This window comes from Musa acuminata, chromosome BXJ3-3 (assembly GCF_036884655.1).
Source record: "Musa acuminata AAA Group cultivar baxijiao chromosome BXJ3-3, Cavendish_Baxijiao_AAA, whole genome shotgun sequence".
Lineage (NCBI taxonomy): Eukaryota > Viridiplantae > Streptophyta > Magnoliopsida > Zingiberales > Musaceae > Musa > Musa acuminata.
The window spans coordinates 16,663,379-16,735,467 of NC_088351.1; the positions used below are offsets into that span (position 1 = coordinate 16,663,379).

At 36.9% G+C, this 72,089-nt stretch overlaps 1 protein-coding gene across 12 annotated transcripts; it reads left to right on the forward strand.

The window, feature by feature from the left end:
* The first annotated feature begins 18,507 nt into the window (after nucleotides 1-18,507).
* On the forward strand, nucleotides 18,508-26,857 carry LOC103978189 (uncharacterized). 12 transcript variants are annotated; one of them, XR_010494988.1, is made up of 24 exons: nucleotides 18,509-18,696; nucleotides 19,231-19,743; nucleotides 19,927-20,035; nucleotides 20,118-20,199; nucleotides 20,294-20,374; nucleotides 20,501-20,635; nucleotides 20,739-20,860; nucleotides 21,250-21,414; nucleotides 21,501-21,606; nucleotides 21,732-21,837; nucleotides 21,936-22,049; nucleotides 22,272-22,444; nucleotides 22,526-22,643; nucleotides 23,173-23,397; nucleotides 23,991-24,181; nucleotides 24,290-24,457; nucleotides 24,624-24,729; nucleotides 24,898-25,044; nucleotides 25,158-25,316; nucleotides 25,405-25,608; nucleotides 25,708-25,902; nucleotides 25,979-26,050; nucleotides 26,143-26,343; nucleotides 26,658-26,857. XR_010494988.1 is itself a non-coding variant. In XM_065142767.1 (23 exons), the coding sequence occupies exons 1-23, from the start codon at nucleotides 18,649-18,651 to the stop codon at nucleotides 26,254-26,256; spliced, it is 3,444 nt and encodes a 1,147-aa protein (XP_064998839.1). In that variant the 5' UTR covers nucleotides 18,508-18,648; the 3' UTR covers nucleotides 26,257-26,489. The 12 variants fall into 12 exon arrangements, 10 of the variants coding, with proteins under 10 accessions (XP_064998839.1, XP_064998841.1, XP_064998838.1 ...); XR_010494987.1 differs by lacking the exon at nucleotides 26,658-26,857 and adding an exon at nucleotides 26,431-26,489; XM_065142767.1 differs by lacking the exon at nucleotides 26,658-26,857 and having other exon boundaries at nucleotides 18,508-18,696; nucleotides 24,907-25,044; nucleotides 26,143-26,489.
* The last annotated feature ends 45,232 nt before the right edge of the window (nucleotides 26,858-72,089 follow it).

The following is a 72,089-nucleotide window of genomic DNA, read 5'->3' on the forward strand; positions in this document are numbered from 1 at the left end:
CTTCAACATAAAGAAGAAGTTACAACTATCAAGTATTTAGATATAGAAGTTCAAATCATTGCAATATAATCATGATCTTGAGTTTTATCATCATGCAAGCTAGCAAATTTAGCATCACTTTACAACACACATAATCACCAAATCATCATTACTTTTAAAGTTGTGCAAGATTGTAAATTATGCAAGTTTGTATTTTTGTTTCCTAAGATAGGTAATATATCAATTTTTTGGTGTTGTTCAAGATAGCAAGCTCTTTCTTCTCTTTTGAGATGTGCACACTAACAATTCTTTCTCCCCTTTTATCATTGGCAAAAAGAAGGGAAGAATACAATGTTGTAATTCTTTTCCCTTTACAACAATTTCTAAATCATGACAAAAGTAAATAACAAAGATGAAAAATCAAGTCATGAATATCAAAACAATTTTTCATCATGAATATTTCATCATTGCATGCATTATTATCATAAGTTGAAGTATTACATGCATAAAACCAAATCATCATGTATATAAAATATAAAATCATCATTACAGATTCCAAATCATCTTTCTAGAGTATCATTTTAGAAAATAATAAATATTAATTTTGATATTATTAAAAAAAATCATAGTGTTGCATGCATTTTTATCTAAGAGAAAAAACATAGTGTTGCATGCATTTTTATCTAAGAAAAAAATCATAGTGTTGTATGCATCATCCCAAATCATTTCATGGCATACAAGCCATAAATACAAAGAAATCATATCATGAAAGATAAGACCACTTGAATACTAAAAGACATTATTCATATAGTAAATATCTTCTTTAAATAAAATACCCAAAATAAAAATCATAAGTGTACAAAAAAAAGATCTTTAAAAAAATCTCAAGTAATAAATCCAAGAACTCACAAGAAAAATCAAGATTCATTTAGAAAATCTCCTCTTAAGAAGATAATAAGTAGAATCGTAGGAGAACGATTATTAAAAAATCTTGATTCATAATCAATCTTTAAAGTTATAATCAATTTATGAATACCAAAAGAACATTCATGATTTATTTGGATAATTTTTCTATTCTGTAAATGACAAAAAGAAGCATAGGAGATAGAAGATTTTGATTCATAAATCACAAGAATATGTGAAAGATTTGGATAAAAAGACATTCAAATTTAACTCATCATAATCATTTTCATGGTCCAAGAGATTCATAAAAATAGGTTCATTAGTCTCTTCTTTTTGAAAAGTCAATAAAGTAGAGAAATTTTTTAAGGAGAAAGCTTTCCTCTTTTTAGTTTATTTCATACAAGCATACCATTGTCTTTTTTATACCAAATCAAAATATATATCATCTTTTAAAATGAAAGTGCAAGATTTATCATAAAAATCATCAAGATCAATAAATCACCAAAAATCATCATGTATAACATTAAAATCTCATGCATAAAATCGTCAATCATGGTATCAAAATATTTAATATTTTATTACATCATTATGCATCATTAAATATACAATCATCAACAATTACACTATTTCATATGAGCATGCCTTTTTCATTTATGCCAAATCAAAACATGCATCATTTTTAAAATCGAAAAAGTAACTTTCATTACCGTACAAACCGATAAGCCATAAATTATAAAAATCATTAAGCATAATTTTGAAATATAAACTTATTAAAAATGATCATTATGCATCATTACTTTGGGTATGATATCATTAATCATTGAGCATCATTAATCAAAATCGAGAAACAATACGAAAATCAACATGATAAACATTAATACTTCTTAAAAATATACATAGGATTATCATTAGATTTAAATCTAATCATTTTATTTCTTTATCATAAAACATATAATTTTCATTATCATTTTCAAAATTACTAGCATTATAAGCATGATCCTATTTTATTTTTACATTTTCATTATATCATTAAACATGCAATTAAAATATATATATATAATTTTTTTTAAAAAATTAAAAATAACTCATGAAGAACATCAAGTAATTTCAAAGTAAACTAAGAGAGTTTCGTTTGAGTTGTTTATCTCGTTGTAGAAAGTCGTTAAGGCGTAGTTTGCCACCTCGCCTTTGTTGATTTTCTATTCGTCTTCGGATGAGTTAGATTTGTCCCAAAGAGCTTCCTTCTTCTTGCATTCATAGCAAGTAGTTGCGTTCTTTTTAAGTTTATTTGTATTCTTCAATTTTTGTTTCATGAACTTTAAAATTTCATAGTGAGGAGTTCAAGTTCACCATCACTTGAGCTTATGCTCGAGTGGTCTTCTTTTGTTTGAAGTGCTAAATCCTTCTTGTTCTTTGGAAGGTGGTGCTTATGTTCGTCAAGTGCCACATTAGTCATTTCATAGGTCATCAAAGACCCGATAAGTTCTTAGAGAGGGAAATAGTTCAAGTTTTTTTATTCTTGAATAGCCATTACTTTTGAATCCCAAGTTTTAGAAAGTGATCTTAAGATCTTGTTAACGAGTTTAAAATTCGAAAAACTTTTACCATGTGCTTTTAAACCATTGACAACATCCGTAAAACAAGTACACATGTCTCCAATAATTTCGTTTGGTTTCATTTGAAACAATTTAAAATCATGCATTAAAATATTAATCTTAGAGTCTTTTACTCTACTAGTGCCCTCGTGTGTGGTTTCAAGAATGTGTCAAATATCGAAAGTCGTTTCGCACAAAGAAACCCGATTGAATTCGTTTATGTCTAAGGCACAAAATAGAGCATTCATAACTTTAGTATTTAGAGAAAACGTCTTCTTCTCTAAATCATTTCAATCGTTCATTGGAAGAGAAGATCTTTAAAATATGTTTTCGATCATATTCCATAAATTTAAATCAATAGAAAGAATGAAAATTCTAATTCGAGTTTTCCAATAAGTGTAGTCCGTCCCATTGAAAAAGGGAGGACGAATGAGAGAGTGAGCCTCTTGAAAGCCGAAAAGAGTCATTTCTCTTGGGGGTTAAACTAAATGAGAAATATGAGGCTCTGATACCAACTGTTAGAAATGAGTCAGCACTAAGAGGGGGGGGGGGGGGGGGGGGAGGGTGAAGAATTAGTGCAGGGGGGGGTGAATTAGTGCAATTATAAAAATATCAATTCTGAAAAGTTTTTGTATGATAAAAGCCGAACTCGGAAATGCTTAACTTGAAAGCATGTTCGTAAAAGTATTGAAGACAGTTTGCAGTTAATGTAATTTGCAAGAAGGAAATGCAAACCAGATTTTATAGTGGTTCAGTCATCGTAACCTACATCCACTCTGTTGATTCCTCTTTCATCGAGGACACTGGCATCCTCTATCGGTCTTCCTTCAATAGGCGAAGACCAACCACCTTTTACAACTTGATTCTCCTTTTATCAGATTTAGGAGATAACCCTTACACCCACACTTACTCCTCTCTCAACTTATTCTAACATTTATAACTTTTGAGAGGAGTTCATGTAAGATTGTGATAAGACCCTAATGTCTTATCATAGAAGAAATGGAAGAAATGGGGATGCTCTAATACCAAATGATAAGATCCTAAAGTCTTATCGTAAAGTTACAACCTAATTAGCCCACCACATTGAAGGTTGTGATATATTCAAAGTTGATGGATAGATTTTAACTTATGATTGCAAAGGCCAGGAATTTCTTACAACGATTACTACACTGAAAGATCGACCTATTGCTTACACTGTCAAAAAGTAGAGACCGTACTTAATTGATCAACAGGTTGTAATGCGTTGTAGATAGCCTATGACTGAAGTGCTAAAAGACAAGCTCCCCGAGATTAATGCTGCTCAGCCTTGAGGACAAGGTTGATTTGAAGAGGGAGGAACTGTTAGGACCCTTTTTCTAAGCTTTTGAATAATGTTTGTTGTGTCTGTTTAGTCCAATTGTTTATTGAGTCGGTTTGGTTCAGTTAGAGTCAAGTAGAGGTTTATTTAATATTTATTTATTATTAAAGTTCAAGTCCTGATGGACTCTGGGTGGAACTCTATAAATAGGGATGTAATTGCTTCTTTTCAATAATCTATGAAAAATACTATTCTGTCTTTTGACAAAACCCTAGGAGGCCGATCCCCTCGAAGTGATCAAGGAGGGCCGATCCCCTCGAAGTGATCAAGGAGGGCCGATCCTCTCGAAGTGATCAAGGAGGCCGATCCCCTCGAAGTGATCATTATCATCCCCATTTCTCCCCTTTCTTCCACGATAAGATTTTAGGGTCTTATCATTTGGTATCAGAGCGACGATAAGACCTTTAGGGTCTTATCAGCACATTGGATAAATACTTCAGATTGTCAATTATACTCCAATAATCTTAAGAAGGCTATTGTCGAAAGATATATCAATCTATTTTCTGATGAAACAAACTTCATACGAATCAAGGTTTCCAACAAGGAGTTACCATTGATTTAGTAACCCAAGGTCAAAAACAAAATAACTGTTTTGTAGAATTCATAGGGTCGGGTTCAATAGATAACAAGATAGGCATTTGAATTCCAAATTTTTCAATCTATATGACAAAAGAAAGGTCTACAAGTCTAGTTTCGAATGAAGTCAGTTTTGTATAAATCAAAATTTTCAACAGTGACTTATAGGTATTTTAGTATCGAAAGGTCAGAAATTTTGATCCCTGTTTTGCAGCATCTGTAGGCTCATTTGAAATAGACGTTTGGGTAAGTATTCGGTGTCCAAAATCTTCAAAATCAGTTTCAAAAGAAAGATATAAGAGTCTAATTCAATCAAACTAGGTCCCTGCCCAAATCCACATTTGGTGCTAAAAATTATAGCTGAAATAGTGTATAGGGGTCAGTTTACCGAAAAATTCTAGATCCATGGTTTTATGTCCAAAGAGAGAAATATCAGGTTCTAAGCAGAAATCTTTCAGATTATTTAGAATCAATATAAGAATAGAGACTAATATTTCTGTAGGATGGGATTAGAACACTTGACTTTGAGAATTATGACCCAAATTGAGAAGATTTGAGTAAGAAACCTCAAAGCCCCAAATTATTTCTTCTTCTTCCTCCCCCTTTTTTTTCTCTTCTTCTTTCTTTCTTTCTCTGTTCTTCCACGCAGCTGCCTTCTCTAATTTCTTAAGAACGAAGGCAGAGAGGCTTAAACGGTGGGATTTGTAATTTTGTACATTTTGTAGTTTAGTCCTTGTATTATTATATTTACGATTAGGTCCTTAGGGTTTACACATAGGTCCTCAGATTTTTTTTTTTGAACAAATCCCCCAAATCTTATGAATAAATTCTCAGATTCGGCTCTTTTATCAAATTTAAAATAGATACTTACATTACAATTAGAAACTTAAACGAAAATTCAGAAATGAGGGATGTTACACTCTCCCCCCTTAAAAGAAAATTTTAGTCCTCTAAATTTATCATACCTCTATCGATGAAAAGATGGGGATAAACCTTTTTCATTTTCTCCTCTAGCTCTTAGGTTGTTTCCTCTCTAGAATGATGTCTTCAAATTACTTGAACCAAAGGGATGACCCGATTCCTTAGGATCTTTTCTTTCTTATGAACAATCTGAATGGGCTCTTCCACGTAAGATAAATCTTTATCGATCTCCATTAGCTCATACTTAATGATATGAGAAGGATCAGATATATACTTTCTAATCATCGAAACATGGAATATATTATGGATATGGCACAACGATAGTGGCAAAGCAATCCTGTAAGCGACAGAACCAACCCTCTCAAGAACCTTGAAAGGTCCAATAAATATTGGGCTTAACTTTCCTTTCTTCCTAAACCTTATAATTCCTTTGGAAGGGGAGACCTTTAAGAATACAAAATCTCTGATTTCAAACTCAATATCTCGTCTTCTATTGTCAACATAACTCTTTTGACGACTCTAAGCAGTTTTTAACCTTTTCCTTATACCTTGAATTTTTTCGGTAATTTCTTGTACTTTGTCCAGTGCTAACAACTTTTTGTCACCAACTTCCACCCAACATATAGGTGTTATGCACTTTCGCCCATATAAAGCTTCATAAGGAGCCATCTGAATACTTGAATGATAACTATTATTATAAGTGAACTCAATAATTGAAATATCTTTATCTTATTCACTTTTCCAATCCATAACATAGGCTCTAAGCAAATCCTCAAGTGTTTGAATTGTTCTTTCTGATTGACCATCAGTCTGAGGATGATATGCAGTACTAAACTTGACTTTAGTGCCCATAGATTCCTATAATCTTCTCCAGAATCTAGAGAGAAATCTGGAGTCTCTATCAGAGATGATCTCCTTTGGAATGCCATGAAGTCTTACTATTTCATTGACATATAAATCTGTAAGTCTATCAAGCGAATAAGTCATATTAATCAGTAGGAAATGTGCAGATTTTGTTAACCTATCAATGATAACCCAAATAGCATCATGCTTTCTAGAGGTTCTGGGTAGTCCTGAAACAAAATCCATGGTAACACATTCCCATTTCCATTCAGGAATATCTAAAGGTTGCATCAACCCTCCAGGTCTTTGGTGTTCTACTTTGATTTGCTGACAAGTCAAACATTTTGAAACATACATTGCAATTTCCTTCTTCATACCTTCCCACCAATAATGAGTTTGGAGATCTCTATACATCTTAGTGCTCCCAAGATGCATGGTGCACTTTGAAGTTTGACTTTCCTTTAGGATTTGATTCTTGATATCTGGTTCATTTGGTACACATACTCTCTCCCCAAATCTCAATAGGCCATCCTTTGAAACTTGAAATTTTGGCTTCAATTCCTTTTCTACTTCATTCCTCAAGTAGATTAAACGTGGATCTCGTAATTGTCTTTCCTTAATTTGTTGAATAAGATCATATTGCACTTGAATGGAGGCCATCAATATCATCGAGTCTTGCTCTTTCCTCAAAGCTTTCAAATCAAAATTTTCTTCTAATAACTTTCATTGCTTCACGACCAGACTAGCCATAAAACTTGTAGATTTTCTACTAAGTGCATCAGCTACAACATTAGCTTTGCCCGGGTGATAATGGATGGCACAATCATAATCCTTCAGAAGTTCTATCCATCTTCACTACCTCATGTTTAACTCTTTCTGAGTGAAAATATATTTTAAACTCTTGTGATCAGTAAAGATTTCAAATTGTCGACCACACAAATAATGTCTCCAAATCTTTAGAGCAAAAACAATTGCTGCCAATTCCAAATCATGAGTTGGATAATTCAATTCATAACCTTTTAGTTGCCTAGAAGCATAAGCAATCACTCTCCCTTCCTGCATCAAAACACATCCAAGGCCATTTCTTGAAGCATCAGTATAAACTACAAATCCCTCACTACCACTTGGAATAGTGAGAATACGGGCACTAGTCAATCTTCTTTTTAACTCTTGAAAACTTTGCTCACAATTATCACCCCATACAAATTTCACATTCTTTTTAGTGAGGTTGGTGAGAGGTTGGGTGGTTTGAGAAAATCCCTCCACAAATCTCCTATAATAACCCGCCATGCCCAAGAAGCTTCTAACTTCTGTTACATTTGTTGGTACATCCCATTTAACTACAACTTCCATTTTCTTTGGATCAACAAATATACCCTTCCCTGAAATCACATGGCCTAAGAAAGCAACTTCATTCAACCAAAATTCACATTTGTTGAACTTTGCATACGACTTCTTTTCTCTTAGTATGGACAATACATTTCTCAAGTGTTCTTCATGCTCCCGATTACTCCTTGAATATACCAATATATCATCAATGAATATAATTACATAGTCATCCAAGAGCGGTTAAAATATCCTCTTCATTAGTTCCATAAAAGCTGCAGGGGCATTAGTCAAACCAAAAGACATCACCAAGAATTCATAGTGACCATATCGAGTTCTGAAAGCTGTTTTTGGAATATCCTCCTCCTTGATCTTCAACTGATAGTAACATGACCTCAAGTCAATCTTAGAGAATACTTGTACACCCTGTAGTTGATCAAACAAATCATCAATTCTGGGTATGGGATACTTGTTTTTGATGGTCACCTGATTCAACTGTCTATAATCAATACAAAGCCTCAATGTTCCATCCTTCTTCTTCACTAATAATACCGGAGCACCCCACGGTGAAATACTGGGTCGTATGAAGCCCTTATCTAATAAATCTTGTAGTTGCTTCTTTAATTCCTCTAGCTTGAGTGGTGCCATTCTGTAGGGAGGCTTAGATATTGGGGTTGTACTGGAGATCAGATCAATAGCAAATTCACCCTCTCTATCTAGAGGTAAACTAGGCAAGTTATCTAGGAATACATCAGGGAACTCTTTGACCACTAAAATTTCATCTAGGTGGGTTTATTGATTTGAATGCTCCTTTACACACACCTTATAACAAAAATAACCCTTTTGCATAAGACGATAAGCTTGAAGTGTTGATATCAAGCAAGGAGGCAAATCATGCCTAATGCCCTCAAAGGAAAATATAGGCTGATCTGGTATGCAGAAAGTAATTATTTTTTTGTAACAATCAATACTAGCGTGATGAGAAGATAACCAATCCATGTCAAGTATAATATCAAACTCCAAATCTCTAAGAGAACTAAATCAACAAAAAGTTCAAGTTCTCCAATAAGAATCAGACAAGAGGACCATATTCAAGTTCATTATCAAAGAATCTCCAATGATCGTATTTACATAATAGAACATAATGTAGTGGTCTAGGTTGAATACCCAAGTGATAAGCAAAATATTATGAATCAAATCATAGATGGGACCCATGGTCAAACAAATATTTGCATTCTTTCGTAAACATGAATAATACTTTTGATCACTAATTCAGAAGTTTTAGAATCATATCCAGTGATAGCATACACTCTGACATGGGCTGATGATTTATGAGGCAGTGACTCTTTCTTCTTGTTCAAGGGACAGTCTTTTATTTTATGATATAACTTTCCACAAGCAAAATAGACTCCAGTCACCCGAAAACACAAACTTGTTCATAATTTAACTTGCAATTCACACGTAATTGAGTCTTTTGTGGTGACCTCCTATTTCAAATCCCAATGTCTTGACCCTCTTGTTATTACTTTCTGATTCATTTCCAATCATATTTTTATTGGTAAACTTATCTTTATCATTCTTGCCACTGATCTCCAAAAAAATTTTTTATTGTTCCCATTAATAATAAGCCTTTACTTTCAATATAAGGTGGCAAAAGAAATATTTTGATCATCAAAATAATTTTGTACATCAAATATCTTCTCTGTTTGTATCATCCATTTTTCTACCACCTGTGAAATTATGTTCACCATGCTTTCATTGCGCTACTCTGATTTAGTATCCTCGATCAACCCTTTCGTCCCCCTTAATTAATCAGAAACAAATGAAATAGGAGAACCCAAATGTCCTCATCATCCTAGATTCCTAAAATACATCAAAAAAATTTCCACCAATCACTATAGTTCATTAGACCTCAATATATTTTGCACGTCAACATATCAAATATTTCAGTGATCCTCAAACCATGCTCTGATACCGACTCTATCACGCCCCTCAAAATAATATAATATTAAAAAAATTTCAACACAAATCCATCCAGGATCCAAACACACATTTGAGGTCACTAAGAAAATATTTAGATAAAAATTTCACCTCTATAATCTACAAATTTATAAACCCTGTATAGTTCATAAACATACAACACATCGCTCGATGATTCATAAAATCTGAACCCAACTCACCGAAACAATAACCACAACATAAACTCACAAGTGTGGGAGTCCATATAGTCACAAAACCAACGTTTACCATAAGTTCATATCATTACACGAATTAAACTTAACATTCCATAATCCTAAACATGAGAGATCCTTTAAACTTATACAAAATCCACAAGTTTAGATTCATCGTCAACATTTCATTAGATGCAGAGTGTGCTTATACAACAAAAACATATATACTAATAAAGATCGGCCCAAAATCTTTTAGCTTTCCACTACCTTAGCCCAATCTTAACATTTAAGCGAGCGATAAGCTATCCTGAAAAATTTATATAGCAATGGGGTGAGCTTATAAAGCTCAGCAAGTGACTAACATATCCGTGGTAAAAGAGAGAAATTTTCAAACAAATAAGGTTTCATAATGCAAGGCAGAATATAAGAATCCATAGACATAATCTCATTAGGTGTAGAATCACAAATATTATTTCAATCAAACATATTTGGTTCATAACAGATGGAGTATAGAGTAATTGGAGCATATCAATAGCGTATGAAATGTTCCGGAGCATATCAACAACATATGGAACATTTCGAAGCATAACAATAGCAAATGAAACATTTTGGAGCATATCAAAGGCGTATGAAATATTTCAGAGCATATCAATGATAAATGAAATATTTCGGAACATATCAATGGCATATGGACTATTTCGGAACATTTCAAAGAACGAATATGAAACAGAAACTCAAACGTCGAATTTGACGTTGCATTCATATCATTCTTATCCAAAGCATATATAGAAACACATAACCAAAGCCCTAGATACCATATCAAACATACAAAAGGTGAAGTGGGACCATAACATAATATGGTACATCCATTTCTAAATGACCACCAAACATAAGTCTCCCACGTTTGGAAGCTCCATCCACCCACGTCTGAGTGAAGTCATAAGGGCCGGCAAAGCATCACAGGCTCTATGCAAAACTCCCTTCACCATTTCTGGCAAAGGTTCACAATATCCCACAAACACCAGAGTACAAAAGGATAGTATGAACAATAAATAGCACATATCGGAAACACACGCGGAACAACAAAACGTACATGTGCCTTTACGAGTCAATACGAAGTAAGCAAATATCTTTCACCATTGTATTCAAACTTGAAAGGAAATGAAAGCAAGGGCACACACGGAATCCAAGCAATCACATACAACTCAATTCAAATAAAAGGTTAGAAAAATTTGATATCTAAAGGAATGAAACTAGAATAGGCACATATCGAAAGCAAATGTGGTACAATGGGATATACATGTGCCTATATGAGTCAATGTGATATAGCATAAACGTTACACAATATGTTCAAGAATGGAAATAATTTATAGACAAGAGCAAATGAGAATTCAAGAATTAATATAAGCCTCAATTGAGTGAAGGGAACTGAATGAAATATATTTCCAAACGAATAAAAACAGAAGATGCGAAATCGATCAAAGCTCGATTTCTGACACAATTCGAGAGGCACATTGGATAAATACTTTAGATTGTCAATTATACTCCAATACTCTCAAGAAGGCTATTGTCGAAAGATATATCAATCTATTTTCTCATTAAACAAACTTCGTACGAATCAAGATTTCCAACAAGGAGTTACCATTGATTTAGTAACCCAAGGTCAAAAACAAAATCACTGTTTTGCAGAATTCATAGGGTCAGATTCAATAGATAATAGGATAGGCATTTGAATTCCAAATTTTTCAATCTATATGTCAAAAGAAAGGTCTACAAGTCTAGTTTCGAACGAAGTCAGTTTTGTACAAATCAGAATTTCCAACAGGGACTTATAGGTCTTTTAGTATCAAAAGGTCAGAAATTTTGATCCCAATTTTGCAGCATCTATAGGCTCATTTGAAACAGACGTTTGAGTAAGTATTCAGTGTCCAAAATCTTCAAAATCAGTTTCAAAAGAAATATATAAGAGTCTAATTTCAAACAAACTAGGTCCTGCCCAAATCCACATTTGGTGCTAAAAATTATAGCTGAAATAGTGTATAGGGGTTAGTTTACCGAAAAATTTCAGATCCATGGTTTTATGTCCAAAGAGAGAAATATCAGGTTCTAAGGATAAATCTTTCAGATTATTTAGAATCAATATAAGAATAGAGACTAATATTTCTGTAGGATGGGGTTAGAACACTTGCCTTTGAGAATTATGACCCCAATTGAGAAGATTTGAGTAAGAAACCTCAAAGCCCCAAATTTTTTCTTCTTCTTCTTCCCCCTTTTTTTTCTCTTCTTCTTTCTTTCTTTCTCTGTTCTTCCACGCAGCTGCCTTCTTTAATTCCTTCAGAATGAAGGCATAGAGGCTTAAACAGTGGGATTTGTAATTTTATACATTTTGTAGTTTAGTCCTTGTATTATTATATTTACGATTAGTTCCTCAGGGTTTACACATAGGTCCTCAGATTTTTTTTTTAAAACAAATCCCCCAAATCTTATGAATAAATTCTCATATTCATACTTTGACTCTTTTATCAAATTTAAAATAGATACTTACATTACAACTAGAAACTTATACGAAAATTCAGAAATGAGGGATGTTACAGCAATAGCGGTGGTCGTTGGCCGAAGCGCAACGTTGGCGGTGGAGAAAAAGGCAGCGAGCCTCGTCGTTGGCCGGGAAGTTGCGATGTTGGAGATGGGAAACCGGGTGCTCTGTTTCTATCGCACCACAGCCGGAGCCGTTGGCGATGCTGGCAACAGTGGTGCGGTGGTGATCGTGCGACCGAGAAGCAGCAACAGCGATGGAGAAGGAGTCGGCGGTGTCACGGTTGGGAACAAGGGCAACCGGTGAGTTGCCCTGTTTCTGGCACTATTGATGCAGATCAAGGAGGATCGGCTGCTGGGAGGTGTGCGGCGGTCGTCGCACGGTGGCTGGCAATGGTGGTGGTTCGACAACTAAGGAGAGGGGTGGCGTTGAAGTGGCCGAGAAACAGCAGCGACGGTAGAGGCAACCGGAGCCTACGGCAACAGAGGGACCGGTGGCTGCTCTGTTTCTATCGCACCACAGAAGCAGCGACGCCGACAGATCGCACGGCCGAAGCTACAACCAAGGGAAGGCAGCGATGGCGGTGCGGCTAGGGCAGCGTCGCCGATCGTAGAAGTGGCGATGGGTGGTCCGCTGGCTGGGAAACAACGGCCGCGGCCCTTCTCGCTCGAGCGAGATGCGGGCAGCGAGGAGGCGAGGTGAGAAGGTTGCTGGCCGGGGCACAGCGGCAGTGGTGGGCGCTGGCCGGGGAGCAACTGTAACATCCCCCATTTTTTAAAATTTAGTAAAAGGTTTGTTTGTAAAAATAAGGATTATTTAATAATTATTTTATATTAAATAAAATTATATTAAAAGTTTATGGTTAGGGACCTAAGAGTAAATATTAGAAGTTTGATATAATTTATGAAAGATTCAGATTTAAGTAAAAATAATAATAATGGACATGTGTCACTAGCTAACCTAAGGTTGGTGCCACTTATCTTTGCTCTAAAGATGACACATAGCTCCTTTCATGCATGCATGACACCTTGCAACTTTTGCATTAGCCAAAAACCCAAATAATTAGATGAAATGTTAAAGAAAACAAACCTGAAGAGTTGCAGCCAACGTGAATTTGAGAAAAGAAGAAGAAGAAGAAGAAGAAGAGCTTGAGGTTTTTCATCAATTTTCCCACATTTGGGTTTCAAATAATTTTAAGGCAAGTGTTCTAACCCCATCCCATAGTAACCTTAATCTCTGTTTCCATTTTTATTCTGCAAAATTTGAAAGATTTCAACTGAGAATCAGACCTTCTTTCGTTTTGATATAAAGCTATGAATCTATAATTTTTCGGTAATCTGACCTCTATGTAATGTTTTAGTCATAACATTTTGTAATAAACTCTGATTTAGACAAGACCTATTCCATTTGAAAGTAGACAAAAAATCTTTATTTTGATACTAAGATCGAATGATTTGTAGTTTAAATGCCTACTAAGACTTCTGTTTAAATTAACCCTACATATTCTACAAAATAGGGACTGAAATTGATGACCTCTTGTTGCTTAACTACTTATAACTTTCTGTTGTGAACTCAGATTTATACAAAGTATGATTTATTCGAAGCTAGACTCAAAATGCATTCTGTATATACCTGATTTGAAATTTTTAGAGTACAATTGCTAACTGAAACATCTGCTTTCATCGACCCTATGGATTCAGTAAAATAGAGCTAATATTTTCAGACCTTTCGTTACGAAATTATTTGTAACTCCCTGTTGTAAATTCTAATTCTTGTTAAACTTGATTTGCCTAAAACTAAATTGACAAAGCTTTCGAATGACACCTATTTTGTATAAATTGGAGCATAATTGGTTATCAAATAGTTCATACAATGTTCCCATCAAATTCTGCCAGAATCGAGCTTTGGTCGATTTCGACTTTCCTTGTTTCTTCTCTTTGGAAATTGATTTCGACAAAAACTCTTACTTCAGTTAAGCTTTACATTATTACCTTAAATTCTTATATACTTTTGTCCTTTATTTATTTGTACATCTGCAGCTATCATCTAAAGATCATGTTTGCATCGTAATAATTCGGCACATGCATCCCATTGTTCCGCATTTGCTTTTGATATGTGCCTCTTCCAGTTTCATTTCATTGGACATTGAATTCACCTAACTTTCTTATTTCAAGTGAGCTATATGTGATTTCTTGAAATCCTTGTATGCTCTTGCTTTTGTTTTCTTTCAAATCTGAATACATTTATGAAAGATTATGTTTGTATCGTATTGACTCGAAAGGCATATGTACATTTCATTATTCCGCATGTGCTTCCGATATGTCCCAATTCATTATTCACAATACCCTTTTGTACTCTGGTGTTTGTGGGATTATTTGGCCCTTTGCTAGAAATGGTAAAGGGTATGTGCATAGAGCCCACGATGCTCTAGATTATGTTTGGTGGTCATTCAGAAATGGATGGACCATATTATGTTTGGAATCCCACCTCACCTTCTATCTATTTGATATGAAATTCAGAGTCGACCTAGCACTTGGGCAGGGTGAGAGGGCTCGAGTAGGAAAGGGCTACCCGTGGATGGAGTCGAGAACTCATCACGGCTTGGAGCCACCATTGAGTTAAACCTCACATGCACTATGCTAGAGTACGGCGTTTGAGCTTTTATTTCGTATTTGTTCTTTGATATGTTCTGAAAAGCTCCTTATGCCAATGATATGCTCCAATTACCCTTCCTCGATTGTATGAACAAAACGTGCTTCGAACGAAATGAAATCGTAATTCTGCATTCATGATATCCAAAATGCTCCTTACGTCTTTGTTATGCCTTGAAATTACCATATGTATCGATATGCTCCTTATGCCAATGATATGCTCCAATTACCTTTCCTCGATTGTATGAACAAAATGCGCTTCGAACGATATGACATTGTAATTCTACATTCAAACAAAACATGCTACGATTTCATCTTATATCTTTGCTTTGTATTTTGATACCTTATTTGTTTGAAACCTGTCCTCTTTGCTATGGATATGTTAGTCACTTGTTGAGCTTTATATGCTCAACCCGTTGATATATAAATTTTTCAGGATAGCTTATCGCTCACTAAAACGTGTAAATTGGGTTGAGGCAGTGGAAGGCTAGAAGATTTTGGGGCAAATATTTCGTGCTTGATAGGTTGATGTTGTATAAGTTCTTTTTGTATGTAATGAAATATCAATGACAAATCTAGATTGATGTATCTTGTAAATATTTGAAAAGTACCTCTTACGTCACGATTTTGGAAATGTTAAGTTTAAACTATGTACTGATATAAACATGTAGTACATGTTGGTTTTGTGATTGCATTAATTGTCGCGCTTATGGATTTATGATATAGTTATGGTTTAGTTAAGTTGTGATTTTGGATTTTAAGAATCATCTAGTGACATAATGTATGATTATAAACTGCACAGGTTTTGTGAATTGTGGATTGTAGAGGTGAATGACTTGAATGTTTTTCTTAGTGACCTCAAATATGTGATTGGATCCTGGATTATTTTTTGAATTATAATATTATCAATCTTGAGTTAGGTTCACACCTCCTGAATGAGAATTAAATTCGGGGGGGGCGTGACAGCAGCGGTGGTGGTGGTCGTCAATCAGGAAGCAATGCCGGCGGTGGAGGAGAAGGAAAGCAGGGGTGGTCGGTGCTAGGAAGCAAATGTTCCTTCTTGGTTGAGAAGGAATAACGTGCGTGGTTGCCGGCTTCACACTCACAAATTTTTTTTTTTTTTTTTTGAGATGACGAACTACAGCGAGATCGCCGAGGATCACTGCTCTGATACCAAATGATAAGACTCTAAAGTCTTTTCGTAGAAGAAATGAAAGAAATGGGGATGCTCTAATACCAAATGATAAGATCCTAAAGTCTTATCGTAAAAAAGAAGAAGAGAAAGGAGATGATCACTTCGAGGGGATCGACCCTCCTTGATTGCTTCGAGGGGATCGGCCTCCTAGGGTTTGTCAAAAGACAGAATAGTATTTTTTATAGATAACTGAAAAGAAGTAGTTACATCCCTATTTATAGAGTTCCACTCAGAGTCCATCAGGGCTTGAACTCTAATAATAAATAAATATTAAATAAACCTCTACTTGACTCTAACTGAACCAAACCAACTCAATAAACAACAGGACTAAACAGACTCAATAAACATTATTTAAAAGCTCAGAAAAAGGGTTCTAACAGATTGCAGGAGCGTTTCTTTCTATTTTTACTCTCAAGTCTTTTGTTTCTTAACTAGGGATGAGAGGGATATTTATAGGCCTCAAGTTGATTCAAACTTGGAGCCTAATAATATCTCATCCCGGGTTTCCAACGAGCTTTCGACGATCTTCTGACGAACTTACGACAATCTCTCGGCAATGTTCCAGCGGACTCCTGACAAGCTCCTAGACTTCATAACGATCTTCTTGGTGAGTTCCGACGAGCTTCTCTGACAAGCTCCGAGACTTCTCGGTTGGTTCTTGTAGAACTTACGACGAACGTCTGGACTTCCGACGAATTCTTGAACTCTCAACGAAATTGCGTTCTTAACTTCGAGACTTCATTTTGCTTTATGTCTTGCTATCGTAGTTAATCTTGCACATGTAAAAATACACTTCGATCTAGACAATTATTACTAAGCTTGAATCATATTGTCCGGCATGTCATTGGTCCATCGACACTTCGTCTGATTCTATAAATTGGACCAATGACATGCCGGACAATATAAAAGGGACCCGGCAAAGGACAAAGGCTAGTGCTTTCACTACTATAATGATGGGTATCAAAAGAGGAACTGCAAAGAGTACCTTGTATAGAGGATGAAATAAAAGCTTGGAGAAGCTTCAAGTACATTCATGATCAGTCTTCATTTGTCAAACTCTTATGATAACACATGTATTGGATATCGATAATGGTTATTATATTTATAATTCATTGTAGGTTCTAGCAAGATGTAAGGGATTGGCGAGAGGCTAGCTGGACCTCAACATGGGCAATGGAGCAAAAGTTATTGCATTAGCTGTTGGCGAAGTCACCCTATCTCCAAGTTCATGCTTGTGGGTGTCGAGTTTTAATTATTTAAAATATTAACCCAGATTTGATTTGAGTATTATAATTCTACTAAAGAAGATGAAATATTGCCAGTTTTGCTAGTAATAAGTTGGTCAAGATAAATCAGGGTAAGGGTCGGGACAAGGTATGCATTTATTTCTGATATTTAGTATGATAGGATCAGGTTTGACTGAGATCTTCCCTTCAAGAGAAAATATATGCTCGAGATTCCATGTGTCCGATGGATCGAGTTTGAGATGAGTTAGTATCGATCTCAAGATTTCATGCAATAGGTGATCAATTCGATTGATTTGATGAGTTTGATCGAGCATCACAAGGGTTCGATCTGATTTATTACTGAAATCACGTATCAAACCAGCTCGAAATGGATAAAATATGGAAAACACGGTTCCTTTTTTTTGTTTTTGAATAATAAAGGACATTCTACTGAAAAAATCTTCTAACATCTTTTACCTCATATTTGTTTTTGTCCTGGATAAAAATGACTTCATACTTCTACTTAAATGATTAGATGTTATTCAAAAAATTATTAATTTTGATAATTAATTATCATATTTTTTTAAAAAAATAAAAATCATATAAAATCATATCCTACTGATTTTAAGATGATTAATATACTTCTTTATTTTTTTTAAAAAATTATGATAAAATTAATTATTAATTTTTTTAAAATATCATATATGACCAAACCATCTTGGTAAAAGATTAAATATATTTTTATCCAAGTTGAAACATACATGGGGGCACCCATTAGAGTTTTTCTCGATAAAATATTTAATAATAAAATAATTTATGATGGCCAGGTCGTTTCCAGAAACATTGCCATCGACTGAACCTGGTGGGGTCCAAGTCGTCTACCCGTCAAATATTTCTGAACCCATCGCCGGTGGGACCTGGTGGGTTCCCCCTGTTATCTTTTTAACATTCTGTTATTATCTTAAAAAAGATTGATAACGTCTTACATAATCGAACTGATGACCCGGTCCGGTTTTAGAGACATTTCGTCGATTGAACCGCGGCCTGGTGATTTCTGCCCATAAAATATTTCTGAACCCATTCGGCGGAGAGCCCTGGTGGGTCCCAGAATCCTCTCCGCTCTTTCAAATTCTCTCTCTTCCGAACTAGCCGTTACTCGCACCACGACGTAGTCCACACCACCGCCTCCCACGTTCCCCATCCCTCACACTCCCACAGCTTCTCCGGAGCCGCGCTTTAAAACCCTTCGTCTTCCTTCTTCCCTTTCAAGAAAACGTCTGCTCCCAACTCCACCACATTCCTCGCTCTCTTCCAGTCTTTCCCCTCTCTTCGCTCCCAATCGCCCTCTGCAAATCATTTAACGCCGGAGATGTTCACCGAGGGGCTGGACGAGACGGCCATCAGCTGGGTCAATCAGGTCCGCTCAACGACGCTCCCTCTCTCTTTCCATCCTTCATGAATTACTCCTCTGTCTGCGCTTTTGAAGATGCTTTCTTTTCATTTGATCTCGCTTTGGATCTTTCCGGATGGTGAGATTCGTCGGCCCCGTGTCGGATCTCGGTCATTTGTGGTTCTGGTGGCGGACTTGTTTCCTTTCAAGGGTTTCTTGAAATCCGTCTCTTCTTGGTCCTTTGCGGTTGCATCCCGATGTGTGATTATTTGATGGAGTTCTTGTTTCTTTCCGTTCGATCTTTGATGCGTGCCGCCTCTCCTGGTTTCGATTGCTGCACCAAGTGTAAAGCTGGGTCCTTTCTTGATCTAGCTTTACCTGGTGGATCCGTCCTCTCTTCCTTCTTGTCTTTATTCACGTTCTTGGTGGCCGGTCTTCTTGTCTCTGGTTATTATTGCTCAGTATCTGAAATATAGCTGCTTCTTTCCATGTAACTATGGAACCCTAGCAAATACTTCCTTCTTATGGAGTTCTGATTTCCTACATATGCATGAACGGTAGCAGGGATCAGATGTTGCTCAGAAACCTCGATCTCCTCTGGTAGAGAAATATCCCGTGGAACCGGTCCCTGAACAACGACTGCTCTCCAAATGCAACAACTTTCTGTCGCCGAAAGCATTGCCCCCCGTAAAATTCCACTCGAGCTTGCTAACTCCGCACTCGCACTTGTTGTCTGATTCGGACGAAGATGAGAGTGTAGCTTCTGTTCCAGAGGACTACTACGCCAATTACTCCGACAGCGACTCCGATCTCTTTGGGAAGCCAGGTAAGAGGAGTTGCGAGGAGGAGATATTGTCAGGTGAAAGTTCTTGCTACGAGCCAGTCAGAGAAACAGATGGCAGACAGCGATCTACTTTAGTTCGAGGGCTTTCCAAGGAGAACCTAAGAGTAGATGTAGCAGCAAACAATTCTTGTAGAGGTGATGAGGTGAAGTCCAAGTTCAGCGCTAATAGAAGCTCTGTCTCAGGTGCCATCGCCCAGAATCATGAACAAGATGGCTTTCCCCATTCACGTGTATGACCTACTCCTTTAATTTGAATCTCAATTATAATTTGATCCACAGCCTGTAACACTTGTGCTATAATTTGATCCATTCACGTGTATGACCTACTCCTTTAATTTGAATCTCAATTATAATTTGATCCACAGGTCTGTAACACTTGTGCTAATCTGACAATAGCTCTGTTTTCATTTCAGGTTCATATTTTAAATGAGTTCATGGCTGAGAAATTTCAAGAACTCGGAACACCCAGTGCACCTCCCATTGTGGGGAATGGAAGAGAATCAGGCAGCCTAAATTTAAATGGTAAGGAGCAGGTCATACTCATTACATGAAGGAACTGTTTATGGCATGTGGTGACACCTAACAAATGAAATTTGCCCATTAGGTGAAACCAAGGTTAATTTAGGCACTGAGGTCTCTTCAGATTTTTCAATACTGGCACAGAAAGTTGGAGAAATTCCAGCAGGGTATGGAACATGTTTCTTAACAATTACTTCATTCATGTTGGCATATATATTTTTCAAATTAATTTTGCCTTATTAAACGGATTGTGTAATACAGAGCCATACCTGTAGAAGGAGATATGCAGATTCCTCTCTGGCAAACAAATATTGCCTCCCATATGCCAAGCTACAATACTAGGTTTGCCTAACAAGTTCATGTTTGAGGCCCTAGGAAAGACTTCTTAGTTTCCCAAGTACTTTGGTGTAGCCTACATATAAAATAAAAATCATAAGAGTACATTTTGTTGCCCATTTGTGCTAGCAGTGTTCAGAGTGCATGGCAAACATTTATTGCTTATGATGCATGTTTCCGATTGTGCCTCAATGCATGGGCAAGAAACTGCATGGAGGCTCCAGAGTTTCTTCGGGATGAGTGCATGGCTCTGCGCAATGCCTTTGGGTATGAATTAACTAGTTTATGGAAGCTCTACATTTGGTGGTAAAATATGGTTCTCACTTTGTGTAGCTTGGTGTGATAAGTGACATATCTCATCATCGTACAGATTGCAAACCTTCTTGCTGCATCCTAGGGGCCAAACTCAAGGAGAGGGAAGGCATGCTGATAGTAAAGAAGGAACAAATGTCATTAAGGGTCGGAAAATGATTGGACAAGTGGAAATTGAAGGTAAAGCCTTTTGAATATGATTTCACTAGGAACTTGTGATGACAACTTATGACTTGATTCACTTGCATTTCCATGTACAGTCACACCTCAAGGCATTTTCTTGACTAATTTTTGTTTTAGAAATTGGAGAATTGGATCAAACATCAGCTTTCTTGAAACAACAGAAAAGTTATTGAGGTTGATTTTTATATAGACACTAAATGGAATCCATCTTTCTTTCTACTTTAAGAAGATGAAGACATCCTTTAGTTCTATTTGATTTTTTTTTTTTTTTTTAAATCATACATAGAGTTCTTACAAAAGTAGGTATCAGTCTTGAGAGTAACATCCCTCAATTGTATAATATATATTCTTGCAATATAAAATGTGAATTTTCCTTTCTTTTGTAGTGAAACGGATCCGCATCATACCTCAAAGAAGAAAGCTGCAGCCTACCTCTTCGTATCGAACAATATATATGCAAATGGGAGCTGAATATGTCAAACACATGTCAGCAATTTTAAAAAGTCAAATAAATTCATTAAGAGCAACTGCTTCCCCAGTTTCTTCTGAAGGTTATGAAACTGAGCATTTATCCTATTTTTGTCCCAGAATTTGCAAATAGTCATTAAAGATGCTAACTTCTTTTTACTAACTTCAGACACTCTGTCATGTATATTACAATTGAAGAGCTCTAGTGAAGATGCACTCACAGAATCAGGTTCTAGTGTGTGTTTGAAACCTGGAACTGGTGATTCTCATATATTGTAAGTCCAAATTAATAACTACTATATATGTACAGTTTATGTTTACTTGCTATATGCATTAACATGAGATGCCACTAGTTTTATGTTCTGTACAAGTACACGCTCAACAACTGATCTCTTTTCAGCTATCCTGAGAGTCAAGGAGATGCACTTTTGATTGAAGTCCATAATATAAATAGAATTATCCAAGGTCGTGCCACAGTACCAATATCATCACTGGCTGAATGTCATGTATGCATCTGTTCTACCATCTTTCTAATAGGTTCTTCTGATTTAATAATTTTACTATCATCACCAAGCTTACTTTTATAAGATGCATGCAAATGAAGCAGGGAGAGATGACTAGATGGTGCCCTATATACTTAGAAGATCATGTCTGTGTAGGGAAGGTTCAAATCTCAATCAGTGTTTTTCACTCTTCGGACAAGATGACTTCCACCAAGGTGGTTATTTTTGTTCTTTTTGAGCATACAACTGCCAATTTTTTATTACATGAACAGGTCTGGGCATCATAAGAGATCCTGATCTATCAAGATTGTAACTCTTCTAAGTCTTTTGAAGTCAAATACCGAGGCCAAATATCAGGATGATTTTTGGCACATTCTAATATGACCTTGAATTTATTCCACTATCGATAATGGATGACCAGATTACTTGTTTCTTAGATGTTGCAGGGTGGTCCAGTTGTCGAAACAATGATATATGACCTAGTACTTGAGGCAACAATGCGAGCTCAGCATTTTCATTCAAAGAATTTACATATACATGGTCATTGGAAGTGGCTTTTGAATGAATTTGCTGATTATTATGGAGTAACTGATGCATATACAAAGCTGAGGTAGTTGAATGTCTGAGTTAATGAATATAATCACATACATCCTTAAAATACTAATATGTCTATCTTTTGTAAATTTCTTAGGTATCTTTCATTTATCATGAATGCTGCGACACCTACAAAAGAATGCTTAGAGCTTATATATGAGCTCCTTTTACCCATCATGAGAGCTCGAGGTGAAAAAAATTTAACTAGACAAGAGGTATTGTTCTACAATCTACAATATGCATTGTTACCTAAAACACTATCTCTGGTTATGCAATGCATGCTTGTGAAATATTTGAAAAAGAAAACTTTTTAAAGAATCAAAAAACAAAAAGTCATGGCTGGTTGTCCGCCTGTAAGTTTTTTGTAGGTGTCACTCTATATGTTAATTTAGACCTACATTTACCATTTGTTTGGGACGTTGACATACTATGACCAAGCTTCAAATATACCATCCAGAAAGAGGTTTGCAACATGATTTGATCTATCGTTATGTAAATTGAACAAATCATCATTATGACTGCTTACAGTGTGACCTAGTTTTTCAGTTTAAATTGACCAAATGACTCTTGCACAAAAAATTTGGAAAATATGTGTATTATTGTAAGCTGGTAGGTGATGATGTGCAACATTTGATGCATCTGTTGTTCATATGCCAAAGTAAGGATTAAATTATTATGCAAGTAATAACTCAAGGTAATGTGCAAGAAGTTTCTGACATGGTCTTTTTCCACTGTTTATTACAGAGAAGCATTCTACTGGATTGTGAAGATCAGATCAACAATTTGTTGGCAACTACTTTTGAGAACTACAAGTCACTAGATGAGCTTTCACCAACAGGCCTAACTGACATTTTTGGTCCAATTCCGGAATCTGCTGCACCAGCCTTAGTGCCTGCTGTACAGATATTCACTCTTCTGCATGATATCCTGTCTCAAGAAGCTCAAAATATTTTAAGAAATCATTTGCAGGCAAGTTATGAAAATGAATGCATTTAGCTAGTCAAAATATATCTGGCAATACCTTCAAAATTCTATACAATATGTTGCAATTTTATGTGTCCCTTTGCTTGTGATTTCATAGGTCTCCTCTCAAAGATGGAAATATCATAGATACTCCTCTAATGCTTGTATTGATTTAACCCTTGTTAAAAACTTCATGAAGATCCTTCCAAATTTTACATAATGTGAGCATATACAAAAATACTGGGCACATATGAAATAAGTTGAAAATCATAAGAGCTTGTATTTGCAACTCTAGAGAAGCATACATGATATTGTACATGTTTTGAAGGTACTGATGAGATGGACCCAAAGATGTTAATATGTTATTTTCCATTTATTAATAAACTTGTTGTTTACTCAATAAGGTTATTACATTACATTAATCAGAAATTCCATTTTTCTGTTACGAGTATAGAGGTATTTTTCTTGTTTCCTTTATCTGATATAATTACAATATCTTGTTGTTTGGATAGTGAATTTTTTAATTCCTCTGGACCTTCTAGGAGATTCACCATATTGCTTTTGTGAGGCTTAAATCATACCTAAATCTTGTGCTACAGATTGCTGCAGCAAAGCGGTGTAGGCGGCATATGGTAGAAACTGATGAATTTATGTCAAGCAACTGTGATGGACTCTACGCAGACCCTATGACCTTCTCAACAGCATATCTCAAAATGAAAATGCTATGCATTAATATAAGCAACGAGATTCAAGCAGATATCAAGATTCACAATCAGCATATATTTCCTAGGTATTCTCTTGTTTAGCCATCTCTGGGACTTTTAACAGAAGCAACCTTAGTGGATTTAGTTGCATGATGATACTAACAAAAGAACTGTTGATGCCCCCTTATTGTCAGTTCCATAGATCTGCCAAATATTGCTGCTTCTTTATACAGTACTGAGCTCTGCGAAAGACTCCGAGGGTTTCTTGCAGCTTGCCCTCCATCCAAGCCCTCACAGCATGTGGCAGAGCTGCTGATTGCAACTGCTGATTTTGAAAGAGATCTTGAGTCATGGAACATCAGGTAAGTTATATTAGAATTAATTAGAAATATATTGATGGATAAATACTTATGCTGCTTTTATGGTTTTTGGCTGTGTGTATTTTCAAACTTGGCTAACCAAGATATAGTAGTCAGCTGCATCAGCAATGTAGTTCTAATATTAATCTATCTACACTGTCTTCTTCAGGCCAGTTCATGGAGGGGTTGTCTCAAAGGACTTGTTCCATGACTATATCATGGTTTGGATCCAAGACACGCGGCTTCAGTTACTTGATCTTTGCAAGACAGAAAAGGTCTTTCTTTGCATTCATATTTTCTTTGGCCTTGCATTTTCTGAAATTTAATCAATAGGAATTAATATGAGTGATTTATAGTCTGGCAATAATCAAACATTGTCATTATATTCAGATATCTTGGATGCATGACTGGGAAAACAATCATTCATCTTTTATTGTATATAGTCTTTGCAGGTACCATGGTTAGATGTATCCACAAATTGTGCAACGTCACCATTTGTTGAGAACATATATGAACAGATTAGAAAAAGCATAAATGAGTATGAGGTGGTGATAAGTAGGTGGCCTCAGTACTTGTTGGCTTTAGAGAATGTAAGTGATAATGGTTATTTTTTTGCCCCAGCAGTAGCTGCTGCAATGCAATCATCTATTTGTATTTATTCTGGTTGGTATGCTTCACAATCATGCAATCATATCACTCTTAGGCTCTTGCTGACATCGAACGAGCAGTCTTCAAGGCACTAGAAAAACAATACCGTGAGATCCTTGTACCTTTGAGGGATGGGATTCCAAAAATACTCGAGAAGCAAGTGCAGAAGCTCACAAGGCGACAGCCTACTTCTCCTTATGTCGTACCCAGTCAGGTGAGTGTTCCATGTCTAGATTTCAAATTTAGGTGAAACATCAAGACTGCTGCTAATACAATAACTATTTTTTTTTGTGTTCTGGCAGCTGGGAATCTTTCTTAACACTGTTAAAAGAATCCTTGAAGTGCTACATCCTGGAGTTGAGGATTTTTTAAAATGTTGGGCTGCATGCTTGACAATTGAGGATGGAAATACAATTTTTGGAGAGCAAATGAATGGAATCACAGTAACTCTGAGGAAGAAGTACAAGAAGTACATGCAAGCAATTGTGGAAAAGCTTGTCAGCAATGTAAGTGTCACTTTAAACATTCCCTCATTTCACTTGCCTCTTTATAGTTTGGGTGTTTGCGAGCTGTACATAAATAAGTCTTGGTGTGACATTTTGCAGGCACAAGCAAACCGAACCACGAGGCTCAAAAGGATTCTCGAAGAGACAAAAGAAGCAGAAGGTGAACCCGAGATTCGTGACAGGATGCAGACCTTGTGTCTGCAGCTATCAGATTCGATACACAATCTACATCATGTGTTAGCTAGCAGGATCTTTGTTGCAATTTGTCGTGGTTTCTGGGATAGAATGGGACAGGTATGTGGAAGAAAACATATTCACTATAAACAAGAAATGGAACCGTCTTTCCAACTTATAACTTGTGTTTCATCAGATTGTGTTGAGCTTTCTTGAGAGCCGAAAGGAGAACAGAATATGGTATCGAGGATCCGATTATGCTTTAGGGGTAAGCAGTCATTTGTTTATACTTTCTACTAAATGAAAAAGAGTGTCTTGGTATATATATCTTTGCTCATGTGGATTATTGATGACATGCAGATTTTAGATGATCTGTTTGCATCTGAGATGCAGAAACTGCTCGGGAATTCTCTGCGAGACAAGGACTTGGATCCACCTCGAGCAGTGATCGAAGCCCGGTCCATCCTCTGCTGAAACTTCAACCGCGATCGGCTATGGAAATCCCAATCAATCAAATTGTTCGACAGCAGAAGTTTATGCTTTTGTTCATTATATTAATTGGTAAGTAAGAAGAGATGAGGCACTTTTTCGTAATTGTGTTATAGTCATTCTTTACTGTATTATATAGTCTTGTCATTCTTTATCAAGGAACAAAGAGATAAACAAGCATATCCATTCTTCTCTATGTACATTGCCTTTCTCTTAAATGGAGGGTGAGATGCTCAAAACAAGGCTTCTTCTCACCAGTGTAATAAACCAAGTAAAACAACAAAGCTGGATCAACGTCTTTTACAAATTGGAATTGGATACGAGTAAGTTCAGCTCAGTTTGCATGTGGGGGGGACCCAACTCAGTTTACATCCCATATTGCACAGGCTTGTTTCAGGGATTCCAGATTCTGAGAACACGGAGCTGAAACGGCAAACGAGCCACTGCCTTCCACTCGCTTTGCAGCTCCGGTGACAACCCACCAACGGGCACAATCAGGTTTTTGCTTAACCAACAAGTATCAGAGCCTTGTAATCACAAAATTGGTGCCACAAACACAGTCATGTTTTTGCTTAACCAACAAGTTCGAATAAAGGTTGCGTCTGTGGTCGGCTCGCCCCAGGATGCAATTTTCTCCTGCTTTGGTTCCTTAGACATTATATTGCCACACTCTTCTTCCTTATACTTTGGGTTAACGGAGCATTTCCTTTGGATCCGCGCCTAAGCGGTCTGAGCGTCATCCGAAGTCGAAAGAGTAGATTTTTAGACAGGTGAAGTAGCTAGAAGAACAAAACAATACTAATAAAGCATGTATTTTCTTTTTAATGATTTTGGTCATTACTGAAGCCATCTTGTTGAACATACATCAAACTCAAAATCACAAAACAGAAGTAAATAGGAGAAAAGTGAGTAAAAGATGTATGGTGGACTTTATTTACTAAAATTTGAGGTAAAAAATCTCTGCTCATCCATCGCCAGCCATGGGCAAGAGAAAAAAGAACCTGTCGTTTGCTGTTGGAGCTTCCACTAGTGCACTCCACAGAGGATGGCTTTGTCAGTGTCTCCCGAAGACTGAGCATCTCTGCCCCAGCTCTCTCTGTTGGAGCTCGGCTCGCTCGAATAGGAGTAGAGTTCGCATTACAATACTGATGACCAAGCATGTGTTGTTTTCTTTTTAATGATTTTGGTTATTACGGAAGCCATCTATACTTGCTTGTTGAACGTCAAACTTAAAATCGCAAAACAGATGTAAATAGGAGAAAAGTGAGTGGACTTTATTTAGCAAAATTCAAGGTAAAACTCTGCTCATCCCCATCATATATGGGCAATAGAAAAAGAACCAGGGTATTCCACAGAGGATGATATGTCACACAGAGTCTCCTGTGACCGAGCATCTGCCCCAGCTCTCTGTTGGAGCTCGAATAGGAGCAGAATTCGTCGTTTGGTCTGGTTCTTTTCGTCTACATGTTGACTGAAACAGTAAAGTCTAATATGCAACTTGCACGTACACAACTTTATGACGTACATGATGGTTAAATTGTTTGTACATTTGCATGTCAAAAGTATACATCCTTTATTTGCACGTACACAACTTTATTTGCATGTCAAAAGTATACATCCTTGGCAGAGGGAGGAACTGGGACCAGACAAGTCAGTATAGGAGCTCAAAAACAAACTTATGCAACTACAGTACCCATGTAAAAAATTATGTGAAATTGGAAGCATAAATTTGTGTCAAAACATAGATTAAAAGGGTGTGGAATGCATATTACGTGACAAAGCATTGGAAAGTCAACCCTATCATAAACTAGAACATTCAAGATTAGTGCATTTGGAATGACAAATAGTTTGACACTTGCACAAATGATGCAACACATAGCACAAGAGCATTTTAACAGTTTTAGCAAAATTCCCAAATAACATTAACCTTGATCATTTTGAGCTGCTATCTATAAATAAATAGTAAAAGGAGCAGCACAGCTTATGGTTTGGCAGCATAATTGTGTCAGCAAACAGGCAACATTAGTAGGTGTGTCATTTTTTTTCAAGAAATTTCGATCATCATAATACAAAGTTCCAATTTTCAGATGGGCTAGTAGTAAGTAACTATACAAATAATTCAATATCAACAAACAAAATAATTGAAACCGAAGAAACTTAAAAAGTCAGATGAAACAATTAACGAATACATCTAACTCACAAACCAAAAATAACCTGCCAAGTTATTTTCATCGAAAAGGAAATCCTACATTTGTCAAAAATAAGTAGTTAAATCAAATGAAGTGATGCAAGGTTTAGTATACCGTAAATTTAGGAAGCCGGATTTTGTAAACATTGACGAGCTCCATCATAAGATCAAACAAATTAGAAAAGGCAGCTATCTAACATCATACCAGTAATCAAAGAAAGAGTCTTCTGCTCTATAAAAAATGGCTATTGCACTCCGAACCATTGTATCAAGGATGATAGGAGGCAAAGGACTCGTAAATTTACGCATCAGAAAAAACTAGGGGTATCTTTGATAGTCTGATAGGACAAACTAGTCGTAAATGTAATAATACCTTTCGAGAGCGACTATGTAATAATTTCAGCACATTCTTGAAATTTAATTAGTTACGGAGAAACCTACCCATAATTTCAATTGATGAAACAGAATAGGACATCAGTCGAGCAAAGAAATGGTTGCTTGTTCAGAAACTTCAAGACAGAGTTTGGACACTTTTAAAAGACACAAAAGCGTACAAGTTTTCTAGTTTCCCACAGGAAAGCATTTCTTACTACAACTCATTGCATCTGTGTAGCCTACAAAAGTTGCAAGCTAATACCACCTATAATAAAACTAGACAACTTAGATTATACGCACAGGTCTGTTTTTGGAAACACACGCATCCGTTGATGGTTGATGCATAATTGATAGTTAATAATGATTCTACAATAATAAGCGGATGATACCTTGTCACACGCATCCTACGCGAGAAACTTGCTTATCGCTCCCAAGGAAGGAAACCACGGTTTTAAGATCATATCTTTCTGAAAGACTCATCAATTAACTAGACTTGTCAAAAATTTGAGAAAGTACTTGCCAGCAACAGTAAAAGAAATAAAAAGCTTTCAGACCTGTAAATCCATAATGACGTTGAGATATTACACTGTGTAAGAAGCACAAAAACAGAAAGCCAGAAGAAAGCACGAGTTACCTCATGCCATCCAAGGATGACATAATCACCTCCAGAGAGTCCTGAGCCAGAAAAGTCAATGAGCGGAGACTGTAATATTTGATGGAAGAAGGATTACGGCAGCTTCATTTGAATCTGCTCTACGGCCACTGCAATTTCCATGAAAGAGATTAACATAATTCAGGTTCCAATGCCGGCAAACCGGTTACCAAAATAGAAAAAGAAATAGAATAGCTTAAGCTAACTACTTGACGTGATTATTGTCGTTCCCAATAACTTGCTTTCGGCTACGTATGACTCATGCCTTGCAAGGTTCTCTAAAAGTGGCTTCACACTTCAGCTGACGGCAAAATTTAACTAGTCACTAAAATGATTCTAAGAAAATTACTGTCCTCATTAACATTGAATGAACATCACTTCTTGCTAATTCCAAAGTAGGAAAGCACAACAACTTGAAAAGACCTTTAGAATTACAAAAAAAAAAAAAAGGGGGAAACATGTCACTATAATGTTTACAACATGCAAAGTATTACAATAATTTTTGGCAAGCCAATAATATATAGGAAATTAAGTGTAGGAGTGTTAGAATTTTAAGGGTCACTTATATTAAGTCATTATTTTGATCAGTCAAAATTAAAATGATCTTATTAAAGTAAAGTTATTTGGCTTAGGGACATAATTATTATGAAAATTAATTGTGTGGATATCATCAGTCATATTTCTAACTTAATGACGAGATAAGTTAGGAATATGAAACTCTTGAGGTATAATTGTAGATTCATCAATCGTGAATATAATCATAATTGTAGATTCATCGGTTATGACTATAAATAAGGTTATGATCCTCGGTTGCAATATCGAATGAAGTTTCTCTTCATCCGTCAAGGAGAAATATAAAGTTCTTAAGGATACTCTGCAATTGGAAGATCAAATCATCGATTAATTCAGAAAATACTCTAATGGATTCATCAGGTACGCTTCCATGTTAATATATTTCTTAATTATTATAGGATTTCATATATATTATAGTGGATTTAATAAGTTTTATGGAAACATTCTAAAACCATTATTTTGGATCTATAAAGTATGTTTTGAACTAAAAATTCGGTTTTGATTCTATAAAATAATTGTTTGATTCATATTCGATATGTTAAAGACCGAACAGTTGGTATTAGAGTCATCATACAATGATTGACGAACATCTAAGCTTGTTTTTCATGTATTTTAATGATATTTTCATCAATATTTTGGAGTGATTTGATTCTATCATCGTTGGAAAAGAGGAAGGTTTTATGTAATCATGATATAGCATACTTCACATTCAGTTTAGTGCCTTTTTATGATGTTATATCACTTTAATTTTGAGATATCTTTTCTTTTTAATGTATTTTCCTTATCATAGTATGCAAATTCATTTTTGCACCGAAAGATATAAATTTCCCAAATTCCCTCTAGAATTTATCCAATTAATTATATTTATATAAATTTAATTAATTAGATATTATTATAATATTATGTTGGTTTAATTATGTTGTTACAATATACAAATTTATTTAATAATAATAATATTGTTGTAATATTATGATGGTTTAATTGTGTTGTTGCAATATGTAAATTTAATTAATAATAATATTGTTGTAATATTATATTGGTTTAAACATAATATTGATTCTATAAAGTTATTTGTTGACATAAATCAAATGATTTACATGCATTAAATATTTTAGTCAACAAATTAAGATCAATCCAATTTGACTAATATGGTTAATATTTAATTAGTGATTATTTAATATTAGATTGATTAATTTAATGCATGAAGTTACCAAAGTGACCTCTCATATATAACATTTTTCATGAAAATATTAAATGTAATGTGTATTTATATTCATGCAGTAATTACCTGACCCAAAGGAAGGTTAATGACTAACAGGATTTTATACATACCTGTAATAGTAAACACGTGATAATTATAAAGTTATACATGTAAATGATAAATCAATCCAAAGATAGGTTTATTATTTGACATGTCTTATTATCAGTGATCATTACAACAAGACTACCACCAGTAATTAATATTGAAGTCCAAAGATAAAATATTAATGTTACACTTGGTATCTTGAGATGGGTTATATCATTATTTGAATTTACTTAAGTTTATGGTAATAGATATGAGTATAATTTCTAGTTATTTATTATTCTCTTGTTTGGGTTCTATTGCAATAATATCTACTAACCTTAGTTCTACACCGGTTCTAAATGAAACCAACTTTAAGGGCAAAAGAAGAAAATATAAATCTAAAAAGAATGAGGTTGATAAGGGTCCAGTATAGAAGAAATAAAATAAGGATGATACTTGTTTCTTCTGCAAGAAATCTGGGCATTTAAAGAAGGACTATGTTAAATATCACACTTGGCATGCTCAAAAGGATACATTCCTTACTTTAGTTTGTTTTGAAGTCAATTTTGTTAGGATCAAGAGCATCACTAAGAGAGGGGGGTGAATTAGTGCAGCGAAAAATTCTTAAATTTCATAAAATATTTCGTACGTTCGATGGAAATTAATTCAGAAAGATAGCAACTTGAAACGTAAGAGAGCATAAGCGTAGTAAAAGCAAGATGAGGAGGAGAATCAGTTTGCTATGAAATGATTTGCAATTAAAGTAAATTGCTCAAAACGAAATACAAACCAGAATTTAGAGTGGTTCGGTCAATGTGACCTATATCCACTTTTGGATTCCTCCTCCATCGAGGTCACTAGCATCCACTAAAGGCCTTCCTTCAATAGGTGAAAACCAATCACATTTTATAGCTCTTTTTCCTTTTGTCGGGTTTAGGAGAGAATCCTTGCAAGTCTCACACCTCTTTTGAATGATCTCAAAACTTAGAAAGGGAGGAGGAGGACTCTAGCACTTGTTTACAACACTTTTACACCCTAATAATTCAAGATTATAATCAAACTTCAGTGCCTTTTAATGCTGAAAAGGGTGGGGTATTTATAGGCCCCAATGACTTTCAAAAATAGAGCCAAAAAGTGTTTCATCCTGGATTTCTAGGGTACTGGCAGTACCACCGCTTGACACTTGACATTGGGCGGTACCACCGCTTGGCAGAGCTCAGAGAGCTCTATCCGTACCACCATTGGCAACGTTAACTGCCAGTGGTACCACCACCCAGACCACCTGGGGTGCTTCTTTCCAAGTAGTGCCACCGCCGGCCAGGAATTCAGCATCCTAGTTGGGCCTTGAATCCGGCCCAAACTAGCCCAACTCCGAGCCCAATTGGCCCTTAACAGAGTTGATGGGATTACCTCCCAAATCAACTCTAATTATCATTCTAACTATGATTAAGGCAAGCATGGTCTAGTACGTCGATTTTTCACTCGACGATCCTTCGACGAACTTTTCGGTGAGTCTTCCGGCGAACTCCCGACCAACTCTCGGCTAGTCTTCCGGCATGCTTCTAGCGATCTCTCGACGAGCTTTCGGCGAGTCTTCCAACATGTTTCCGGTGATCTCACGATGAACTCTCGACGAGCTCCTGGTATATCGTCCGAGTCTTCGACTCCGGCCCATCATCTGCTTTACACCTTACTGCTATCGTAGTTAATCCTGCACACTTATCTCAATACAAGGATTATATCAAATAATTTACCAATTGATTTCATCATCAAAATCCAAGATTTAACAATCTCCTCCTTTTTTATGATGACAACCAATTGGTGATAGAGTTAATCTTAACTCTCTCCATCAATATGCCATAATTGAGAAAAGACATTCTTGAATTCAAGGCCTTTGAATTCAAGAATCAAACCGATAAGTTAAGTTCATTAAACTTATCAACATGCACATCATGATTCCTATCATGATATAATATTCTTAAAATAGAATGCCAAGTATTTATCAAAATGATGTCAAGGTATGATATCTATTTTCGAGTCAAAATCACAAAAAATTTTAGCATCAAAATAAGCATGATATTGACAGAAATTTTCAGCATCAAGGTAAGCATGATATCATACTCATCATTTGAAGAGATAACATGGAAATTAAAGCACATAATTGTAATCATCAAAGTAAGTAGCATTTTAAGTTTACAACATCAAGGTAAACAACATAAACATTAAAGTAAGCAAATAAAAGAAGGGGATTTCATCTATTTCTCCCCCTTTGTCATCAGCAAAAAGTCATAATTAATTATTTCAGATGGTGGCCAGTCAAAATGTCTAAACAGGGTATTGAGTTATTGATGAATCTGTTACAACTCAGTCAAAATTTGATCTTGGCATTGTTCAAGTCGATCTTGACATTGTTCAAATCGATCCATCTGAGTCCCTATGTCGTCGAAAGATGAGAGAGGTGTTTGCTCTACTAGAGGTGATTCCTCAAAGGGACCAGTTGGAGGAGCTATGTTACCCTTAAAAATTGGTGTTTTAGGTTCTGATTCAGGTTGGAGGGGATTAATTCTTCAAGGCATTCTAGTCCATATACCATTTCTGAATGTACATCTCATCGAGGTAGATTTCTATTTATGATACTAAATATGTCCAGTTTTATAACTTCTTCATCGGGTGGAATGACAATATCATAGGCATAGAGTAGTCTTGTGATTAAGCCACCATATGGAAGCATCATGTCCTTTTTTAATAGTTTAATCATATTTTGTTGGATTATGTAACCAAAACAATTGTTATGTCTCTTCATAATCCAATACATGGTACCTAGTTCCATTTGGCTTACTTCATCATGATGATATTGCTTTGGGAGAATGATACTTATCAGGATGTGATGAAGTATTTTAGTGCTTAGAGGTAGTAAATGTTCGCAGCTTTTTGGAAGAATCGTTAAGTTAGGATTGCCAAAAATTATTCTTAAGGCATCAACATAAGTGTTGAATCTTGGATTTTGATGATGAAACCAATTAATAAGTGTTTATGATTTGATTTATATTTTGAGTGACGCAGGATGCTTCAATCAGGATGAGATAATTAAAGAAGGAGGAATCATGTTGGGCTAGAGGAAAACATGTCAGAAGATTGGACGTCGGGCCGGAGGATCGGTCGATGTATCAACAGAAGGCTTCAGGCCATGGATTCAGGCATCGAGCCAAGAAGAGCAAATATTGAGCCAATGATATCGGAGTTATGAAGTCAACTGGCCGGTTGGGCAATAGGCTGCAAGAGAGGATGATGAGCCGAAGAATCGGACGAAGCGTCGATGGACCAATGACATGCCGGACAACATGATTTATGCTTAGTATTAATTGTCTAGATCGAAGTATGTTTTTACAAGTGCAGGATTAACTATGATAGCAAGGCATAAAGCAAAATGAAGTCTCGGAGTCAAGAACGCGATTTCGTTAGGAGTTCGAGAGTTCATCGAAAGTTTTGCAGGAACCAGTCGAGAAGTCTCGGAGCTTACTAAAGAAGCTTGTCGAAACTCGCCAAGAAGATTATCGTGAAGTCCAGGAGCTTGCCGGGAGTCCGCTGGAACATTGCCGAGAGATCGTTGGAAGTTCGCCAGAAGCTTGCTAGAAGAAACTAGACTTACGGATTTGTTTAGCTTAGTAAATGTCTTAGATTTCGTAGTTAGCACGTAATTGGGATTGGAATTGGGCCAACCCAATTATGGGCTAGTTGGGCCCATGTAAGGACTGTGTTGGGCCCAATAAAAGGCCCAAATAGTGACCGAAGAAGTGGCACCGTTATAGCACAATCTTCGAGATAGTGTTAGACAGTGGTACCACCCTTGGCAGGGTGCTAGATGGTGGTACTGCTAGTTTGGGTGGTGGTACCGCCCAGTGGCCCAATGCCAAGCAGTGGTACCTCCTAGTATAGTATCAATGTCGGACTGACACTAGGAGTGGTACCGCTCGAACCTAGGAAACCCGAGATGAGATGTTTTTAGGCTCTAATTTTCAATCAACTTGAGGCTTATAAATATCCCTCTCATCCCTGGTTAAACTACACAAGACTTGAGAGTAAAAATAGAAAGAAATGCTGTTGCAATCTTGTGTGAACTCCTCTCAAAAGTTCTAAGTGTTAGAATAGTTTAAGAGAGGAGTAAGTGGGGGTGTAAGGGTTATCTCCTAAACTCGATAAAAGGAGAATCGAGTTGTAAAAGGTGGTTGGTCTTTGCCTGTTGAAGGAAGGCCGATAGTGGATGCCGATGGCCTCGACAGAAGAGGAATTGATGGAGTGGATATAGGTCACGACGACCGAACCACTATAAAAATCTGGTTTGCCTTTACTTTGAGAAATTTAATTTAAACTACAAACTACCTTCTCATTACTTGCTACATTCTTCTGTATGCTTTTAATCTAAGCATATTTCCGGAATCGATTTTCAATGTATGAAGAATTTTTAGAAACATAATTTTTACCACTACACTAATTCACCCCACCCCCCCCCCCCCCCCCTCTTAGTGCCAACTCTTTTCATAACAATTGATATCAGAACCTCGTTTTTCATATTTGGTTTAACACATAAATAGAAATGACTCTTTTTAGCTTTCAAGAGGGTTACTCTCCCATTAGTCCTCCCTTGTTCAATGGGACGGACTACACATATTGAAAAACTCGAATGAGAGTTTTTTTTCTTTCTTTGGATTTAAATTTATGGAATATTATTGAAAACGGTTTTTGAAGGTCTTCTCTTCCAATGAACCATTGGAATGATTTAGAGAAGAAGACTTTTTCTCCAAATGCAAAGGCTATGAATGCCTTATTTTGTGCTTTAGATAAAACTAAGTTTAATCGAGTTTCTACTTGCGAAACAACTTTTGATATATGACACACTCTTGAAATCACACACGAAGGCATGAATAGAGTAAAAGATTTGAAGATTAATTTTTTAATGCATGATTTCGAGCTATTTCAAATGAAGCCAAGCAAAACTATTGTTAACATGTAGACCCACTTTACGGATGTTGTTAATAGTTTAAAAGCTCTTGGCAAATGTTTTTCGAATCTTGAACTTGTGAATAAAGTTTTATGCTCACTTTCTAAAACTTGGGAATCAAAAGTAACGGCTATTCAATAATCAACAAACTTGAACCATTTACCAATTGAAGAACTTGTAGGGTCTTTGATGACATATGAAATAACGTGCAATATACGTGAAGAACTTGAGCACCACCTTCTAAAGAACAGGAAGGATTTCGGACATCGAACAAAAGAAGACCACTTGAGTGAAAGCTCAAGTGATAATGAACTTGAACTTCTCATAATAAAACTTAAAAAGTACTTAAATTAAGAATCAAAAAATAAAAATAAATTGAAGAAGAAGAAGAAAACACTTTGGGATGAAACGAGTACCTCCGAAGACGAGGAGCAAACTAACAAAGGAGCAAACCATCAAGTACTACTAGCATAGGCAAGGAGTATCCTTATGGCTTCTAATCGTACCACAAGAGCGAAGGTTTCTTGATAATCGATACTTTCTTCTTGGTTGAAACCATTGGCCACTAATTTAGCCTTGTTTCAAACCATGATAACAAATTCATTTTGCTTACTTCTAAAGACTGATTTAGTACCAATAACTAAATGATCATTTGGTCTAGGAACAAGCTTCCATACTTCATTTCTCTCAAATTGATTCAATTATTCTTGCATTACGATGACCCATGAATCATCTTTCATGGCTTCATAAATGCATTTAGGTTCAATTTGGGAGAGTAAAGCAGCATTGGCACAAACATTCTTAAGAGAAGAATGAGTTCGAACCCCTTTCGATGTGTCCTATAATTAGCTCCTTTGGATGAGCATCTACATACTTCCATTCCTTCGGTAAAAAATGTTTGGAAGAAGATACATCCAAGTTACTTGATGGAGAAAGGGATTCATTTAAATTCAAAGTATCAAATTTAAGATCATCATCAAAATCATTTTTCTTAACTTCGAAAATTTCATTAAAAAAAACATGAATAGATTCTTCTATAACTAAAGTTATTTTATTGAAGATTCAAAAAGCCTTTGAAATAGAAGAATAACCAAGAAAATTTTTCTCATCAAATTTTGCATCAAACTTTCCTAATGTATCTTTTTCATTCAAAATAAAATATTTATTCCAGAAAACTTTAAAGTATGAAATGTTAGGCTTTTTATTTTTCCACAACTCATAAGGAGTTTTGGAAAGTAATGATCTTACTAGAACTCTATTAATAACATAGCATGCCGTATTTACGGCTTCGGCCCAAAAATATTTAGGTAGGTTATGTTCGTTTAATATAGTTTTAACCATTTATTGTAAGTTTCTATTCTTTCTTTCTAGTACTCCATTTTGTTGAGGATTTCTTGGAGTAGAGAAGTTGTGGTTGTATCCATTAGATTCACAAAATTCTTAGAAATCATGGTTTTGAAACTCATCACCGTGATTACTTCGAATTGACGAAATCATAAAACCTTTTTCATTTTGAACAAGTTTACAAAACTTAGAGAAATACCTAAAGCAATCATTTTTGTGTGCTAAGAAGTCCAAGTATATCTATTATAATTGTCAACAATAACAAAAGCATATTTGTTACCTCATAGGCTTGATATAGCAATTGGTCCAAACAAGTCCATATGGATCAATTGCAATGGTCTAGAGGTGATTATTTGATTCTTTGGTTTAAAACTACTTTTTATTTGTTTTTCTAGTTGACATGCATCACACACATTGTCTTTAACGAACTTAATGTGATGAATTCCTCTCACAAGTTCTTTAGATGAGATTTGAGAGATTAGTTTCATGCTAGTATGACATAATCTCCTATGCCAAAGCTAAGCATCGTCATTCATGACAGAAAAACATATTTCATTACAAAGATCATTAATGTCAATAGTGTATATGTTATTTTATTTTAGTGCAATCATAGATGTATTTTTGTATGATTTTTTAATAATGTAAGCATTAGATTCAAATTTAACAATATATCCTTTATCACATAATTGACTAATGCTCAAGAGATTATGCTTTAAGCCATCAACCAACAACACATCTTTAATAAAAAGGTTGGATTTGTTACCTATGGTTCCTTTGCCAATGATTTTACCCTTGTTGTTGTCTTTGAAGGTGACATATCCTTTGTCTAGGTTAGTGAGCTTAGAGAATTCAGATAGATCTCTAGTCATATGCCTTGAGCATCCACTATCAAGGTACCATCTCTTGCTCCTAGCTTGTGATGGTACATTTTTCTATAAAAAAAAGATGATTTTAGGTACCCATTTGACCTTAGGTGCCTCAAAAATCGATCTACATATCTTATCATGTTGTAATGAGTCATTTGAGGTTCTTTTAGGAACCCAAATCAATCTATGTGGACTACATCTTTGAAGTAGACATTTATAAGCAATATATCCGAGTTTGCAACAAAAGTTGCATTTGGTGTGAGGTGAAACATACAAGGTCAGGCCTTTAACAAAAGTGGTTGGATTTTGGTGAGAGCTACTCACAAATACGATTCCACTTCTCCTATGAACATGACCCTTATTAGCAAGGATCATGTTCAAAGACTTGCTACCAACCTCAAATTTTTCTAAGGTTTCTTGGAGTAGCAAGTTTTCATTTTTAAATATTTCTAATTCATCACATTTCATACAAGGAGTTAAACTACTATTATGTTCAACCTTTAATATATTGAAATCACTAACAAGAGAAGCATGCTCCCTTTTTAACAATTTATATTTTTTACTAATTAATTTACATTAATCAAATAAATCATGAAAAGCATTTAATAGTTCATCAAAGGATAAATTTGCATCAAATGAACTTGTTACCTCATCTCCAATGGCCATTAGTGCATAGTGAGCAACTTGCTTGGTGATGGTAGGCTCCTCTTCTTTGAATGCACTTGAGTCATCCTATGTTGCTTTGAGAGCCTTCTTCTTTGGTTGCCTCTTCTTGGCTAGGGGACATTCGCTCTTGTAATATCCCGGCTTCTTGCATTCGTAGCATATTACTTGATCTTTCTTAGACTCAAATTTATTTTTAGTGTTATTTTTAAATTTATTTATTTTATGAAGTTTTTGAATTTTCTTGTTAAGAGTGCCAAATTTTCATCAAGGTCCTCATCACTTGAGTTTTCTTTCAAGTGGTCTTCTTGAGTTCTTAGTGTTATATCCTTCCTATTCTTTGGAAGGGTATCCTTAAGCTCTTCATAAGCTTTACAAGTCATTTCATAGGTCATTAGTGACCCAATTAGTTCTTCGAGAGGAAAATTATTTAGATTTTTGGCATCTTGAATGACTGTTATTTTAGAGTCCCAACTCTTTCGAAGGGATCTTAAAATTTTATTAACAAGCTTAAAATCTGAGAAACTTTTACAAGTCCTTTTAGACCATTGATGACATCCATAAAATCGGGTGTACATGTCTCCAATGATCTCACTCGGTTTTATCCGAAACAACTAATAAGTGTGCACTAAAAGATTAATTTTTGACTCCTTCACTCTACTAGTGCCTTCATGAGTCACTTCGAGTGTGTGCCAAATATCAAAAGCTGTTTCACAAATTGACACTCGGTTAAACTCATTTTTATATAATGCACAAAATAAGACATTCATAGCCTTGGCATTTAAAGTGAAAGTCTTCTTCTCCAACTCATTCCAATCATTCATTGGAAGAGAAGACTTTTGAAAACCATTTTCGACAACATTCCATGGCTCAAAATCCATTGAAATTAGGAAGATCTTTATTCTAGTCTTCCAATATGTGTAATCCGTTCCATTGAACATGGGCGGACATGTAATTGAATGACCCTTTTGGTTGCCGACAAATGCCATCTCTCTTAAGTTTTAAACCAAATGAGAGTGAACCTTGCTCTGATACCAATTGTTAGGATCAAGAGCGTCACTAAGAGGGGGGGTGAATTAGTGCAGCAGAAAATTCTTGAATTTCATAAAATATTTCGTATGTTTGATGGAAATCGATTCGGAAAGATAGCAACTTGAAACGTAAGAGAGCATAAGCATAGTGAAAGCAAGATGAGGAGGAGAAGTAGTTTGCTATGAAATGATTCGCAATTAAAGTAAATTGCTCAAAACGAAATGCAAACTATAATTTAGAGTGGTTCGGTCAATGTGACCTACATCCACTTTCGGATTCCTCCTCCGTCAAAGTCACCGACATCCACTAAAGGCCTTCCTTCAATAGGTGAAGACCAATCACCTTTCACAGCTCTTTCTTCTTTTGTTGGGTTTAGAAAAGAACCCTTACAAGTCTCACACCTCTCTTGAATGTTCTCAAAATTTAGAAAGGAAGGAGGAGGACTCTAGCACTTGTTTACAACACTTTTACACCCCAATAACTCAAGATTATAATCACACTTCGGTGCCTTTTCATGATGAAAAGGGTGGGGTATTTATAGGCCCCAATGGCTTTAAAAAATGGAGCCAAAAAGTGTATTATCCTGGATTTCTAGGGTACTAGTGGTACCACTGCCATTACTGGGCGATACCACTACCTGACACTTGACACTGGGTGGTACCACCGCTTGACAGAGCTCAGAGATCGAGCTCTGGTGGTACCACCGCCTGACAGGGGCGGTACCATTGTTAGAAGCATTAACTGCCAGTGATATCACCGCCCAGTTTGGGCGGTACCATCGCCCAGATCACCTAGGGTGCCGCTTTTTAGGCGGTGCCACCATCGGCCAGGAATTTAGCATCTTGGTTGGGCCTTGAATCCGGCCCAAACTAGCCCAATTCCGAGCCTAGTTGGCCCCTAACAGAGTTGATGGGATTACCTCCTAAATTAATTCTAATTATCATTCTAACTACGATTACGGAAAGCATGGTCTAGTATGTCCATTTTTTTCTCGGCGATCCTCCGACGAACTTTTCGACTAGTCTCCCAGCGAGCTTCCGACGAACTCCTGACCAACTCTTGGCTAGTCTTTCGGCATGCTTCCGGTGATCTCCTGATGAGCTTTCTAGTGATCTCACGATGAACTCTCGGCGAGCTCCTGATATATCATCTGAGTCTTCGACTCTGACCCATCTTTTGCTTTATGCCTTACTACTATCATAGTTAATCCTACACACTAATCTCAACACAAGGATTAGATAAAATAATTTACCAATTGATTTTATCATCAAAATCCGAGATTCAACAAATTTAACTTCAATACCTAGAAACAATTGATGGTTAGACTCTAGTGTAACTACTAACATCAATGTTTCAAAGCAGGGTTGCCTGAGCTACCGAAGGCCCAATGATGCTAAGAGATGCATTTATGTGGGGGATGAAAAATTGGTAGATGTGAAAGCTATATGTATATTTAGATTGTTATTGTGTACCAGATATTATTTGGATTTGAAAGACACTTTTGTTGTACCATCATTTAGACGGAACTTAATTTCTATTTCTTATTTGGACAAATTTGGCTATTCTTGTTCATTTGAAAACAATCAGTTTACTTTGTCTTTAAATTCAAATGTGATTAGAACTGGTTCACTTATAGCTTAGGACAATCTATATTTACTTGATACTATAACATCCTATCATGAATCCCTGAATGCGGAATTGTAAGGTACTAAACATAAAATTAAAAATTCTGGTGCATTATGGCATAAACGTTTGGGTCCCATCTCTAGAAATCGAGTTAAAAGACTTATGTCAGAAGGGATTCTTGATCCCATTGACTTATCAGGTTTAGATGTTTGTGTTGAATGCATTAAAGGTAAACAAACCAAACCTAATAGATCAGGTACATATAGAGCTACAAACGTCTTAGAATTGATACATACAGATATTTATGGGCCATTTCCTACATCTTTATGGAATGATCAATAATACTTCATATTATTCATAGACGATTACTCTAGATATGGATACGTGTATCTAATACATGAAAAATCTCAATCTTTGGATATGTTTAAAGTATTTAAAGCTGAAGTTGAAAATCAACTCAGCAAAAGGATAAAAAGTGTCAGATCTGACCATGGATGGGAATATTACAGCAGAAATGATAGCTCAGGTGAATAATGTCCAAGACCATTTGCTTTTTACCTAGAGGAGTGTGGAATTGTCCCTCAGTATACAATGTCAGGGTCATCTAGCATGAATGGTGTAGCTGAAAGATGAAACCGCACACTTAAGGACATGATAAGAAGTATGGTTTCTCAATCTACTTTGCTAGAGTCACTATGGGGAGAAGCAATAAAAACTGTAGCTTACATTCTTAATAGAGTACCAACTAAAGCAACTGCAAAAACACCATTTGAGCTTTGGACTAGGAGAAAGCATAGTCTAAGACACTTTCGTGTATGGGGTGTTGAATCTCGGATTTTGATGATGAAATCAATTGATGAGTGTTTATAATTTAATCTACGTTTTGAGTGATGCAGGATGCTTCGATTAGGATGAGACAATTAAAGCAGGAAGAATCATATTTATAAAGTATAAAATTATCATTACATGCATGATTAGAAATCATCATTCTAGAGTATCATTTCAGAAAATGATGAATATTGATTTAGACATCATTTATAAAAAAAAAAATCATAGTGTTGCATGCATTTTTATCTAAGGGAAAATTCATAGTGTTGCATGCATCATTCCAAATCATTTCAAAACATACAAGCCATTAATACAAAGAAATCATGTCATGAAAGTTAAGACTAATTGAATACCAAAAGACATGATTCATATAGTAAATCTCTTCTTTGTTAGGATCGAGAGCACTAAGAGGGGGGGGGGGGTGAATTAGTGTAGCGGAAATCTTTCAGCGATTAAAAACGAAAGCTGCGTTTGTTCAATAAAAGCGATTTCGATGTAAAAGCCGATCTCAAGATTAAGCGCAGTTTACACAGTTTGCGTCTAAACTCAGTTTGCGTCTAAACGCAGTTTGCGTCTAAACGTAGTTTGCATCTAAACGCAATTTGCGTCTAAATGCAGTTTTACGACTAAACTCAGTTTACGTCTAAACGCAGTTTGCGTCTAAACACAGTTTGCGCCTAAACACAGTTTGCGTCTAAACTCAGTTTACATCTAAACGCAGTTTGCGTCTAAAAACAGTTTGCGCAGTTTACGTCTAAACACAGTTTTACGTCTAAACGCAGTTTTACGTCTAAACGTAGTTTTACGTCTAAACGCAATTTGCGCAGTTTTAGAAAGATCTGAACTAAGAAACTCGTTCGTAAAAGCACACAAGACATTTTGCAGTTATAAATGGAATCAGAACGTAAACGTAAACTGTAATGTAAAGATCGTACGAAAACACCGATTTACGTCTGAATGCAGATTCGAAAAAATCAGAACTTAGAGAGTTGTTCGTAAAAGCGCAGAGGGCAGTAGCTATGTAGGAGGTTTGCAGTAATGATAAAGTGCTCAAAGTAAAAGCAAACCAGAGATTTAGAGTGGTTCGGTCAGTCTTGACCTACTCCACTTTTGGCTTCCTCCACCGACGAGGTCACCGACGTCAACTAGAGGTCTTCCTTCAATAGGCGAAGGCCAACTGCTCTTTTACAGTTTCACTCCTTTTGACGGGATCAGGAGACAACCCTTACAGAACCTTTCTCTCCTCTCTTTACAACTCAAGACGTTGAAGAACAGAAGGAGGAGAACTTAAAGGCTTTTCAACAATTTTGAGCTCAAGAATCACAGAGAAGATCAAGATTTCGGAGTAGGTCTCTTGCTCTTTCTATGCTGAATGGGTGGGGTATTTATAGGCCCCAACCCAGTTCAAATTTGGAGCTAAAAATGATCAAATCCCGGAATTCCGGGATCAGGCGGTTGCACCTCCTGACTGGAGAGGTTGCACCGCTTGGCAGAGCTCGGAGACTGAGCCCAGGCGGTTGCACCTCTCTATCAGGGGCGGTTGCACCGCCTGAGTCTAGCTCGGAGACTGAGCCCCAGGCGGTGCCACCTCCTGACTGAGGCGGTTGCACCTCTCCTGCCAGAGCTCGAAGATCGAGCCCAGGCGGTGCTACCTCTGTCAGGGGAGGTTGCACCGCCCAGTCTCGCTTGGAGACTGAGCCCAGGCGGTGCTACCTCCTGGCTGGAGCGGTTGCATCGCCTAGTCTCCCTGGGAGACTTAGCCCAGGCAGTGCCACCTCCTGGCTTGGGCGGTTGCACCTCCTAATGCAATCAGGGTCCGAATGGTTAGCTCCATTCAGCCCAATTTCAGTTTTTCAGGGGCCCAATTGCCCCTGGATTAAGCTAATGGGATCACCTCCCATTTCTAACTTAATCAACGTGCTAACTATGATTAAATCTAAGACAATTTCTGCAGCTTTGCTTCGGTGCGTCAATCGCTTCTTCCGGCGAGTTTCCGGCGAACTTCCGTTGATCATCCGATGAACCCTCGGTGATCCTCTTGCGGACTTCCTGTTAGGATCGAGAGCACTAAGAGGGGGGGGGGTGAATTAGTGCATCGGAAATCTTACAGCGATTAAAAACCAAAAGCTGCGTTCGTTCAAAAACTATTATGATGCAAAAGCAAATTCTCAGTTTGTATCTAAGTGCAGTTTGCGTCTAAGCGCAGATTGCGTCTAAGCGCAGTTTTGCGTCTAAGCGCAGTTTACGTCTAAACTCAGATTTACGTCTAAATGCAGTTTTACGTCTAAACGCAGATTTACGTCTAAACGCAGATTTACGTCTAAACGCAGATTTATGTCTAAACGCAGTTTTACGTCTAAACGCAGATTTACATCTAAACTCAGATTTACGTCTTAAACTCAGATTTACGTCTAAACGCAGATTTACGTCTAAACGCAGTTTTACGTCTAGACGCAGATTTACGTCTAAACTTTGAAACTTGTTTGTATACTCGCAGAAGGCAGTATGCAGTTGAAATCAAGACGTAAACATGAACTGAGATCTGATGATTGAGCGAGGAAAGCCGATTTACGTCTGAATGCAGTTTTACGTCTAAATGTTAAAACTCGTTCGTAAAATTATAGAGGACAGTTTGCAGTTATCAATAGGATCAAAATGTAAGTGTAAACTGCAAAGAAGCTCGTTCGTAAAAGCACGGAAGACAGTTCTGCAGAATCAAACGTAAACGTAAACTGTAATGTATGAAAATACGAATTTACGTCTGAATGCAGATTCGGAAGAACAGCACTTAGAACTTGTTCGTGAAAGCGCAGAGAGCAGTAGTAATGAAGGAGGTTTGCAGTAATGATAAAGTGCTCGAAAATAAACGCAAACCAGAGATTTAGAGTGGTTCGGTCAGCCTTGACCTACTCCACTTTTGGCTTCCTCCACCGACGAGGTTGCCGACGTCAACTAGGGGCCTTCCTTCAATAGGCGAAGGCCAAACTGCCCTTTTACAATTTCTCTCCTTTTGACAGGCTCAGGAGACAACCTTTACAGACCTTTCTCTCCTCACTTTACAACTGAAAACTTGAAGAACAGAAGGAGGAGACTTAAAGGCTTTACAACACTTTTGAGCTCTTAGAATCACAGAAAAGATCAAGATTTCGGTGTAGGTCTGTGTCTTTTCAGTGCTGAATGGGTGGGGTATTTATAGGCCCCAACCCAATTCAAATTTCGAGCTCAAAACGATCAAATCGATCAAATCCCAGAATTCTGGGATCAGGCGGTTGCACCTCTTGACTGGAGAGGTGGCACCGCCTGGCAGAGCTCGAAGACTGAGCTCAGGCGATTGCACCACTCTGCCAGAGCTCGAAGACTGAGCTCGGTGGTTGCACCGCCTGGCAGAGCTCGAAACTTGAGCTCGGTGGTTGCATCACCTGGCAGAGCTCGAAACTGAGCTCAGGCTGATGCACCTCTCTGGCAGAGGTGGTTGCACCTCTCTGCCAGAGGTGGTTGCACCTCTCTGCCAGAGCTCGAAGACCGAGCTCAGGCGATGCATCTCCTGTCCAAAGAGGTTGCACCTCTCTGCCCGAGCTCGAAGACCGAGCTCGGTGGTTGCACCTCTTGGCAGAGCTCGAAACTTGAGCTCTGGCGGTGCTACCTCTTGACAGAGGAGGTTGCACCGCCCAGTCTCGCTTGGAGACTGAGCCCTGGGCGGTTGCACCTCTTGGCTGGGGCGGTTGCACCGCCCAGTCTTCGCTGGAAGACATAGCCTGGGCGGTGCTACCTCCAACCCTGGCGGTGGCACCTCTTTCACTATTCCAGCTCACTTGGTTTGGCTCCAAACTTGGTCCAAACCAGTCCGAACTTGGGCCTAATTGGCCCCTACTTGGGTTATAGGATTAACACCTAATCCTAACCCTAATTAACGTGCTAACTATGAATTTAAAGACATTTTCTAAGCTATTACAAAGTCCGCAAGTCAAGACTTCTTCTGGCGAGCTTCCGGCAAACTTCCGGCGGTCTTCCGATGAATTCTCGGAAACCATTCTGCGGACTCCCGACAAGCTCCTAGACTTCACGATTTGATCTTAGCGAGTTTCAACGAGCTTCGTCGGCAAGCTCTGATCTTTCTCGGCGAGCTCCACGAACTTCTAACGAACCTTCCGGCGAGCTTCCGAAAAAGCCTTCGGCAAGCTCCCAACTCATTCTCGGCTAGTTCCGGTAGCATTCCCGACGAACCTTCGGACTTCCGTCGAACTCTCGAACTCGCAACAAATCCTTCGCGCTTGACTCCGACACTTTGTTTCGCTTTATGTCTTCATCGTTATCATAGTTAATCCTGCACAACAAAACAAAACTTCGATCGAGACAATTAATCCTAAGCAATTAACCAAGTTGTCCGACATGTCATTGGTCCCTCGACGCTTCGTCCGATTCTTCGGCGCATCGTCCTCTCCTGCAGCCTATTGCCCAATCGGCCAGTTGACTCCGCAACTCCGATATCCTTGGCACAATACCCGCTCTTCTTGGCCCGATGCCCGAGTTCACGGCCCGAAGCCTTCTATCGATACGTCGACCGATCCACCGGCCCGACGTCCAATCTTCTGACATGTTCCTTCGGCACAACATGATTTTCCTGCTTTAATTGTCTCATCCTGATCGAAGCATCCTGCATCACTCAAAACGCAGATTAATTCATAAACATATATCAAGTAGTTTCATCATCAAAATACGAGATTCAACAATCTCCCCCTTTTTGATGATGACAACCACTTGATGACGGAGTTAAACTTAACTCCCGGAGTTTAAACAAACTCCCCCTATCAATATGCCATATTGATAGAACCTTGAATTCAAACTGAATTCAAGTCATTGCAATATTCATCATGAATACTTGCAACACGTCAACATGAACATATGCATAAACTTTATGCATCACATGTCATGTCATCAACATACTTTCATCAACATACTTCTCCCCCTTTGTCATCAACAAAAAGGAGAAGTATCACAATCAAGTGTTTTTGTGTGATATTGGTTCAACTCATTGCATGAAAAAGATAGTATCAAGTTTTATCATCATGCAAGTTTGCTAATATCAACATGAAAAATTACGATGTAAGCTTTTGATATCATAACGCAAACATTTCAAGTGTTTATCAATTGTAGCATTTCATCACATGGTAAGATATCAATGCGTAAAATTACGATACAAGCTCTTGATATCTTAACGCATGATGCAAACATGGCATAATGCAAGTTTGGCAATCATAGCATCAATTCATATATTTCTCACCCTTTGTTATCAACAAAACGGAGAACGATATAAGCAAATTTCAAGCATAAGTGCTTGTAATTATTCATGTCATAACTAGGTTCATGTCATTTTCCAACAGTGAGTGATAGGATATCAATTATACAAACATCTCAAGGAAAACATGACATGGAGATAGCTTTGAAAACTTCTTTCCTTTTTTGTTATTATCTTTTTGCATGAAGGAGGAAGACTATTTGTGATACATGCTATTTGTGAGTTTACTTCGAGTGAAGTTAGAATCGATGAGAGATTAAATCATGCTTCATTTTTACAAGGACCAAGATATGTATGTGAAATAAATCCTTGCAAGTAAAAACACTTTCATCCATATTCATCAAATCCATTTCTCAAAAAATATTTTTCACATGATGTGTGTATGAGAGATGTATTTGCTAGTTAATTACATATGTCAAAAATCAATGATATGAACTAAACTTGATATGACATATGCTTGTTAAGTTTGGAAGAGAGTGAACTTGATATGTTAGATTCAAGAGAATCCGAAAATGAAATTTGACTCTTTCTTCCATTCGGACAAGGTTTTGCTATAGATATTCAATTACAATCATGAAGGTAAAGCATGCTTGTTATCATGGAAGTTTTGTATTCAAGCACATAATTTTCAACAAGTAATTGTGCAAAATCGTTATGCCAATCAAGTGATTCGATCATTCAATCAAGAAGGTTCGAAAAATAATTTTAACACGTTCAATCATTAGGACGTGTTTTTGCCATAGTTTTTCAAATACAATCATAAAGATAAGACATGCTCATCATCATGGTAGTATGATAGCAAGTTTACCATATACAAGCTAGCAAAATTTTTTTACATTTTAAGGCCCGCAAGCTAGCAATTTTGAGATGTTCAAGAAAGCAATTCTTGCTTCTTGAAATATAAGTTTTGCTAGATGTGCAAGTTAACTTTTTGCTTCTTGAGATAGGCAAGATAGCATTCCTTGGTGATGTTCAAGATAGCAATTTCTTCTCTTTTGAGAAGTGTAATTTTTACTTTCTTCTTGAATTGTGCAAGCTAGCTATCTCCCCTTTTGTCATTGTCAAAAAGAAGGGAAAAACCCTTTACATCAGTTTTTAAATCATGACAATGGTTAGTATCAATTTTATTTGTGCATCATTATATTTTCAAATTAAAACATGCACATTTTCAAAACATATAAACTCATTATTATATGCATGATTCCAAATCATCATTCATATTATTTCAATCATTGTTTCATTCACAACTTATAGCTTATCATGCACAATATATAAAATCATCTAACATGATACAATCATTTATTTTCAAAATATTTATCACTTCATTTTAATTATGATTCCAAACATTTATCATTTAAAGCATTCATGATACACATCATAATAAAAAGCATATGCATCATTCCAAATCATAAATATTTCAAATCATCATGGTATTAATTTGTCCCATTGCATCCTACTATGCATGATCGAAACTTCTCATTTGCATACATCAAAATAAATTCATGAATATTTCATGCATTCATATCATCACTTGAGGAATATTGAAAAGAAATAATTGGGTGATGAGATGAATATTTCATGAGTACAAAGAATTGCATAAAAATCATATAAGGAATACAAGTCACAATCATTCAAGAGAAAAATCATCATTCATTTTTAATTCATTCAATTTGATAAATCAAGATCATGATTTTGATAAAACTCATTTCAAATTTAAATCATCAAAATCATTTTTATGGCTCACAAAATTTATAACATAAATAGATTCATGATTTCATTGATAATATATTTTCCCTGTTTTTAAGTGTTTCATTTTAAGTGGTCAATTTCATGTTAGCATGCCTTTTCATTTATGAAAACATGCATCAATTTTTTAAAGCCACTGTTATTATCATGAAAATCGATAATCCATATATATCAAGAATCATCATAATTTCAAATATATACTCATTAATCATAACTTCAAATTGAACATGATTTCATATATTCGAAATCGAGAAATAACAATGGAAATCAACATGATACACATTATTACTTTTCAACCACATATAACATGATTTCATAAGGTATTTTTAATTAAAATCATTTTGTTTATCATAAACATGCAATTTTCGTGATTATTTTCAAAATTACTAGAATGATAAGCATGATTCATAATTGTTTGTATTATAAAATTATTAAACATGTAATTTTCAAGAAAATTAAATAAAAAAAGAAAAATGCTTTATGAAAAGCATCATGTAATTTCAAAGTAAACCAAGGGCATTTTAATTACCTCAATGTCGTAGGCTGGTAAGGCGTAGTTTGCCGCCTCGCTTTTGTTGACTTTCTCGTCTTTAGATGAGCTCGATTCATCCCAATTTTTGTTCTTCTTCTTGCGTTTAAAGCAAGTAGTTCCATTCTTTTTGCTTTTTAATTTTCGTTTCATTTGTAGTTTAAGTTCACCATCACTTGAGCTTATGCTCGAGTGGTCTTCAAATGTTCTATGTCCCAAATCCTTCCTGTTCTTTGGAAGGTGGTTCTCAAGTTCTTCACGTGCATTGCACGTCATTTCATATGTGATCAATGAACCAATTAGTTCTTCAAGTGGAAATTGGTTCAAGTTTTTCGATTCTTGAATAGCAGTTACTTTTGAATCCCAAGGTTTAGAAAGTGAGCGCAAAACTTTGTTAATGAGTTCAAAATCCGAAAAGCTTTTACCAAGTGATTTTAAACCATTGACGACATCCGTAAAACGGGTGTACATGTCAACAACGGTTTCGCTTGGTTTCATATGAAAAAGCTCGAAATCATGCAGTAAAATATTAACTTTCGAGTCTTTGACTCTACTAGTTCCCTTGTGTGTGATTTCAAGAGTGCGCCAAATATCGAAAGCCGTTTCGCACAAAGAAACCCGATTGAACTCATTTTTGTCCAAAGCGCAAAATAAGGCATTCATAGCCTTTGCGTTTAAAGAAAAATACTTCTTCTCTAAATCCGACCATTCGTTCATCGGTTTAGAGGGAAGTTGAAAACCGTTTTCAACGATATTCCATAAATCCAGATTTAGAGAAATTAAGAAAACTCTCATTCGAGTTTTCCAATAAGTGTAGTCCAATCCGTTAAAGAACGGTGGACGAAAGACCGAAAAGCCCTCTTGAAGAGCCATTTCTCTCGGGTGTAAATCCGAAATGAGAAATACCCCGCTCTGATACCAATTGTTAGGATCGAGAGCACTAAGAGGGGGGGGGGTGAATTAGTGCATCGGAAATCTTACAGCGATTAAAAACCAAAAGCTGCGTTCGTTCAAAAACTATTATGATGCAAAAGCAAATTCTCAGTTTGTATCTAAGTGCAGTTTGCGTCTAAGCGCAGATTGCGTCTAAGCGCAGTTTTGCGTCTAAGCGCAGTTTACGTCTAAACTCAGATTTACGTCTAAATGCAGTTTTACGTCTAAACGCAGATTTACGTCTAAACGCAGATTTACGTCTAAACGCAGTTTTACGTCTAAACGCAGATTTACATCTAAACTCAGATTTACGTCTTAAACTCAGATTTACGTCTAAACGCAGATTTACGTCTAAACGTAGTTTTACGTCTAGACACAGATTTACGTCTAAACTTTGAAACTTGTTTGTATACTCGCAGAAGGCAGTATGCAGTTGAAATCAAGACGTAAACGTGAACTGAGATCTGATGATTGAGCGAGGAAAGCCGATTTACGTCTGAATGCAGTTTTACGTCTAAATGTTGAAACTCGTTCGTAAAATTGTAGAGGACAGTTTGCAGTTATCAATAGGATCAAAATGTAAGTGTAAACTGCAAAGAAGCTCGTTCGTAAAAGCACGGAAGACAGTTCTGCAGAATCAAACGTAAACGTAAACTGTAATGTATGAAAATACGAATTTACGTCTGAATGCAGATTCGGAAGAACAGCACTTAGAACTTGTTCGTGAAAGCGCAGAGAGCAGTAGTAATGAAGGAGGTTTGCAGTAATGATAAAGTGCTCGAAAATAAACGCAAACCAGAGATTTAGAGTGGTTCGGTCAGCCTTGACCTACTCCACTTTTGGCTTCCTCCACCGACGAGGTTGCCGACGTCAACTAGGGGCCTTCCTTCAATAGGCGAAGGCCAAACTGCCCTTTTACAATTTCTCTCCTTTTGACAGGCTCAGGAGACAACCTTTACAGACCTTTCTCTCCTCACTTTACAACTGAAAACTTGAAGAACAGAAGGAGGAGACTTAAAGGCTTTACAACACTTTTGAGCTCTTAGAATCACAGAAAAGATCAAGATTTCAGTGTAGGTCTGTGTCTTTTCAGTGCTGAATGGGTGGGGTATTTATAGGCCCCAACCCAATTCAAATTTCGAGCTCAAAACGATCAAATCGATCAAATCCCAGAATTCTGGGATCAGGCGGTTGCACCTCTTGACTGGAGAGGTGGCACCGCCTGGCAGAGCTCGAAGACTGAGCTCAGGCGATTGCACCACTCTGCCAGAGCTCGAAGACTGAGCTCGGTGGTTGCACCGCCTGGCAGAGCTCGAAACTTGAGCTCGGTGGTTGCATCACCTGGCAGAGCTCGAAACTGAGCTCAGGCTGATGCACCTCTCTGGCAGAGGTGGTTGCACCTCTCTGCCAGAGGTGGTTGCACCTCTCTGCCAGAGCTCGAAGACCGAGCTCAGGCGATGCATCTCCTGTCCAAAGAGGTTGCACCTCTCTGCCCGAGCTCGAAGACCGAGCTCGGTGGTTGCACCTCTTGGCAGAGCTCGAAACTTGAGCTCTGGCGGTGCTACCTTTTGACAGAGGAGGTTGCACCGCCCAGTCTCGCTTGGAGACTGAGCCCTGGGCGGTTGCACCTCTTGGTTGGGGCGGTTGCACCGCCCAGTCTTCGCTGGAAGACATAGCCTGGGCGGTGCTACCTCCAACCCTGGCGGTGGCACCTCTTTCACTATTCCAGCTCACTTGGTTTGGCTCCAAACTTGGTCCAAACCAGTCCGAACTTGGGCCTAATTGGCCCCTACTTGGGTTATAGGATTAACACCTAATCCTAACCCTAATTAACGTGCTAACTATGAATTTAAAGACATTTTCTAAGCTATTACAAAGTCCGCAAGTCAAGACTTCTTCTGGCGAGCTTCCGGCAAACTTCCGGCGGTCTTCCGATGAATTCTCGGAAACCATTCTGCGGACTCCCGGCAAGCTCCTAGACTTCACGATTTGATCTTAGCGAGTTTCAACGAGCTTCGTCGGCAAGCTCCGATCTTTCTCGGCGAGCTCCGCAAACTTCCAACGAACCTTCCGGCGAGCTTCCGAAAAAGCCTTCGGCAAGCTCCCAACTCATTCTCGGCTAGTTCCGGTAGCATTCCCGACGAACCTTCGGACTTCCGTCGAACTCTCGAACTCGCAACAAATCCTTCGCGCTTGACTCCGACACTTTGTTTCGCTTTATGTCTTCATCGTTATCATAGTTAATCCTGCACAACAAAACAAAACTTCGATCGAGACAATTAATCCTAAGCAATTAACCAAGTTGTCCGACATGTCATTGGTCCCTCGACGCTTCGTCCGATTCTTCGGCGCATCGTCCTCTCCTGCAGCCTATTGCCCAATCGGCCAGTTGACTCCGCAACTCCGATATCCTTGGCACAATACCCGCTCTTCTTGGCCCGATGCCCGAGTTCACGACCCGAAGCCTTCTGTCGATACGTCGACCGATCCACCGGCCCGACGTCCAATCTTCTGACATGTTCCTTCGGCACAACATGATTTTCCTGCTTTAATTGTCTCATCCTGATCGAAGCATCCTGCATCACTCAAAACGCAGATTAATTCATAAACATATATCAAGTAGTTTCATCATCAAAATACGAGATTCAACACTTCCGGCAAACTCCTGGACTTGCGACGATCCACTTGGCGAGTTCCGACGAGCTTCGCTTGGCAAGCTTCTGGACTTCTCGGATCTGTTCCCGCAGAACCTCCGACGACCGTCCGAACTTTCGTCGAACTCTCGAACTCCGGCGCAACTCCTACTGCTTGTCTAACTTTCATCGTAGTTAATCCTGCACACTTAAAACAAAACTTTGATTGAGACAATTAATCCTAAGCAATTTAACCAAGTTGTCCGGCATGTCATTGGTCCCTCGACGCTTCGTCCGATTCTTCGGCGCATCATCCTCTCCTGCAGCCTATTGCCCAATCGGCTAGTTGACTCCGCAACTCCGATATCCTTGGCACAATACCCGCTCTTCTTGGCCCGATGCCCGAGTCCACGGCCCGAAGCCTTCTGTCGATACGTCGACTGATCCACCGGCCTGACGTCCAATCTTCTGACATGTTCCTTCGGCACAACATGATTTTCCTGCTTTATTTGTCTCATCCTGATCGAAGCATCCTGCGTCACTCAAAACACAGATTAATTCATAAACATATATCAAGTAGTTTCATCATCAAAATACGAGATTCAATAATCTCCCCCTTTTTGATGATGACAATCACTTGATAACGGAGTTAAACTTAACTCCGGGAGTTTAAACAAACTCCCCCTATCAATATGCCATATTGATAGAACCTTGAATTCAAACTGAATTCAAGTCATTGCAATATTCATCATGAATACTTGCAACACGTCGACATGAACATATGCATAAACTTATGCATCACATGTCATGTCATCAACATACTTCTCCCCCTTTGTCATCAACAAAAAGGAGAAGTACCACAATCAAGTGTGTGTGATATTGGTTCAACTCATTGCTTGAAAAACATAATATCAAGTTTTATCATCATGCAATCTTGGAGCTAGAAGATTTAGCAAGTGTTACATCATGCTTAGAACATTCATGCTATCAAGTTTTAGATATGCAAGTTTTATAGCATATAAGATAGCACTTTTAGTAATGTTCAAGATAGCAAGTTCTATATCATGCAAGCTAGCAAATTAGAGATGTTCAAGAAGGCAACTCTTGCTTCTTGAAAATTTTGTTCACTTTGCTAGATGCGCAAGTTAGCATTTTTGCCTCTTGAGATAGGCAAGATAGCACATTAGCTTCTTTTGAGATAGCAACTTTTTGCTTCTCTTTAGACCAACAAGCTAGCAATTTTTACGATATACAAGTTTCACAATATATAAGCTAGCAAAAATTTCGAAAGCAAATGCAAGATAGCTTTCTTGTGTAAGCTCATGATTCTTGCTTCCTATTGCAATGTGCAAATTGCCAGTTTTGCTTCTTGAGATATTCAAGATAGTGAGGTTCAAGAAGACAATTTTTCTTCTTGAAATAAGCAAGTTAGCAATCTTTGCTACTTAAGATAGGCAAGCTAGCAATCAAGTTTTTGCATCTACTTGACTTGTACAAGCTAGCTATCTCCTCCTTTGTCATTGTCAAAAAGAAAGGAAGAATACAGTTTTGTAGTTCTTTTTCCTTTTACAATGATTTCAAAATCATGACAAAGGATGAATAATCAAGTCATGAATGTCAAGACAATTTTTCATCATGAATATCATTGCATGCATCGTTATCATAGGTTGAAGTATTACATGCATAATTTCATATCATCATTCATAATTACATTAATGTTTCAATATAGCAATTTTTTCTCAAAGTGTGTAACTTAGCACTCATAGCATTTTAAATCATGATTTACATCATATGCAATACATCACATCATAATTAGAAAGCACAAGTATTGCATGCATAATTGCACATCATAAATATATCATGATGGTATCAATTTTGTCAAATTATATCCTACCATACATGATTGAAACTTCTTATTTGTATATATCAAAACAAATTAATGAATATTTCATGTATTCTTCTCTTCACATAAGGAATATCAAGAAGAATTATTAGGTGATGAGATAAACATTTCATGAATACAAGGAATTACATAAAAATCATATCATAAGTGTTTCATGTATTCATATTATCACATGAAGCATACAGGACAACAATGCAAAGAAATCATGTCATGAAGAATATCAATGTGAAAATTCAGCAACGATCACATGATACAATCGCAAGGCATGATATAATTATGCGACATATCATGAGATGATAATTTATCATATCAATGAAAGATATCAATGAGGATCAATTCGTGAATACCAAAGATATGATTCATGGTTCATTACAATTCTTCTTAACAAGTTCACGATCAAGATTCATATAATTCTTAATAAATTAAATTGATCTACAATCATCACACAAGACATACAAGGCGAAGAAATCTTGTTATTTCTGTATTATGAAATATATGATATCAAGGCTCATGATTCATTTGAAAAGATATAATACAAAGAGCAACTTGAAACATTCATATCAAGATCACATTTTAAAATATTCCAAGTTTTAAGATATCAATATGACACTTCATTGAATTCTAAGAAATCAAAAGACAAGTTGCATTTCATTTGAAGAACTCCTTTTTGATAAATGTAGGGAGCATAATGAACGATCTTGATTTATAAAGAGCTTCATGTTATAATTATCAAGATCATGATTTTAATAATTATTTTCTTTAGCAAAAACACTATCATTCATATTTCGAGATGGAATTTATAAGTAGGAATCATTTCATCAAATCCATTTTAGAAAAATATTTTTCATAAGTGTATGAGAAAATCCGATTGTTAGGATACCAATTGTTAAGTGAATCCGAAAATGAAATTAGTACTTTCATGCATTCGGATAAGATTTTGCTATAGATTTTCAAGTTCAATTATGAAGATAAAACATGCTCATGATCATAAAAATTTATGTATCCAAAAAATATAATTTCCAACATGTTATAGTGTAAAATCATCATGGCAATTAAGTGTTTTGAACATTGAATCAAGAATGTCCGAAAAATAATCTTAACACGTTCATGCATTCGAGCATATTTTTGCCATAGTTTTTCAAATATACTCATGAGAATAACACATGCTTATCATCGGCTTAAAATCTCATGCATAAAATTGTTAATCAAAATATTTAATTTCATCATTATGTATTTCTTCAAATCAAACATGATCTTTAATCAAAATCGAGAAATAACAATGGAAATCAACGTAATACACATTATTACTTCTTAACCATGATTTCATATTTTCAATCAAGATCATTTTATTTGTTTATCATAAAATATGTAATATTATCATTTTCGAAATTACTTAGTATGATCATAATAATTTTTTTTTTAACATGTAATTTTTAAGAAAATTAATTCTAAACTAAAAGAGAAAAATACATCATGAAAGCATCAAGTAATTTCAAAATAAATTAGGGGGATTTCGATTACCTCATCATTGTAGGCTGTTAAGGCGTAGTTTGCCGCCTTGCTTTTGTTGACTTTCTCTTCTTCGGAGGAGCTCGATTCATCCCAATTTTTGTTCTTCTTCTTGCGTTTAAAGCAAGTAGTTCGATTCTTTTTGCTTTTTAATTTTCGTTTCATTTGTAGTTTAAGTTCACCATCACTTGAGCTTATGCTCGAGTGGTCTTCAAATGTTCTATGTCCCAAATCCTTCCTGTTCTTTGGAAGGTTGGTTTGTTCATCATTGTCCTCATCACTTGAGTCATCGCTCAAGTGGCATTCATTTGTCCAGAGTTCCAAATCCTTCCTGTTCTTTGGAAGGTGATTGTGTTCAACATGTTCATCATGTGCATTGTGCACCATTTCATATGTCATCAATGAACCAATTAGTTCTTCAAGTGGTAAGTTGTTTAGATTTTTAGCTTCTTGTATTGCAGTTACTTTTGAATCCCACTTTTTAGAAAGAGAACGCAAAATTTTGTTTACGAGTTCAAAATCCGAAAAATATTTTCTAAGAGCTCTTAAACTATTGACGACATCCGTGAAACGGGTGTACATGTCGCCTATAGTCTCGCTTGGTTGCATTTGAAAAAGCTCGAAATCATGCAATAAAAAGTTAACTTTCGAGTCTTTGACTCTACTAGTTCCCTAGTGCGTGATTTCAAGTGTTCGCCAAATGTCAAAAGCCGTTTCGCACGTGGAAATCCGATTGAACTCATTTTTGTCCAAAGCGCAAAATAAGACATTCATAGCCTTTGCGTTTAAAGAAAAATACTTCTTTTCCAAATCCGACCATTCGTTCATCGATTTAGAGGGAAGTTGAAAACCGTTTTCAACGATATTCCATAAATCCAGATTTAGAGAAATCAAGAAAACTCTCATTCGAGTTTTCCAATAAGTGTAGTCCAATCCGTTAAAGAACGGTGGACGAAAGACCGAAAAGCCCTCTTAAAGAGCCATTTCTCTCGGGTGTAAATCCGAAATGAGAAATTCCCCGCTCTGATACCAATTGTTAGGATCGAGAGCACTAAGAGGGGGGGGGTGAATTAGTGCAGCGGAAATCTTTCAGCGATTAAAAACGAAAGCTGCGTTTGTTCAATAAAAGCAATTTCGATGTAAAAGCCGATCTTAAGATTAAGCGTAGTTTACGCAGTTTGCGTCTAAACGCAGTTTGCATCTAAACTCAGTTTGCGTCTAAACGCAGTTTGCATCTAAACGTAGTTTGCGTCTAAACGTAGTTTTACGTCTAAACTCAGTTTACGTCTAAACGCAGTTTGCGTCTAAACACAGTTTGCGCCTAAACGCAGTTTGCATCTAAACTCAGTTTACGTCTAAACGCAGTTTGCGTCTAAACACAGTTTGCGCAGTTTACGTCTAAACGCAGTTTTACGTCTAAACGCAGTTTTACGTCTAAACGTAGTTTTACGTCTAAACGTAATTTATGTAGTTTTAGAAAGATCTGAACTTAGAAACTCGTTCGTAAAAGCACAGAAGACAGTTTGCAGTTATAAATGGAATCAGAACGTAAACGTAAACTGCAATGTAAAGATCGTACGAAAACACCGATTTACGTTTGAATGCAGATTCGGAAAAATCAGAACTTAGAGACTTGTTCGTAAAAGCGCAGAGGGTAGTAGCTATGTAGGAGGTTTGTAGTAATGATAAAGTGCTCAAAGTAAAAGCAAACCAGAGATTTAGAGTGGTTCGGTCAGTCTTGACCTACTCCACTTTTGGCTTCCTCCACCGACGAGGTCACCGACGTCAACTAGAGGTCTTCCTTCAATAGGCGAAGGCCAACTGCCCTTTTACAGTTTCACTCCTTTTGACGGGATCAGGAGACAACCCTTACAGAACCTTTCTCTCCTATCTTTACAAATCAAGACTTTGAAGAACCGAAGGAGGAGAACTTAAAGGCTTTTCAACAATTTTGAGCTCAAGAATCACAGAGAAGATCAAGATTTCGGTGTAGGTCTCTTGCTCTTTCTATGCTGAATGGGTGGGGTATTTATAGGCCCAAACCCAGTTCAAATTTGGAGCTTAAAACGATCAAATCCCGGAATTCCGGGATCAAGCGATTGCACCTCCTGACTGGAGAGGTTGCACCGCCTGGCAGAGCTCGAAGACTGAGCCCAAGCGGTTGCACCTCTCTGTCAGGGGCGGTTGCACCTCTCTGTCAGGGGCGGTTGCACCGCCTGAGTCTGGCTCGGAGACTGAGCCCCAGGTGGTGCCACCTCCTGACTGAGGCGGTTGCACCTCTCCTGCCAGAGCTCGAAGACCGAGCCCAAGCGGTGCTACCTCTGTCAGGGGAGGTTGCACCGCCCAGTCTCGCTCGGAGACTGAGCCCAGGCGGTGCTACCTCCTGGCTGGAGTAGTTGCACCGCCCAGTCTCCCTGGGAGACTTAGCCCAGGCGGTGCCACCTCCTGGCTTGGGCGGTTGCACCTCCTGGTGCAATCAGGGTCCGAATGGTTAGCTCCATTCGGCCCAATTTCAGTTTTTCAGGGGCCCAATTACCCCTGGATTAAGCTAATAGGATCACCTCCCAATTACAACTTAATCAACGTGCTAACTATGATTAAATCTAAGACAATTTCTACAGCTTTGCTTCGGTGCGTCAATCGCTTCTTCCGGCGAGTTTCCGGCGAACTTCCGTCGATCATCCGATGAACCCTCGGTGATCCTCCTGCGGACTTCCGGCAAACTCCTGGACTTGCGACGATCCACTTGGCGAGTTCCGACGAGCTTGGCTTGGCAATCTTCTGGACTTCTCGGATTTATTCCCGTATAACCTCCGACGACCGTCCGAACTTCCGTCGAACTCTCGAACTCCCAACGTGATCATGAACTTGACTCCGGCGCAACTCCTGCTGCAGACAACTTTCATCGTAGTTAATCCTGCACACTTAAAACAAAACTTCGATCGAGACAATTAATCCTAAGCAATTTAACCAAGTTGTCTGGCATGTCATTGGTCCCTCGACGCTTCGTCCGATTCTTCGGCGCATCATCCTCTCCTGCAGCCTATTGCCCAATCGGCTAGTTGACTCCGCAACTCCGATATCCTTGGCACAATACCCGCTCTTCTTGGCCCGATGCCCGAGTCCACGACCCGAAGCCTTCTGTCGATACGTCGACCGATCCACCGGCCCGACGTCCAATCTTCTGACATGTTCCTTCGGCACAACATAATTTTCCTGCTTTAATTGTCTCATCCTGATCGAAGCATCCTGCGTCACTCAAAACACAGATTAAATCATAAACATATATCAAGTAGCTTCATCATCAAAATACGAGATTCAACATTCTTAAAATAAAATACCAAGAAAAAATCATAGGAGTACAAAGAAGAGATCTTGAAAGAAATATATCGAGTAATTCCAATAAACCAAGATCATGATTTTGATAAAACTTATTCAAATTCATATCATCAAAATCATCAAAATCTCAACATTTCTTTCAAGAGATTCAAAATGGCATAAATAATTTTATTGATCTCTTAGTGAAAAATCGATAAGGTAGGGATTGAGAAGTTTTCATGAAAAATCCTTTCCTCTTTTTGTTTCAACTTATTGATTAATTTTATGTTCTTTTCTTTTATACCAAATCCATGCATCATTCATTAACACCAAAAAAGAACTTTCAAAATATCGCAAAAACTATCATGCTTAAGTTTGAAATATAAACTCGTTAAGCATGCTTTCAAATCATCATTATATTTTCATTAAGATATCAAGCATGGTTTCATTGAACATGATGTTGAATGATTCTTAGGGATATCTAAACTTCCTTAGTTTCAATTTGTGTAATTGACTTTATATTAGCATGCCCAAATATTTGTTCTTACATTAAAACCATGCATCAACGTTTAAAACAAAAAGATAAAAAATCATCAAGATCAAAAAGTGTAACACATAATTCCAAAACATATGATTTCAAATCATTACTTCAAGTTATCATGCATAAAAATCATCATGCATGATACAAACATTTATTTTCAAAACATTTATTTTCAAAAAATTCATCATGATAAGACATACAATCCAAAGAAATCATTAAACATAAAGTATATTCAACAATCATGATTTCATTGAGCATAAGGCATTTTCAACCAAAATCACTTTGTAATTAAACATGCAATTTTTATTATCATTTTTGAAATTACTAGCATGATCCCAATTTTTTGTATTTTCATTACATTTTTAAACATACAATTTTCAAGAAAAATAATTAAAGTAAATTAAAAATAACTCATAAAAAACATCATATAATTTCGAAATAAACTAAGGGCATTTTGATTACCTCATCATCGAAAGCCGTTAAGGCTTAGTTTGCCACATCGCCTTTGTTGATTTTCTCCTCGTCTTCAGATGAGCTTGATTCGTCCCAAAGAGCTTCCTTCTTCTTGCGTTCATAGCAAATAGTTACGTTCTTTTTATTTTTGTTCTTTAATTCTTGTTTTATGAACCTTTTAAATTTCATAGTGAGGAGTTTATGTTCACTACGCATCCACTACGCATCTTCTGTACGCTTTCAAGCTATCTTTGAAAACATGTCAGAAGATTAGACATCGAGCCGGTGGATCGATCGACATATTGATAGAAGGCTTCGGGCTATGGATTCGGGCATCGAGTCAAGAAGAGTTGATATTGCACTAAGGATATCGGAGTTGTAGAGTCAACTGGTCGATTGGGTAATAGGCCGCAAGAGAGGACGATACGCCAAAGAATCGGACAAAGCGTTGAGGGACCAATGACAAGCCGGACAACATGATTAATGCTTATTATTAATTTTCTAGATCAAAGTATGTTTTTACATGTGTAGGATTAACTATGATAGCAAGGCATAAAGCAAAATGAAGTCCTGGAGTCAAGGACGCGATTTCATTGGGAGTTCGAGAGTTCGTCGGAAGTCCAGACATTCGTCGGAAGTTCTGTAGGAACCAACCGAGAAGTCCAAGATCTTGCCAATGAAGCTCATTGGAACTCACCAAGAACATCATCATGAAGTCCAAGAGCTTGCTGAGAGTCCGCTAGAATATTGCCAAGAGATAGTCAGAAGTTTGCCGGAAGCTCACCAGAAGAAACTAGACTTACGGACTTGTTAAGCTTAGAATATGTCTTAGGAATCGTAGTTAGCATATAATTGGGTTTGGATTTAGGCCAACCCAATTAGGGGCTAATTGGGCCCATGTAAGAATTGTGTTGGGCCCAAAAAAAGGCCCAAATAGTGACCCAAGAAGTGACACCATCGTGGCACAGTCTTCGAGACCGTGTCAGGCGGTGGTACCGCTAGTCTGGGCGGTGGTATCGCCCCTGGTAAGGTGCTAGGCAGTGGTACCGCCAGTCTAGGCAGTGGTACCACCTAATGGCCCAATGCCAGGTGGTGGTACTGCCCAGCGTAGTGTCAGTGTCAGACTGACACTGACGGTGGTACCGCCCAACACAGGTTGTGGTACCGCCCGAACCCAAGAAACCCGGGATGAGATATTTTTAGGCTCCAAGTTTGAATCAACTTGAGGCTTATAAATACCCCTCTCATCCCTAGTTAACACACACAAGCACAGAGTATTTAAAAGTAAGAAAACGCTCTTGCAATCACTAGAGAAATCCCCTCCTATAGTCTAAGTTTAGAATTCTGTTTAGGAGGAGTGTGTGGTTGTAAAGGTTAACTCCTAAACTTATGAAAAGGAGAAGAGGGGTGTAAGAAGGAGGTTGATCTTCACCTATTAAAGAAAGATCGATAGTGGATGCTGGTGGCCTCGATGAAAGAGGAATCGACGGAGTGGATGTAGGTCACGATGATCGAACCACTATAAAATTGGTGTGTTCTCTGGTTTGTATTTCTATTTGTGTAATTTATCTTTACTGTAAACCTCCTTACTTGTTTTACTACGCCTACTCTCTTTCATACACTTGTTAGGATCAAGAGCACTAAGAGGGGGGGGGGGGGTGGGGGGTGAATTAGTGCAGCGGAAAACTTTCAACGATTAAAACTGCGTTCGTTCGATAAGAGCGATTTCGGTTGAAAAGTCGATTCGTAAATCACTTTAACTTGTGATCAAGCAAGATGCAGTTAAAGTGAATCTATAAAGGTAGTTTGCTGTTATGATGGAAATCAGAATGTAAGCGCAAACTGAAATATGATGTTCGTATGATAAAACTGATTTACATCTAAACACCGATTCGGAAAATACTGAACTTTGAAACACGATCGTAAAAGCGCAGAAGGCAGTAAGCTATTGAGGAGGTTTGCAGTAACGATAATATGCTCAAAGTAAATGCAAACCAGAGAGCACCGCGATTTTAGAGTGGTTCGGTCAATATTGACCTACATCCACTTTTGGCTTCCTCCACCGACGAGGTCACCGACGTCCACTAGAGGCCTTCCTTCAATAGGCGGAGGCCAACCACCCTTTTACAGTTTCACTCCTTTTGACGGGCTTAGGAGACAACCCTTATAGAATTTTCTCTCCTCTCTTGAAAGATCAGAACTTGGAAGAAAAGAGGGAGAAGAACTTTTAACTCATACAACACTTTTGAGCTCTAAAAATCACAGAGTAAGATCAGGATTTTGGTGGTTTTTGTTGCCCTTTCATTGTTGAAAGAGTGGGATATTTATAGGCCCCAAACCAGTTTGAATTTCGAGCTCAAAACTGTCAATTCCTGGAATTCCGGGGTCTGGCAGTTGCACCGTTTGACAGAGCTCGGAGACTAAGCCTCTGGGCGGTGCCATCACTTATTAGGGGTGGTTGCACCTCCTGCCAGAGCTCGGAGACTAAGCTCAGGCGGTGCACTGCCTGACTAGGGCAGTTGCACTGCCCAGCCAGAGCTCAGAGACTGAGCCCTGGGCGGTGCCACCGTCGACCCAAGCAGTGCCACCTCTGGCCAAGTAATCTGGGTCCGAATGGGCTGATCCATTCGACCCAATTTGGGTCTTTCAAGGGCCCAATTGCCCCAAGATTCAGTTAATGGGATCACCTCTCATTTCTAACTTAATCATCGTGCTAACTACGAATTTCTTAAGACATTTACTGCAACTTGCTCCGGTGCGTCAATCGCTTCTTCTGGCGAGCTTTCGGCGAACTTCCGATGAACATCTGACGAACCTCCAGCGATGCTCCAACGGACTTCCGGCAAACTCCTGGACTTGCGATGATCCACTTGGCGAGTTCCGACGAGCTTCTTTTGGCAAGCTCCTAGACTTCTTGGATTTGTTCCCGCAGAATCTCCGACGACCGTCCGAGCTTCTATCGAGCTCTCGAACTCCCAATGTGATCATAGTCTTGACTCTGGAGCAACTCTTGCTACATGTCTTACTTTTATCGTAGTTAATCCTGCACACTTATCTCAACATATGGATTAGATAACAAATGACAATTGACATCATCATCAAAATCCGAGATTGAACAATACTTTCAAAGTTATTACCTTTACGATATGGTTTTTCATCGGAAACATATTTAATCGAAATAAAATTTTTGAACCGACGTAATCTTTCCTCTGCACTAATTCACCCTCCCTCTTATTGCCAACCCCTTTCCTAACAGTTGGTATCATAGCCTCGTTTTCTTATTTGGTTTAACACCCAAAGAGAAATGACTCTTTTCGGCTTTCAAGAGGGCCACTCTCTCATTTGTCCTCCCTTTTTCAATGGGATGGACTATTCTTTTTGGAAAACTCGAATGAGAGTATTCTTGCTTTAATTGAATCTTGATTTATGGAGTATAGTCGAATTCGATTTTCAGAGGTCTTCTCTTCCAATGAACCATTTGAATAATTTGGAGAAGAAGGCTTTTTCTGTAAATACAAAGGCTATGAATGCCTTATTTTATATCTTGGATAAAAAAAAAATTTAATCGGGTTTCTACATGCGAAACAGCGTTCGATATATGGCACACTCTTGAAATCATATACGAAGGCACAAGTAGTGTTAAGGATTCGAAAATTAATTTTTTAATACATGATTTTGAACTGTTTCATATGAAACCACGCGAAACCATCAAAGACATATACACCCGTTTTACGGATGTCGTTAATGGTTTAAAAGCTCTTGGTAAAAGTTTTTCGAATCTTGAACTTGTGAATAAAGTTTTGTGCTCACTTTCTAAAACTTGGGATTCAAAAGTAACCTCTATTCAAGAATAAAAAAACTTAAACTATTTCCCTCTCGAATAACTAATAGGGTCTTTGATGACCTATGAAATAATGTGCAATACACATAAAGAACTCAAGAACAACCTTCCAAAGAACAAGAATGATTTTGGCCTTAGAATAATTGAAGACCACTCGAGCATGAGCTCAAGTGATAGTGAACATGAACTTCTCATGAAATTTAAAAAGTTCATGAAACAACAATAAAAAAATAAAAACAAACTTAAGAAGAACACAAAATGGGATGAAACGAGTGCATCCGAAGACGAGGAGCAAACCAATGAAGACGAGGTGACAAACTACGCCTTAACGACTTTCGTCAACAAGGTAAACAACTCAAATGAAACTCCTTTAATTTATTTCGAAATTACATGATGGTTTTTCATGAGTTAATTTTAATTTAGTTTAAAAAAAATATTATTTTTCTTAAAAAATGTATGTTTAATAAATAAAAATGTAAAAAATTAGGAATCATGCTTATATAGTAATTATGAAAATAATCATAAAAATTGCATGTGTTATGATAAAGGAACAAAATGTTAGACTTAAATCATGCTAGATGTTTTAATGATAATGTGTATCTTAATGATTTTCGTATTACTTTTGATTGAAAACACTTTATGAAATCATGCTTGATGAAATAATGTAATGATGCATAATGATAGTGCTTAATGAATTTATCTTTTGAAACTATGCATGATGAGTTGAAATAATAATGGTTTGAATACATGAATCAAAATCCTTTATGTGTTCTCCCATGACTTTATTTGTTATAAAAAAATCTTTATCTATATCATTGATCTTGAATTCTTAGAATCAAAACTTGATAATTTCTTTATATAAATCAAGATCCCTCACTTTTATTCTCGAATGACTTCTTGTATTATAACTGATTGAGTGTCTTGTATGACATGATAATGTAATAAAAATATTAAATATTTTGATACCATGATTGATGATTTTATGCATAGGATTTTAAAGTTATACATGATAATTTATGGTTTATTGATCTTGATGGTTTTTATAACGAAATATATTTTTTAATCCTAAACGATTAAAGCATGTTTTTATTTGGCATAAAAAGATAAAGGCATACTTGTATGAAACCAACAACTTAAAATGAAACATCTCCATCTTATGGATTTTGATGAATCTATGTGTATCATTTTTATGAATCTCTCAAAAATGACTTTGTTGATTTAACAAGTTGAATGATTTGAAGATAAATGATGATTTTTCTCTTGATTATAACTTGTGATATTTTTTTATATATGAATCATCATCTTGATTTCTCGATATTTGATACATGAGATTTCTCTATAAATCAAGATCTTATCATTTGATCTTATATGTTTCTTTTTGCTATTTATAAAAAGAAGAGATTTAATAAAATAAATCATGTCTTGTGGCATTCATCATATGATATCTTTTATTTTTTATGATTGAAATAATGATTGGAATATTAATAATGATTTAGAATCAGGCATATAATGATGATTTTATATTTTAGAAATATATATGATGATTTGGTATTATGCATGCTATACTTCAACTTATGATAATGATGCATGCAATGATGAAATATTCATGATAAAAAATTGTTTTGACATTCATAACTTGATTTTTCATCTTTGTTATTTATCCTTTGTCATGATTTGAAGATTGAAGTAAAAGGAAATGAATTACACTATTATATTATTCTTCCCTTTTTTTGACAATGACAAAGGGGGAGAAAAAATTGCTAGTATGCACTTCTCAAAAGAAAAGAAAGAACTTACTAACTTGAACATCACTAAGTTTGCTAGCTTGTATATTTCAAGAAGATGCAAAAATATGTTATCTTGCATATCGCAAAGAAAAGCAAATTTGTTAACTTATATATCGTAAAAATTGCTAGCTTGTATGATGTAAAACCTGCTAAAATTGCTAGCTTGTAATCTAAAGAGAAGCAAAGAGTTGCTATCTCAAAAGAAACAAAAGTGTTATCTTGCCTATCTCAAGAAGCAAAACATGCTAACTTACACATCTAGCAAAATTTATGAACTTACAAGTTTCAACAAGCAAGAGTTGCTTTCTTGAACATCTCAGAATTGCTAGCTTGTATGTTTTAAAATGCTGTAAAATTTTTGCTAGCTTGCATGATGATAAAACTTTATGTTTATTATGCAACAATTTGAACTTGTATGTTTAAACACTTGATAGTGGTACTTCTCCTTTTTGTTGATGACAAAGGGGGAGAAGTACGATGTTATACATAAGTTTATGATAACATGTTGCTTGGATTTTGGAATCCAAGAGTTTCTATCAATATGACATATTGATATGGGGATTTTATTTAAACTCCTGGAGTTTAGTTAACTCTATCATCAATTGGTTATCATCATCAAAAAAGGAGAGATTGTTGAATCTCAGATTTTGATGTTGAAACCAATTGATGAGTATTTATGATTTAATCTGCGTTTTGAGTGATGTAAGATGCTTCGATCAGGATGAGACAATTAAAGCAGGAAAAATCATGTTAGGCCGGGGGAAAATATGATAGAAGATTGGATGTCGAGCTAGTGGATCGGTCGACGTATCAACAGAAGACTTCGGGCTATGGATTCGGGCATCGGGCTAAGAAGAGCGAATATTGCACTAATAATATCGAAGTTGTGGAGTCAACTGGTGGATTGGGTAATAGGCCTCAAGAGAGGACGATGCGCCAAAGAATCGGACGAAGCGTCGAAGGACCAATGACATGCTAGACAACATGATTAATGCTTAGTATTAATTGTCTAGATCGAAGTATATTTTTACATGTGCAGGATTAACTATGATAGCAAGGCATAAGGCAAAATGAAGTCTCGGAGTCAAAGACGCAATTTCATTGAGAGTTTGAGAGTTCGTCGGAAGTCCAGACATTCATCGGAAGTTCTGCAGGAACTAGTCGAGAAGTCCAGGAGCTTGCCAAAGAAGCTCGTCGGAACTCACCAAGAAGATCATCATGAAGTCCAGGAGCTTGCCGGGAGTCCACTGGAACATTGCCGAGAGATCGTCGGAAGTTCGCCAGAAGCTCGCCGGAAGCTCGCCGGACGAAACTAGACTTACGAACTTGTTTAGCTTAGAATATATCTTAGGAATCGAAGTTAGCACGTAATTGGATTTGGATTTGGGCCAACACAATTAGTGGCCAGTTGGGTCTATATAAGGATTGTGTTGGGCATAATGAAAGGCCCAAACAGTGACCCAAGAAGTGACACCGCCATGGCACAGTCTTTGAGACAATGTTAAGCGGTCGTACTGCCAGTCTGGATAGTGATACCACCCTTGGCAGGGTGCCAGGCGATGGTACCGCCTACACTATTTCAGCTCACTGGTTGGGCTCCAAAATTGGCCCAAACCAGTCCGAACTAGAGCCCAATTGGCCCCTACTTGGTTTATAGGATTAACACCTAATCCTAACCCTAAATAACGTGCTAACTATGAATTTAAAGACATTTTCTAAGCTATTACAAAGTCCGTAAGTCAAGACTTCTTCCGGCGAGCTTCCGGCGAACTTCCGACGGTTTTCCAATAAACTCTCGGAAACCATTCTACGGACTCCCGGCAAGCTCCTAGACTTCACGATTAGATCTTGACGAGTTCCAACGAGCTTCTTCGGCAAGCTTTGATCTTTCTCGACGAGCTCCATGAACTTCCAACGAACCTTGCGGCGAGCTTCCGAAAAACCCTTCGGCAAGCTCCCTACTCATTCTCGGCTAGTTCCGGCAGCATTCCCGATGAACCTTCGGACTTCCGTCGAACTCTCGAACTCATACTGAATCCTTCATGCTTGACTCCGATACTTTGTTTTGCTTTATGTCTTCATCGTTATCGTAGTTAATCCTGCACACACAAGTTAAAACTCTACTCCGATCTAGACAATTATTACAATGCGAATTGACATTATGTTGCCCGACACATCATTGGTTGGCGCTTCGTCCGATTCTTCGGTGCATCGTCGTCTCTTGTGGCTTGTTGCCCAATCGGCGGTTGACCTCCACAACCCCGATATCCTTGGCACAATTTCGCTCTCCTTGGCCCGATGCCCGACGTCCAAAGCCTTCTGCCGTCCAATATCTTGATGTGATCTCCTCCGTCGCAACGTCAATTCCTCTTGCGTCAACTGTCTAATCCTGATCGAGTAGACCTACATAACTCAAAATGCAGTTTAAATTATAAACACATATCAAGTGGTTTCATCATCAAAATACGAGATTCAACAATCTCCCCCTTTTTGATGATGACAACTACTTGATGATGGAGTTAAACTTAACTCCTGGAGTTTAAACAAACTCCCCCTATCAATATGCCATATTGATAGAACCTTGAATTCAAACTAAATTCAAGTCATTGCAATATTCATCATGAAAACTTGCAACACATCATCATGAACATATGCATCACATGTCATGTCATCAACATACTTCTCCCCCTTTGTCATCAACAAAAAGGAGAAGTACCACAATCAAGTGTTTGTTATATGGGTTCAACTCATTGCTTGAAAAACATAATATTAAATTTTTATCATCATGCAATCTAGCAATTTTACAACATTTTAGAACTTGCAAGCTTGCAATTTAGAGATGTTCAAGAAAGCAACTCTTGCTTCTTGAAATATGCAAGTTTTATAAGCTAGCAAATTCAAATATATGCAAGTTGGCATATTTGCTTTTCTTGAGATAGGCACGATAACACATTTTTGCATTTTCTTGATGTTTCAAGCTAGCAATTCTCGGTGATGTTCAAGATAGCAATTTCTTCTCTTTTGAGAAGTGCAATTTTTGCTTTCTTCTTGAATTGTGCAAGCTAGCTATCTCCCCCTTAGTCATTGTTAAAAGGAAGGGAAGACCCTTTATGTCAATTTCTAAATCATGAGAAAGGTGAGTAATCATTCTTATTTAAAAATTTCATAATTGAGATAAATCTTGAATTCAAATTAAAGCAATATTAATCATGATTCACATCATATATAATACATCACATAAAAAGCATAAGTATTGCATGCATCATTTTAGCAACAAATCGTAGCATTTCATCACATGACAAGATATCAGCAAGTAAAATTACAATGCAAGTTCTTGATATCTTAACATGGCATATGGCAATCATAGCATTTCGATTATCAATTTACCATATATTTCGGTGCAAGCTTCTTTTGATATCTTAACATAATTCAAATTCAAATATGGCACTTATAGCATTAATTCATATATTTATCATTCAAATATGGCACTCGTAGTATCAATTCATATATTTCTCCTCCTTTGTCATTACCGAAAAGAAGGAAGAAATCAATGGCCAAAAGATTTTAATCATTATACAAGCCAACTTACAAAATCATGTCATGATATCAAGAAAATTCAAGAAGGACATGATTCATTCAATAAATCCTTTTAATAGAGCAAAAAAATTATACAACCAATATATCAATATCATAGATCAAGTCATGATTCGTGATTCATCATAAAGCAAATTAATTTTCAGTCATCTCATAAGGCTTTTAAAGAATTTTTGAAACATAGGAGATTGATTAATTTAAGCACGCAATGTTTCAATCAAATTCAAGTCATGAATACCCATACTTTCATATTGTGAGTATCAATTCATGAATACCAAAAGATATTATTTGTGATTCCAATTTTGCAAGATCAAGATTATGATTTAAATAAAACTTATTCAAATCAAATCGGTAACTTAAAACTCATAATCAAGTCAACAAAATCAATTTCGAGATTCACAAAATATCATGAAATCATTAATCTCGATTAGAAGGGAAAAGCATTTTTTAAGTGATTCTTTTTCATCTAAGCATGCCTTAGTCTTTATATGCCAAATCAATATAAGCATGAAAGTTCAAGACGTAAAGGCAAAATCTTATAAGACAACTCATTTATAAAATATTCATCATGTTTATTTTCATGAGATTCACAAGATTGGTAAAATAAATTCATTAATCTCAAAAGGATAGAAAATTATTTCCATTTCATACAATTGATTTCATATGAGGGTATTCAAGTCTTTTTGTGGAAACAAGTATCCTCATTTAAAATTGAAACATAAGTTTCGTCATGAAGCCATTAAGACCAAACACATAATGATATCACGTCTATCATCAGAAGACTATCAAGAAATTCATACATAGATGTACAAGCACTATGTCATCTTAATATGCCATGAGAATGTTATCTTAATTCATCATAAAAACGATTAAACCAAAAGCATATTAATCTAAAATGAGAGGTTCAAATCAACATTTACTTCAAAAACTCATGCATGACGTATACATATGTATGGATTAATCCTAAGCATTATCACATATCATATTATCATCACTAATATTGCATCATTCAACATTTCAAAACATAACAATCATGAAACCTTTGCAATATACTTTTCATGATCAAATTTTTTATTTTTTCAAAGATACTACAAAGAACAACATGATATAATTTCTGAAAAATAAATTTTTTATTTCCTATTCCTTCTATCTAAATTAAGCACTCATGAAGGGCTTTAAGTAATTTCAAAATAATTCAAGAGAGTTGAGTTACTCACCTTGTAGTCGAAGCCCGTCAAAGCCCAATTCGTCGTTTCGCCTTTGGAAGTTTTTGATTCATCCTTGGTTGCCTTCCTCTTCTTTGG

What these genes read in the sequence shown, in the direction of transcription:
- LOC103978189 (XM_065142764.1), top strand. Translation starts at nt 18,649, where the DNA reads ATGTTCACCGAGGGGCTGGACGAGACGGCCATCAGCTGGGTCAATCAG. An exon ending in AGGCAGCCTAAATTTAAATG is followed by an intron (nt 20,036 to 20,117) that starts GTAAGGAGCAGG and finishes TTTGCCCATTAG; the next exon opens with GTGAAACCAAGGTTAATTTA. An exon ending in TGGACAAGTGGAAATTGAAG is followed by an intron (nt 20,861 to 21,249) that starts GTAAAGCCTTTT and finishes TTTCTTTTGTAG; the next exon opens with TGAAACGGATCCGCATCATA.